This window comes from Trichechus manatus, unplaced genomic scaffold (genome assembly GCF_000243295.1).
Source record: "Trichechus manatus latirostris isolate Lorelei unplaced genomic scaffold, TriManLat1.0 scaffold00057, whole genome shotgun sequence".
Taxonomy (NCBI): domain Eukaryota; kingdom Metazoa; phylum Chordata; class Mammalia; order Sirenia; family Trichechidae; genus Trichechus; species Trichechus manatus.
In genome coordinates, this window is record NW_004443993.1 from 14,516,210 (window position 1) to 14,568,868 (window position 52,659).

The 52,659-nt window shown below is 56.2% G+C and overlaps 2 protein-coding genes across 2 annotated transcripts; both read left to right on the forward strand.

Annotated features, from left to right (window-relative positions):
- The first annotated feature begins 1,556 nt into the window (after window positions 1-1,556).
- TCF3 (transcription factor 3) lies at window positions 1,557-43,072 on the forward strand. The gene is given in 19 exon segments (XM_023733330.1): window positions 1,557-1,740; window positions 6,026-6,098; window positions 23,561-23,634; window positions 23,890-23,968; window positions 26,269-26,336; window positions 27,849-27,984; window positions 28,531-28,580; window positions 29,956-30,058; window positions 30,144-30,313; window positions 30,401-30,533; window positions 30,979-31,037; window positions 31,145-31,223; window positions 32,262-32,335; window positions 32,757-32,918; window positions 32,992-33,118; window positions 38,927-39,233; window positions 39,235-39,473; window positions 42,202-42,345; window positions 42,608-43,072. Coding segments are annotated over 18 exon segments (2,148 nt in total). The 5' UTR covers window positions 1,557-1,668; the 3' UTR covers window position 42,345; window positions 42,608-43,072.
- Window positions 43,073-46,044: 2,972 nt separating this feature from the next.
- LOC101352977 (cytochrome b-c1 complex subunit 10) lies at window positions 46,045-49,660 on the forward strand. The gene is made up of 3 exons (XM_004378509.2): window positions 46,045-46,174; window positions 47,722-47,873; window positions 49,489-49,660. The coding sequence occupies exons 1-2, from the start codon at window positions 46,125-46,127 to the stop codon at window positions 47,840-47,842; spliced, it is 171 nt and encodes a 56-aa protein (XP_004378566.1). The 5' UTR covers window positions 46,045-46,124; the 3' UTR covers window positions 47,843-47,873; window positions 49,489-49,660.
- The last annotated feature ends 2,999 nt before the right edge of the window (window positions 49,661-52,659 follow it).

A 52,659-nucleotide genomic window follows, 5' to 3' on the forward strand; every position in this document is an offset into this window, starting at 1 on the left:
CAGCGGCCGGCCGGCGGGTCGGGCGCCCCGAGCTTCAAAGGGCCCCCGGGCCGCGCCGCCTGCACCGGCTCCGGGGGGCGGGGGGCGGGGGGGGAGAGCTCTTTCCTGGGCCTGCTCGCACCCCTCCCCCCTGAAAGAGAGATGTTTCGTGTCCCCCCCCTTCGTAGAAAGTCGGTTTCAAGAACGCCCGAGCCGGTTCCAAATACCTCCCAAGTCCGTTTCAAGTCCCCCAGAGTGCTTCTGACACCCCATAAGTCTTTCGGCGCCCATCTAAAAGCCTGTTTCACCATCCCTTACAAGTCTGTCTGAGGCCTCTAAAATCGCTTTCCACTGTCCCCCCAAAAAGTCCGGTTTCGTCCTCCTCCGAAAGGTCAATCTCAAACACCCTGGAAAGAAGAAAAAACTTGGCGGCACGGGGTGGGGGTAGTGCTGTGGGGCGTCCGTTTTACACCCCATTCCCAGTTGGCAAACTAACACGGGTGTTTCTTTACTTCTGAAGTTGGGTCTCCCCTGACTTCAGAGCCCCCCCACTGTGGTTTCGCCTTGGCCGCCCCGACCCCACCTGGGGAACCCTCGAGTAGAAAACGTAGGAGCCGGAGGGGTTTTCTTTTCCTTGGGCCGGAGGCCTTTCTCGGCCCCCGTTTTCTGGAGGTGGAAGGGGGCCGGCAGGTGGATCCCCCAGCCCCTGTTCTAGAGAGCAGCCCCCGGGATGATGGGGCGGGAGGGGGGCGGGGGAGCCTGATCTGGGGACCCTGATCTTCAGGGACGGGAGACAAGGATGTTTTCAAAGTTGCTTAAAAATAATTGCCGGATACATCGTGGCAATAAAACAACCTCGGGTTGTTTTTTTCTTTACTGAGTTCGGTTTTTTGGGGGAGGGAGTGGGGGTGGGGTGGTGAACGGCAGAGGAAAGCTTCGCGGGTTGGCCACTTTAAATCCCGTTCGGGGGCTCTCCCCTGCCACCGCCTGTTAAGTTGTGAAGTGAGGAGGGGGCTTTGCTTTTTACTGTCTTTGGACTTTTTTCAGTTTGGATTTGGGGGTGACTGGGCCTCCAGCGTGCTGTGACAGCTGCTGGGGCGGGGGGTGGGGGGTGTCACCAAATTTCCCCGGGGGCGGGGCCTGGGCCGCGCCTCCCCCTGCCCTGGGGGAGGGGCGTGGGGAGGCCTGGGGGTGGTTGGAAACGGAGATGTGGCGAGGGAGAGGGGCGGGTTCCGGCCACTGCGCGACAGGCGAGGGGACCGCTCTGCCCTGCCCCCAGTATAAATTTTGCAATGTGATTCCCTGGTGGTCGCTGAGGGAGTTTAGGGAATTTATATTCAAACTCCCCCCCACAATTGTTCAGACTCCCTGCTGGCTCTGGGGAGGGGGCTGCTGGGCGTCCCCATCCTGGCTTCCTCGCCTCCACCCCCAGAGTCAGCGACTCAGTTTGGGGAGGGAGACCCCCCTCCCCAGGGCCATTGCAGACCTCAGATTCCCAGGACAGCTTAAGGGGGCTCTTATTTAAACAGCCCCCCCCCACCCCCACTCATCCAGCCACTGACTCCTGTTCTCTCCTGTCTGTGTGTTCTGCTGTCTGCCTGTCCCTGCCTCTCCCTGCTGCCCGCCCCCGCCCAGGGCTCTGTCTAGGCCCCAGGTGCCTGCCCTGGCCACCTCACCCGCCGTTGGAGAATGAACCAGCCGCCGAGGATGGCACCCGTGGGCACAGACAAGGAGCTCAGCGATCTCCTGGACTTCAGCATGGTAAGGGGGCCCCCTCCCCCCAGGATCTCCAGGAAGGTTGTTAAGGAGAAGGAGTGTCTGCTGAAACTACTCCCAATAATGGATCCTCAAACTCGCTCGGGTGAGAGGGTCTCCAGATGGGGCTGGCTTATGGGGTACACTCGGCAGGCAGGCTGGTATCCCTGTGGTGCTGTGTGCAGAATCAGGGGACCTGGGTCTTCTGCAGAGGCACCTGTCACGAGGTGTTTGCCCAGCCACAGGTTGGGTTCAGTCCACCCCTTTTACAGATGAGGAAACCAAGGTCCAGAGAAGGAGTTTCCCATGGCTTCCAGCTTCTCTGTGGGGAGGCTGGACCTGGAGTACTCAGCTCTGAGGGCAGCGCTTGGCCTTGACCTTCTCATCTGTAAAATGGGCGTGATCGGGGTCATAGGCTTCATCACATACTCGACAAATAATAGTTGCTGTTACTATTACTGTCTTTGTTATTGTTGGGGTGTGACCGACCCCCAGGATGGCCTGTTTTGGGGCTGGACAGGGTGGTGGTTCAGAGAAGGTACAGGCTCTTGGAGGTTGTACAGCTCAGAGATCTGAGGCCCAGCAACCAGTGTGCTCCACGGTGCCAGGAGCTGGTGGGCCTCCCAGAACTCTGGAAGCCCAGAGGCCTCAGTTTGCCCATCTGTGCAGTGGGGTTGCTTGTCTTAGGGCCATGGGGTGGTCAGCATTTTCTCGAAATGCTCAGGAGTTTCTTTTTTCTCTTTCCGGCCGATGTGTTGGCAGATTCCCCGAATTCTGCCCCCCCACCCCCAGCACCGTTTGGGTATGAAACAGTGCGGGTGGATGAGGGTACTTTCAGTCTGAATTTAACCCTCCCTGGTGGGCATAAGGCTCAGGCCACTGAGGTCTGTCAAAAACAAAAGTCCCCAAACCGAAACACCAGTCACTCGCACCCCCCCCGCCCCCCCACAATGAAAAACAGCCTTCTGGATGGAGGGGCCACGGTGCCGGAAGGGCCGCGCCGATATTTTTAAGCCGTGTCTTATTTTCGCCTTCCCGGCTGAGTAACCAGGGCGCAGTGCAGTTGTTTGTTAAACTGACAGGTCACGGGCTGCTGGCCCGGAACAGACTAGCTGGGGGCGGGGGCGGGGAACACAGGTTCAACCTTGTGGGACCAGGACCCTTCACCTCCGCCCCACTGCCCAAGAGCCCTGAGCCACTCATTCACCTCCTCCTCCTGCCCAGAGGGTCTGAGCATTTCCCTGCTTTAGCTGGGAACCAGCCACCCATTTCACAGATGAGGAAGCTGAGGTTCCCGGTTTAGTCCAGAGTTAGTTTTCACCCCTCTGTGACCATAAGGGAGAGGTCCAGCTTTCTTTCCAGGACACCGAAAGCAGAGGCAGCCGCCCCCCGTTAAACAGCTGACACCCCTTTTCCGTCCGTCTGTAGCCACCCTGCCAAACCTGCCCCGGGACACTGGATTTTCTGCTTCTTTAAAAGAACCCACGGGTTGGACCTGAAACAAGAAAAGCATCTGAATGGGAAGCCTTTCTTCCGGTGTCTTTGTATACAGTAGGAGAAGAGGCAACTGTCAGTATAAACACAAGGGAAAAGCCGCAGCTAAGCTCGTTAGATTCCACGTCGGGCAGCCCCGGGCTCGAGGTTGCTCTGTATGGGCGGGAGATAGAAAGGCTATGAGAACGTGGAGGCACGAGCTGAGACCCGGCTGCTTGCCAGGACCCTGGATTGGAAGGGAAGAAGGCTCTCTGTGGTCTTCCTGGCTCCTGTCTGATACGGTCCCAGGCTTGAGGGTTGTGGCTTCTCAGACAAGGGGCCACGGGGAGGTGTTGACTGTGGGACCTTGGCCACCAATGCCCTTGAGCCACGCATGTGGACAGAAGCCCCTGCCACATCCAGGAGCCCACGGGCAGTTGTGTTCTACAATCCCCCGCGCCCCCCCGTGTGCTCAGAGCCCTGGGTCCACTTTACAGCTAGTAAAACTGAGGCTTCGGGGATGGGTCTGGGCTGAGCACAAGGCTGCGGAGCCCTCAGGACACCGCCCGGTACCCTTGTGGCAAATGCCACGTCAGCTTAGTCCCCGGGGGCCTGGAGGCCAAAACAGATCAAAATGAAATCGAGCCCCCTTGCCACTGGGCTTGGTTGCTGATCCCCAGGATGCCCCTGGAGTCCATCTGCTTCTGGTCTTGGCTCGGGTCAGCTCCTCTGCCACCCCAGGCCTCAGTTTCCCCAGTGGGAGAGTGGCCCTTCTGGGAGAATGGGGTCCGGGGGGGTGCGGTGGTGCTGAGCCAGTTCCCTTTGACACATGAGCCCAGCCAGGCCCTCAGTAGAGTGGGTGCAGACCCCGATGATAACCTGCCCCAGCCTTGCCTCCACCCCTCCTGTGAGCCTCTCTCCCCCTACTGCTGCAGGGCCAGACGGGAAGGCGGCCTTGGTGTCTCCTCCTGTAGAATGGGAGCGTGGGGATTGGGCGCCAGGGCCTGAGACGCTGTGCCACGCGCTTTCACTTCCTGTCAGGCCTGGACAGGTTTCAGGGGCTGTCGGCCGCTCCCCAGCAAGCCCAGGTTCCAGCCACGTTTGTCACTGGGACCTCAAACCGAATCTTTAAAAGCCAGACTCTCAGAGCAGGACAGGGGTGCGTTTTGTTTTTTCTGTGGCAAAAGGGTTTGTTGATGTTGGATTTTTCTGGTTGATGCTGCTAAGCTGTTTAATCTTCAAGGACTTAGCACAGTGGGTGAGCCAGGCGAGAGGGAGGGAGGGAGGGAGGGTGTCAGGCCCAGCGCCTAGGAGAGACACTGAAGCAAGCTCTGGGGGGCAGCTCCTTCCCCAGTCCCCCCAGCTTCTCACTCTACCCCTGGACCCGTCTCCCTCTGCTGCCACCCACTGCCTCTCTGAGCCTCAGTTTCCCCTTTTGTCAGGCTGATGCCCACGCCTCTGAGGTGCCGCGTGGGCCACTGAGCCTCTGCTAAGCCCAGAGCCCAGCCTGTTACCCTCCCAGCCTTCCCATCATGAGGTGTCCCATCCCGTCTCCCCACAGCCCTCCCTGTGGGGTCCTGGGCTTGTCAGGAAAAGTCAGAGCACACCAGGACATCTTTAGAATGAGCTTCAGCCGACTTTCACTTGCATCCACCCCGTTACCTGCTCCTTGCAAAGGTTGTTTCTTTCTTTTAAGCAGAAACTTAAAGAAAACTTTGTATTCCTCCCAAGAGTGGATAAATTGTATCAAGTGCCATAAACAGGCTCCCCCCAAAAAACAAACAGACAAAACCCAAACAGTATCAGTAGCAGAGTTTTAGAATTCCAGTAGATACTTTTGCCCTTCGGGGTGGCTTCTTTGTGTGTGAGTTGGAAGGAGGCATTAAGGTCTTGTTGGCACCGGGGGAGCCTTTCTCGACACCAGCCGATTTGAGCGAACGCTAAGTCAGTGGAATTCTTGCTTTTTCTTGCCGTGGGCAGTTGGGGCAGTCCTGCTCTTTCTCTTCTTCTTTTTTTTTTTTTTTGATAAAGATACATATGTGAGGCACTGGGGGTTTAGTGGTAGAATTCTCGCCTTCCATGCTGGAGACCCGGGTTTGATTCCCAACCAGCGCACCCGATACGCAGCCACCACCTGTCCCTCGGGAGGCTTGCTTGTTGCTGCAATGCCGAACAGGTTTTGGTGTGATGTTTCAGCAGAGCTTCCAGACTAAGATAGACTAGGAAGAAAGGCCTGGTGATTGACTTCCAATAGTTGGACACTGAAACTCTGTGGGTCATGGTGGTCTGATTGACAACCAATCATGGGGATGGTGCAGGACGGGGCAGCATTTGGTTTCATTTTGCATGGGGTCGCCGTGAGTTGCAGGTGACTGATGGCAGCTAACAGTCACAGAGATACATTTAACAACGTTGCCATTTCAGCGTTTCTGAGTGTCCGGTTCAGTGATGTTAATTGCATTCACCACATTGTGCAGCCATCCCCACTGTCCGTCTCCACATTTTTCCATCACTCTTAACAGACTTAACGGCCCCCAAGTAATGAGTCCCCTTTCCCCCGCATCATGCCCCGAGTCCCGGCCCCCTTGGCACCCACGAGTGCATCCCAGTTTTGGGGAGCGGCTGTCTCGGGGTCCTTTCACACCCTTTGGGTCCCCGATGAGACAGGAGGTAGTAAGACTGGGACAAAGCTGTGTCCTCGGTCCCCGAAGGTCCCCAAGCTCCATCTGCACCCTGAGCCGCGACGGGTGCTGAGGCGGCTGGGACTGCGGGGTTTTTGCAGCCCGGCCACACTCACTGTCTCCCTCTTTCCCCACAGATGTTCCCGCTGCCTGTGGCCAACGGGAAGGGCCGGCCCACCTCCCTGGCCGGCGCCCAGTTCACAGGCTCAGGTAGGACCTGCGCGTCAAGTGAACAGACAAACGTGTCGAGGGTCGGGCACGGGCAGAGTCCGGGACACGGGTGGGGAGCAGAACCAAAGGGTCCCCCGGGCTAGCGGCCGGGTGTCAAAGGAGGGAGGTGTTGGGAGGGCCGGGGAGGGGCTTGGGGCTCCACGTCTGGGTGTGCACACTTGGGAACGGTGGGTGGTGAGCCTCAGAGGACCCCAGGATCGGCTACTCTCAGTGTCACCTCCAGCTGTGGCGCGAGTCTCTGCCGTTGGGGCTGCAGAGGGAGCCCGGTGGCCAGCCCAGCAGTTGGCACGGGCCCTTGCCCTGTCTGCCAGGAGTCTGCAGAGTCTGTGTCCCAGGCTCGGGCTGTCTTAGGACTCTGGGTGCAGGCGTGAGGCCAAGCAGTCACCCATGAAGAAGGCCAGCATGAGGTAGGGCCTTCAAGCCCATCTGGCCTCAGGGATGTCCAGGCTACGAGGGCCCTGGGTCTCCAGTCCATCCCAAAGGGGAAAACTGAGGCCCAGCAGGGGCGTGACACAGGCCCCTGCCCTCGCCAAATCCCACCCACCCTGTAAGCCGTGAGCCAGGCCTGACTTCCTCAGCTGTTCAAGTTTGAGTACATATTAGGCGTTGACTGTATACAGAAACCGCCCTGGGATGACCAGCCATCTTGGTTCTTCTGGGGCCGAGGAGTTTTCCTGGGTGTGGGACTTGGGGTGCTAATACTAGACAGTCGAGGCAAACCAGGACCAGGCAGTCACCCCAGCCAGCCCTGAGGGCTGATGTGGTGGCGGCGGGCAGGACGGACGAGGGAAGATAGCAGGTATGAGGACCACAAAGTTATATACGGGAGGTTGGTGCTGCTTGGAGAGGCTCACAGTGCAGTGGGATCAGGCTGCTGAGCCATGGGGAGGGCACTGTTGCTGAGCTGGCTGGTTAGGGAGCCCTTGATGAGGGGTCACTTAAGGGGAGACCTTGAGGAGGGGTCACTTAAGCGGAGACCTGAGGTCGGGGAGGGAGGGGGCCATGTGAGCATGAGGACTGCCCCTGGTGGTGGGAGCAGCCGGTACAAAGGCCCTAAGGCAGGACAAGGCCTGGTGAGTTCGGGGAACAAGGAGGAGGCCCGAGTGGCTGGGAGCATCGTGGGCGAAGGGGCGAGGGGAGGGCAGGGCCCTGTGGGCTGCGGCTAGAGGTCTGTCTCTCCTGAAGGCAGCGGGGAGCCATGGAGGATTGTAGGCAGAGGCAGGACGAGGTCTGATGTGCTTATTGGGAATCCTTTTGCCTGCCAGCTGGTTTTGGGGGAACCAGAGTGTCCCCAAGGCAGTGGAGATCGGTGGTAGAATTCTCGCCTTCCTTGTGGGAGGCTGGGATTTGATTCACAGCCTCACGGGCACCCAACCCTTGTCTGTCAGTGGGGGCTTGTGTGTTGCTAGGGGGTGTTGCTAGGATGCTGAACAGGTTTCAGTGGAGCTTCCAGACAAAGATGGCTAGGAAGAAAGGCCTGTTGATCTGCTTCCGAAAATCGGCCAGTGAAAACCCCGTAAATCACAAGGATCTGATCCTGGCCAGTTGTGGGGAAGGTGTGGGACCACAGCGTTTTGTTTCATTGTGCGTGGGGCTGCTGTGAGTTGGGGGGCTGACTTGCCAGCAGCTAACAGCAACAGCAGTGTCCCCGGGGAGTCCCCTGGGCCTGTGGTGTGGGTCTCAGAAGCAGGCTCTTGGACCGGGTCCTCGTGTTTCTAGGCTCTGGGAGAGAGGTTCTGTTAGGCCGTTGTCTTCAAGATCCGCTGGGGTGTGCTTTGGGCTCTGGCGGGATTCGGGGGGGTCCCACGGGGGAGAGAGGAGGTGGTTCATGCTCACGGCCTCTGCCCTCCCTGGCCTCCCTGTCCCTGAGGAAGTGGCTGCAGGATGGCTGAAGTCTCCCCCAGGCATGGAAATCCCCGAGGGCACCCGCCATGCCCCCCCATGCTGACCCTTCCTTGCCCGGGGGATGGGACGCCCGGGCTTTCCTGGAGGTGGAGTCTGCAGATGTCCACCCTCCTCCCGCCTTTGCCATGGCTCTGCGTGGGGAGGGGCCTTCACTGCACGCCATGCACTTGCCCGCACCCCTCCTCTGCAAACACGCTATGGGAGGGCCAGCAGCCCTGAGCAACCATGGGCGTGTGGACCCCTCGCTCCCCAAAAAGTTTCCTCCAACACCCCCTGCCTGGTCCTTCCTCCCTGGACCTGAAGCCTGGCCCGTCTGTAAATGTCTATTTCCTGTGGTTTCCGCAGCCACACCACCTCTGACGGGAGGGTCTCTGTACTCCAGCCCCACCCCCCACATTGGGGCTTAGAGCTCCACGGACCTCAGTGAGGCTCGCTTGTTGCATTTCTTGCTCTCAGAGGGATGGGATGGGGCTGGCTCTAGCCTGGGGAGCCAGCCTACCCGGACACACAGTAGTGGTCCCCTCATTTCAGTCCAGGCACTTTCAGCTGGGCCCGAGCCCCCTGGGTGGGGAGCTGCGGGGTCAGTGGAGGCCCAGGGCCTGGGGCCCCCTTCCTCCTCGCTGCTACGCCCTCCCTATAGGCACAGACTCTTGTGCCACTACAGTTTGAGCCTCAGTTCCCTCATCTGCAAAAAATGGGCTTCGCGGCTCGGCGGACCAGGGGCTGAGAGCGCTTTGTAAGCTGTGAAGTGTGGGGCACGTCCCTGCAGAAGCCCCCTGGCCTTCACTGGAGCCCATGACCATCCGTCTGCGGAGGGTGGGGGTGGGGGTGGGGGTGGGGATGGGGTGGGAGAGGTTCTCCCAGTTTGGAGCCCCTGTCCCTGCCCCCGCCACCTCCTTGGAGCGAGGACCCCCAGGAGGGAGTGGAGCACGATGTCCCATGAGTTGGACGGGCCCAGGGTTCATCTTCTGACCCCCGGGAGTCAGAGCAGACCCAGGGCTGTGTGCCCAGGGCCATCCCCTTCCTGCACCTAAGTTTGTTCAGTAAAATGGGTATAGTCTCACCTTTCGGACAGGTCTCTCCCAGAACCCCTTTCGTTCTGCCGGCCACGCCCTCTGCCTTGACCCCCCCCCCCAAGTTGCCATGGAGTCAGCCCCAATCCGTGCGCCCCCACGTGCGTCAGAGTAGACCTGAGCTCCGAAGGGTTTTCAGAGGCTGGTGGTTCTGACACAGATTGCCAGGCCTTTCTTTTGAGGACCTCCAGCCTTTCAGGTCGTGGTCAGCACTTAACTGTTTGCGCCACCCAGAGATTCCCGGACAATCCTGTGACTCCAGAGGAGGGTCTGTTTCTTTACACACTCAGCCATTCCATCACAGCCTCCAAGTAGCTGTTGAGTTAGTTTTGACTTATGGTGCCCCCATGTGTGTCAGAGGAGAACTGGGCTCCATAGAGTTTTCAGTGGCTGATTTTTTGGAAGTAGGTTGCCAGGCCCTTGTTCCGAGGCACCTCAGGTTGGACTCAAACCTTCAACCTTTCTGTGAGCCGCTGAGCATGTTCAGCGTTTGCACTACCCAGGGCCTCCAACCTATCCTTCGTATTCCTTTAAAAGCGCTCACTTCTCTTAAACGTATTTTGAATGGAAACTTAGTAGGAGAAAACTAGCAGCCGGGACCAGAATGTAAGGTATCCCCGAAAAGGAGAAAAATAGGAACCACGTGCCATTTAGAGGCTGATGTGACTGGTGGCGGTTCTACCTGGCGTCTGCCTGTTAAAAAGATTAAAAACATAGGTGTTGAGAGGCGTTAAAGACAAACGAGACAGACGTTCTGCCTCTTATCTGGATTAGAAGACATTACAAAGGGAATAATTGTCTCGGCACAGCTCTTGCTGACAGTCCATCGCTGCCAAAACGCAGAGGATCCGAGGCCTCAGAAGGCATCAGGAAGTGCTCAGTGACCGGCCGGAGGAAGTTTCTTTCCTATTTTTAATCTCTCCCCAGCTTTCTGGGTTTGTGTAACTGGAAATGGAACCCGTGCTCGGAGGGAAAAAGTCACACACTTGGAAAGGCCCTTTGCCTGGTCTGTTTTTATAAGAGACCTTGGAATGAACACACGTGCAGTGATTTCCTGAGGGTGAGTTTCTAGAAGTCCACTTGCTGGGTCTGTGGATGAATCTTCCCGTTGAAAACGCCATTGTGTGTCCAGAAAGCTCCCCAGAAAGGCAATAACGTCAGATCCCCTCCGGTGGACGGTCTGTGGCTGCCTGAATTTGGCCGGCACCGGGTCCTTTTTCTCGTTTCTTCATTAGGTGACCAGTATTACGTTGCTTCAGTTTGCGTGTATGTGATGAAGACAAGATGGTTGTCTCTTCAAAAGTTGATTGGCCGTATGCATTCTTTTTCTTTCCTATATGTTTTATTTTTGTTGTTGTTGAGAATATTCTGAACAACGCAGCAGAACATACACCAGTTCAGCAGTTTCTACGTGGACAGTGTAGTGACATGGATTATATTCTTCGAGTTGTGCGACCATTCTCATCCTCCTTTCCCGAGTTGTTCCTCCTTCATTAGCATAAACACACTGCCCCCAAGCTTCCCATCTAATCTTTCTAGTTGCTGTTGTCATTTTGATCCCATATACACAGCTCTGAAAAGAGCACAATGCTCACAGCATAGGAGTTCTTTTTGTGATGAATTCCCTTTATTCTCTTGAGCCCTGTTTTGGAGGATTGGTCAACTTTTTATTTTTGGTTAACTTTTTATTTTGAAATAATTAGGAATTTCAGGAAGTTGCAAAGCAATGTCCTTGGGGGTCCTGTGGACCCCTCACCCAGCTCCCCCCAGTGATAGCGTCTTGTGTAATTATTGTACAACATCACAACCAGGAAGCTGATGCCAGAACAATCCTCTTGAGTTCGTTCGGGTTTCGCCAGCTTTGCACACACTCCTGTGTGTGCACGTGTAGGTGTTGTTGGGTGCCGTGGAGTTGATTCTGACTCACAGAATCATGTGACAGAGTAGAACTGCCCCATAGAGTTTTCTAGCTGCAGTCTTTATGGGAGCAGGTTGCCGGGTCTTTCTCCCGAGGAGCTGCTGGATGGGTTCGAACCACCAGCCTTTCAGTGGACAGCTGAGCGCTTAACCATCTGCACCACGAGGGTTCCTCTGTGTGTGTGTGTGAGTGTGAGTGTGTGTGTGTGTGTGTGTGTGTAGAGTTCTGTGCTGTTCTACCACGTGTAGATTTGTGTTACTACCATCAAAAGACGCAGGACCGTTCACCACCCCAAAGCTCTCCCTTGTGCTTTATGATTTACACTTTATCGTTAAATTCCCTGTCATGAAGCCCTGGCAGCTCCGACTCTGTCCTCCGTCTCTACATTCTTATTTCAAGAAAGTTATGTAAAGTGGAAGCATCCAGTATGGAACCTTCTGAGATTGGCTTTTTTCACTCAGCATAATTCCCGGGAGATTCATCCAAGTTCTTGAGTACATCAAGAGTTTGGTTCTTTTCATGGCTGCCTGGGATCAGGGTTTTAACAGCAGCAGTAACGACAGCGTTGACTTACATCACCGTTTCTGGAGAGTTCTGTGCCAGGCCGTTCATTATGAGTTCTCAGTCTTCACAAATCGATGAAACAGGTGTGATTAGTATCCCTGCTTGACCGATGGAGAAGCTGGTATGTGAGGAGTTTAGTTAACTGTTATGGATTGAATTATGTCCTCCCAAAAATATGTGTTGTAAATCCTGACATCTGTGCCTGTGGTTATAATCCCATTTGGGAATGAGTTGTCTTTGTCATGTGAATGAGGCAGGATTAGTGTAGGGTGTATCTTGATTCAGTATCTTGAAATATAAAAGAGATTAAACAAGAGAGCGGAGATGGGGAAAGAGAGATGCCAAGCCACAAGAAGATCACCCAGGAGCAGAAGCTCAAAGAGACAAGGACCTTCCCCTAGAGCCGGTGCCCTGAATTTGGACTTCCAGCCTCCTCAACTGTTAGAAAATGAATTTCTGTTTGTTAAAGCTACCTACTTTGGTACTCCTGTTATAGCGTCACTAGATAACTAAGGCTGGACAATGAATAAGGAGACCAGAGAGTTGACACCTTTGAATTGTGGTCTTTGGGAAGAATATTGAATATACCACGGACTGCCAGAAGAACAAACAAATCTGTCTCGGAAGAAGTACAGCCAGAATGTTCCTTAGAAGCGAGGATGTCAAGACTACATCTCACATACTTTAGACCTGTTATTGGGAGGGACCCGCCCCTAGAGAAGGACATCATGCTTGGTAAAGTAGAGGGTCAGCGAAAAAGAGGAAGACCCTCAACGGGATGGACTGACATGGTGGCCACAACAATGGGCTCAAGCATAACAACGATGGTGAAGATGGTGAACAGTGTTTTGTCCTGTTGTGTGTAGGGTCACTATGAGTTGGAACCAACTTGATGGCGCCTAGCAACAACAGGTAACTAAGACGGTAACCGTCCCCATTAACCACCCAACATCAGCTTTTTTAGAGATGAATCACTAGGCTTTCTTCCGAGGTATCTCTGGGTGGACTCGAACCTCCAACCTTCCTGTGAGCAGCCAAGCGTGTTCACCATCTGCGCTGCCCAGGGATGATAATGGTGTGTCTCCTACCATATGCAACGTTTCATATCGTGATTTGCCTGGGTTCCTGAGTGGCATCAGTCTGAGATATCTTTGGGCACTCTGCTGAGTTTCTGAACCACAACCAGGTGACTCTTGCTTTCTGGGACAGTCTTCAGTGAGCAGGGAAGCACCTGGTCTCTCAGCTCATGGGGAACTGACCTGTGGCCCCATTTGACTCTGATGCTTTCCTGCGATTATCCTCGGTTCTCCTGCAACTCTGATCCGTTGAGGTTTTGGCCACTCCTGTCATTTTAGCCTTTTCTTAGAAAAAAGTCATCCCTGTTTTAAATTGGCTAACGGTGCATCCTTTTTTTTTTTTTTTTTAATATTGTGTTTTAGATGAAAGCTTACACAGAAAATTAGATTCCCATTCAGCAGTGTTATACATGGATTGTTCCGTGACATTGGTTACAATCCCCGTAATGTGTCAGCGCTCTCCCCGTTTCCACCCGTCCGGTTTCCCTGCCCCTCCTTGCCTTCTCGTCTTTGCTTTGGGGTAAATGTTGACCATTTGGTCTCGTGTAGTTGATTGTTTAAAGAAGCACATTCCTCATGGGTGTTTATTTTATAAGCCCATCTATTATTTGGCTGAAAGATGACCCCAGGAGCGGCTTCAGTTCCCAGTTCAAAGGGTGTCTTAGGGTGATAGTCTCAGGGATTCCTCCAGTCTCTCATCAGTCCAGTAAGTCTGGTCTTTTTTATGAATTTGATTTTTGTTCTGCATTTTTCTCCCGTTCTAACTGAGACCTTCTGTTGTGTCCCTGGTCAGAACAGTTGGCGGTGGCAGCCGGGCACCATCTAGTTCCTCTGGTCTCAGGCTAGAGGAGGCTGTGGTGCTGTGGACTGATTTCTTCCTTGAGTCTTTGGTTTCCTTCACTCGCCTTTGCTCCAGACGGGAGGAGACCAATGGTTGTATCTTAGATGGCTGCTCGTGACCTTTTAAGACCTCAGACGCTACTCACCAAACTCTTTTTCTAAATTATAATATTTTATTTTTGGTGAAAATACACGTGGCAAAACCTGTTTCTATTCCAGTTTCTAGACCTAACGATGGGTGACATGGATTGCGTTCTTCAAGTTGTGTTAGTATTATTATTATTTCTATTCTGGTTGTTTCACTCCCATTGACTTAAACTTCCTGCCCCGCTCAACCTTCTCCTCTACATTTTAAAGTAGGTATTGTCCGTTTGGTCTTATAATTTTCTAAAAGAATGCAATACTTAAGGATGATAATCTTTACTTTTTGGGCTAAACTGTTTAGAGGTGACATCAAGGGAAGTTTCAATTCAGGGTTTAAAGAGCAACTCAGGGCCATAGTCTTGGGGACTTCTGCAGCCTGGACTGAAAAATTTGAAGTTCGTTCAGTAGTGGTCGCCGGGCACCATCTAGTTCTTCTGGTCTCAAGGTAGAGGGAGGGGGCCATGGTTCATGGAGACAGTTAGTCCTGTATTCCAGTTCCTTCTCTTAATTCTTGAGTTTCTTTCTTTCTCTTTTGTTCCAGATGAGTAGAGACCAATGTTGTATCTTAGATGGCCACTCATAAGCTTTTAAGACCCCGGACGCTTCTCACTGACATTTAATAAATGACAAGCTCACCTGTCCTTCTGTTTGTTTCGCCAGGAGATAGAGGCTGTTTCTCAGTCCTCAGTCTATTGTTGTTTTCTTTTTGTTCTTCTGTCCTCAGTTCCTCTGCATGGTGCTTTATTTATTTTATTGATCTGTCGTCCACGGAGTCTGCTTCACGTGTGCATCAATGCGTAATCAATCGACTCCTTTTTCGCTTTTCTACTTTTACCTTAACGCTTCCATTTTTAAAGTTGTTTTGTTGGCTTTTGAATCGAAGACCTCGTCTGTTTGTTTCTGTTCTCTCTTGTTCCGTAATCAGAGGACTGAGGATTATACATTTTCCTCTGAAGACCGCTTTGGCCGTATCCGATTTGATGATGCCAGGTTTTCATTATTTTAGAAATACTTGATAATACTTTTTAAGAAATTTTTCCTTCTGGCTTGTGTTATTTCAGCAGTTATGGATTTCCAAGTTGGGGGTGGAATGTGTTTCTCAATTGGTTGATTTCTGAGTTACTAGTGTGAAAAATCAGACATGGCTTGGACTATTGCTACTGATTGGAAGATACAGAGCTTTTTTACTCTTGTTAAAATACGGACAGAGTCCCTGGTTGGGTCACACGATGAACGCGCTCGGCTGCTAATGGAAAGGTTGGGGCTTTGGGTTCTCCCAGAGGTGCCGTGCAAGAAAGGCCTGGCAGTCTGCTTCTGGAAAATTGGCCACTGAAAACCCCGTGGAGCACAGTTCTACTCTGACACAGGGATCGCCATGAGGCAGAGTCAACTTGACAGCACCTGGTTTTTAAAACATGGACCACTTTTGTCATTTTCCATGAGTACTTCGGGAACAGTTTGATGACGATCTGGGAGCTGATTAGATTTCAGGTTCCACCGTATTGCAATTTTTAATCTGTTCAACACGGAGCTCTAAGAGAGCAGCTGGGGCTTCCCCGCCATTGCATCTGGCACTTTCTCCGAGTGTGTCCCGTGATGTCTGCTTATGTGTTTGGATAGTGGGTGATGGGCCACATAAGAGCTCAAGGGAGTCCTCAGGCAGCACAGATAGTGACATGCTTGGCTGCTTGTTCAGGCCCACCCAAGGTTCCTCCGAAGAAAAGCCTGGTGATCACTTCCGAAAGATCAGCCACTGAGAACCCTGTGTAGCACAGCTCCACTCTGCCACACACAGGGTCACTGTGGGTCAGACTCAGCTCCACGGCAACTGGTTTTTTAAAAGCCCAAGACAGTTGGGTCTTCACTGTGGATCAGCTTGTCATCAATACAAAACAGCCGCCTTTATGCTAGTGAAAGCACGTGCCTTGAATTAGAAATATTATGTTAATATCATGATCTTTTCTTGTTGTTTGTGTTACTTTGGCATATCTTTGTGTATCCCGTTATATCTAGCCTTCTAGAGTTGTCGGTTCTGGCACTGTCTTTTGCAGATGCCGTGTTCTTAACAAAACGCGTGCCTGCCTCGTAGTTACGCTTTCAGCCTTTGCTTCCGTGACGTTAGGTTAAGTCGTCCTGACTCTGCTTCCCCCTCACAGCTTCCCCTGTGGTGTGTTTTCTCAGCCTGGGTTTGGGAGGCCCGTGCTGCCTGGCCGTTCTGCCACCAACACGAGTTGCCGTCAAGTCACGTCCGACTCCCAGTGACCCCACGTGTGTCAGACCAGGACTGCGCTCCACAGCGTCACCCGTGGCTGAGCGCTTTCACTGTTCGCGCCACCCACCAACTCCAGTTGGCAGCTCTAGCAGTGATTTCTTCCTATAGTTTTGAATGTTGTGAGGTGTCGAGTTGGTTCCCGTTCATGGCGACCCCGTGTACAACAGAACGAAACACCACCCAGTCCGCGTCATCCGCACAATCGTTGTTATGCTTGAGCCCGTTGTTGCAGCTACTGTGTCAATCCGTCTCGTTGAGGGTCTTCGTCTTTTTCACTGACCCTCTGCTTTACCAAGCATGACGTCCTTCTCCAGGGACTGGTCCTTCCCGATAACATGTCCAAAGTACGTGAGATGAAGTCTCACCATCCTCACTTCTAAGGAGCATTCTGGCTGTACTTCTTCCAAGACAGATTTGTTCATTTTTCTGGCAGTCCATGGTATATTCGGTATTCTTAAATAACATGCTTAAACCTCCATTTCTTGCTTTTTCAACTCCAGAAGTGAAGCTGAATCTCCTGTGGGAAGGTTGAGGAAGGAGCCTGGAGTGGGAGTCGGCCCTTGGCTTTTGGCATAAATACTGTGACTTTTTTGAAAACATTGTTTCTCTTCACTCAAGAATTGTCTGCAATTTGCAGTTTGCTTAGGGACATATGTATGGCTGTTATCTCGACTCTGCCACTTACTGTGGGATCTTGAGCAAATGACTTATCTTTTTTCCTAACGCCTCAGACTTCCCATCTGGAAAATGGGAATCATAGTAGTTAGCGCAAGGATTCAATGAGCTGAAACACACATAGCGGCCAGGACAGTGTGAATGTTGTTACCGTCCTTGGTGTGATGGTTAATCGTGGTCACTGTCAGCCACGCTCATCACATGGTCCTGATTTGCCCATTTATACGTTTTGCTCCCCACCCCTAGTTAGTAGAGCGTTCCTTCAGAGAGTGTTTCTTCAGCAAGGGGACATGGCTGATGGATGTTTTTGTCCTATACCCGTTGCCGTCAAGCCAGTTCCGACTCACAGCCACCCTACAGGACAGAGTAGAACTGCCCTGTGGGGTTTCCAAGGAGCGGCTGGTGGAATTGAACTGCCAACCTTTGGTTAGCAGCCGAGCTCTTAACCACTGTGCCATTCCTGAAAAGATCTTGTTTCCTTTACATCTGAGGGACGTCTTAGCTGGGAATAAAATTCCTCCGTCATACCCTTTGCCTACTCAGTCTCAAACTCCGGTAAGATTTCTTCATTTTTCTCTGGTGTAAAAGGTTACAGTCGACCGTGAAATCCAGTAAACGTGCATACATTTATCTCAGTCTTATTTGCTTTTTCATTGTTTGTTTATCATTTGTCGGGGCGGGGTGCTCTGACTTTGTGGTTCTGACTTTGACTAACTGCGGTTACTGGTGTGTTTTCTCCGCTCCCTTTGGGAATACCAGTGCTCTGATTTTAAACCGTCTTTGTTCTTCATGCCTGTCATCCCTCATAGTCCCTTCCTTCTCTGTGTTCTGTCTGTTGGTCATGTTTTCTGTATCGTCAGTTCTGGTTTTACTGCCTCTCATGGTCTTCTGTTTCCTGGAATAAATCATCTCCCAAACCTGGGGACTTCTTCTGTCCTTTGCTTTCCACAGTTCTTTTCCTGTTACCTGTGTTTTTTGCAGAGCTTAGGTTGGCTTCTTGACTCTTATTTAGAGGGAGGCTGGCCCGTGGGGGGCAGGTTCTTTTGTCCCCAAACTCGGGTACTGCATGGATCCGCCCTGGAGACTGAAGCTGGAGGAGGAGGTCTTTCTGCTGCTATTTTGGTCACTTATCTGAAATTCATGGGATGGAGGGGGTTGGAGCAGCCTCCGCGGCTGGGGGACCCTGTTTCTCTGAATTATCATGTATGTGTTTGTTGGACCTTCACTCCACAGACCCACCCGCAGAGAAGCCCCCTGGGAGTTGCCCAAGGGTTCAGGAGAAGGTGGGTTGGAGAGAAGCCCCAGGTTTCTGGTGGACGAGGCTGCTCCCTTTGTCCATGCAACTTCTCTGGTCGAGGGACTGTCCTGCCATACTGGGGACCACGGGGGGCTCCCCACTGTTAGAAAGGGCGGGGGTGGCCTCACCTCACTTTCCTTTCTCTTCATCCTCAGATTAATTGCCTCGCTCAGGGGGAGCCCAAGGGGACCCTGCTTTCCAGGCCTCTCCAGATTTTGGGGGCAGATGTAGAAGGGGTTTTCTGGGACTCCGCAGCACTACCCCACAACGAGGAAGGGGCTGTGGGCTGCTCTGGTACCTCCGCTCAGCCTGTGCGGAGCCTGCCGCGTCTGGCAAGGATTCCTCGAGGTCTGTGGTGTGTGGTCGGAGCTTCCCTGTGTCATCACCGTGCTTTCTTCCCTATTTCTCGTTCTTCTCAGAAAGCTGGGGCGCGTTAGCCGGAGCCACCCTGCAGACAGTCCTTTAAAATCCTAGACAGACGCACAGAAAGCCGTTGTTATTGTCAGCTGCTGTCACGTTGGCCCCAGCTCACGGTGACCCCGTGCACAAGGGAACGAAGCACTGCCCGGCCCTGCGCCATCCCCACCAGCGGTTGCGGATGGGACCATTGGAATCCACGGGGTTTTCACTGGCTCGTTTCTGGAAGTTGGGCGCCAGGCGTTTCTTCATTATAAGGGGAAAAAAGGAAGCGGAGGGAGAGCTGAGAGGTGCCGAGGACCTTGGGGGCATACCGCCCGAATGCGCTGGGTACCCCCATTTCACTCCCGACTCCTGCACTGTCCTCACAGTGACCAGCCCGTCCATTGTTGTGGCTGATATGCCGATCCATCTCACCAAGGGTCTGCCTCGCCCTCGCTGGCCCTCTGCTTCACCAAACATGATGTTTTCCTTCACCCGTTGATCCCTCCTGATGACGTGTCCAGAGCAAGGGAGTTAAACAGTAGTCTGTTCTGCACCATAGGGTTTCCACTGACAGATTTTTGGAAATCGATCACCAGGCCTTTCTTCCTAGTCTGTCTTAGTCTGGAAGGTCTGCTGAAACTTGCCCACTGTGGGTGACCCTGCTGGTATTTGAAATAACGGTGGCATAGCTTCCAGCATCACAGCAACACGCAAGTCCCCACAGTACGACAGACTGACAGACGGGGGGGGTTTGTTACTTTCATCTTTGTCCTTTGGAGTACCGCAGTGCAGTATAGTAGCCGCTGGCCACAAGGGGCCGTCTGAATTTAATTACTAAAATTAGTTACAATCATATGAACTGGGAAAGTCTGTTTCCCGGTCGCACCAGTCACACTGGAAGTGATCGAAGGCTGCACGTGGCTGGTGAACACTTCACTGGGCAGTGCGGATGGCAACGTGTCGTTCATCGAGGAAAGGTCTTCTGTTGGGGATGCCGACTCAGTTATTTATGGGTGAAATGAAAAATGTTCACGGTGGCCGTGTGGGGCCCAGCTCTGTGCCTGGCGATGCTGGAGATGGGGGGGGGGCCAAGGCCTGAAGGGGGCGTGGGTGCTGGGACCAGAAGGACAAGAGGCAAGGGGTGCGGAGACCCCTGAGGCAGAGCTCCAGTAGAGGGCGGGGCCAGCTCACATGTACACCGGGCTGCGAGGCAGGAGCTGGGGGAGATGGAGGGAGATGAGGGCTCAGTGGTTTGTTTTTTAACCTATGGGCAATGGGGAGCCATGTTGTTAGGTATCGTTGAGTGGGTTGTGACTCATAGTGACCCCGTGTACAACAGAACGAAACACCGCCCGGTCCTGCGCCGTCCTCACAGTCGTTGTTATGCCTGAGCCCATTGTTGCAGCCACTGTGTCAATCCATCTCGTTGAGGGTCTTCCTCTTTGTCGCTGACTCCCTACTTTACCAAGCATGATGTCCTTCTCCAGGGACTGGTCCCTCCTGATAACATGTCCAAAGTATGTGAGATGAAGTCTCGCCATCCTTGCTTCTAAGGAGCGTTCTGGTTGTACTTCTTCCAAGACAGATTTGTTCATTCTTTTGGCAGTCCGTGGTATATTCGGTATTCTTTGCCAACACCACAATTTGAAGGTGTCAGTTTTTCCTCAGTCTTATTTATTCATCATCCAGCTTTCACATGCATATGAGGCGATTGAAAACACCATGGCTTGGGTCAGGTGCATCTTAGTCTTCGAGGTGACATCTTTGCTTTTCAACACTTTCAAGAGGTCTTTTGCAGCAGAGTTGCCCAGTGCAATGCGTCGTTTGATTTCTTGGCCAATGCTTCCGTGGGTGTTGATGGGGAGCCACGAGACATGTTAAATGGAGGGAGGACATCCTGGTTTTGTTTCTGAAAGCTCCGTTAGATGCAAGGCAGTGGGGTGGCACCTGGGAGGAAGCTACCGCAGGGACCCAGAGCTGTGGCTGTGGGGATGGAGAGCCGGTGTAGACGCTGACTTGTTCTGAGGCCACCTGGGGCAGGAGGGAAGGGAAGAGGATGGGTTAGATCTCTAGCTTGAGCACCAGGGCGAGGGCAGCACGTCACTGAGCTGGTGCTGCGAGAACCAAACCCCCAGGCCGGCTGTGCTGGATGCGCTGTGTCTGTGGTCCTGTGCCTAGTGTGTGTTTTGCCGGCCCAGCACTGCAACCCCACTCCTGGTACCGGAATCTGCTGACTGGACTTTGCACAGAGGCAGTGGAAACGGGCCCTGGCTATCTTCTTCCAGACTGGAATCAGCCGACTTTTTCTGTAAAGGGCCAGAGTGTGAATATTTTCGGCTTTGCTGTGACGACTCCACTGCATTTGTAGTGAATGCTGTTATAGAGGATATGTAAACACATGGATGTGGCCGTGTACCAGTAAAACTTTATTTACAAAAACAAGTGGTGGGCCGGGTTCGGAATCGAGCCTGGGACGTGGGTGTTCAGTCACAACAAGTATTTACTGAGCACCTTCTGCTATCAAATCCCACTCCTTTATTTGCAAACGGGGCAGGGGGCAAGGGCCAGCCCACAGTCACATGGCAAGGGGGTGACCCACTGGGGCCAGGGTAGGGAAGTGACCTGGGCAGGTGAGCGGTCTTGTTGCCCTTGGGTGACTCTGATTGGAACCGAAGCTTCCAGGGATTGGGCAGCTTGCCTGGGGTCTTCAGATCCACGGGGCTCCGTACCCAAGGCTGCCTGCCCCCTGCCTTTCTCCTTGGCCCAGGGAGGGTCCCCTCCCCACCCAGCACCCTCTGCTCTGCCCACCCTCCCCCTTCCTCTTCCAGGGAAGTCAGGGTTGGACCCTTGAGCCTGCGAGAGATGTTACGGAGAGATAGTCTCTCCCGGGCACCCTAGATCAGCAGTTCACCTCCAGCATTTGAAAAAACAGAAAGAAAGAAATCATAAAAAAATTACACTCCAACAGCAGTGTCTTATTCTATTAGTACATTTTAATTAGAACACGAGCGGGGAATGCGCTATGAATATTCATGGCCGGGTTATTAAAATGCATAATTAATCGGGGGGTTAATAACTATTAATGGCAGTGCTGGGGGAGGGGCTAGTCCCTATTTTTGTCTTTTCTGGGAGGAGAGAGGAGAGTTTCGGCCAGGGCCTTGCTGGGGCTGGTTTGGGGGCATCGGATCTCCAGGAGAACCCCCTGCTGTTGCCTCACCTGCCGACGGGTGGAAGGCTGTGGGTGCCGGGTTTGAGTGCTGCTCTGGCCCCAGCATGCCCTGGCCGTGACCTTGGGGCTTGACCTCTAATCTATTCGATTGAGGATCCTGGTGCCTCCACACGGGGCGGGAGGGACACCCAGAGGAGGGGCGCCGCGTCTCGGGCAGGGCTGGAGGTCAGGGGCTCACCTGGTGGTACAGGGGTAGTAGGCAGGGCCAACCATCACAGACAGGCAAGGAGGGAAACAGGCCCAGAGAGGGCTGGAGCTTTGCCCAAGGTCACCCAGCCACTCTCTCCCCAGGACACAGGTGGGGGTCTGGGACCTTGGGGTGCAGACCCCCAATGCTGGTGGCAATGCTGGGGACCATCAAAGCCCCCCTACCCACCGAGGCAGCTTCCCAGCCCCCGACCAGCAATCAAGTTGGAAATTTTTAATTAGAAAACACAATCTAAATGATACATATGAATATTCATTAGCTTGGAGATTAATATGCATAATTATGCAAATCAGACAGCAATTAAACACCAATTCTCCGGGGGGATGATTAACACAAAGGCACCGGAATAGGAGGATGCCATTTGAAAGAAGTTTCTGGCAGCGCTGGGTGGGAGGGTACCTGCAGGGCCAGATGGGGGTACGTGGCGGCCGTCCCCCAACTCTGTCCTGTTCAGTGTCCAGCCGGTCACCCTGTGGGGTCCAGGTGGGAGCCCAGGGTGGGGAGGAGGCCCATGAGGTGCAGGCACAGCCTTCAGGCCTGGCATGGACCCCCTGGTCACCTTCCCAGCTCTTGGGATCCTCTGGATTTGGGGTTGGATGTGGACACCCTGAGACCTGCAGAGTAGGGTCTGTTTGTAACCACACTTTGCCGAGGCAGAAACTGGGGTTGGCTCTGTTGCATGGCTGAGAGGCTGGGGGCTGCCCCCTTCTGCTTCCCCAGGGGCCTGGTTAGGACCAATGGAAGGGCCGGAGCCCCCCTGCCCCCCCTCCCCCCCAGGGACCCAGGCAGGATCTCCAGGGAGAAGGGCGGTGGCTGCTAGGCCCTGAGATCCCCCAGCCCAGGGCAGTTGCCTGTTAGGGTGTGTGAGGAGATAAGGAGGCCACCCTGCCCCACCCCAGGGACCAAGGTCCTCTTCCCTATGCTGGTTAACTCCTGTGGCACTGTGGGTCTCCCTCCTCCCCGGGCTGGCCTCCTCCCCAGGCCGGCCTCCTCCCCGGGCCTCCCTCCTCTCTGGGCCAGCCTCCTCCCCAGGCCTCCCTCCTCTCTGGGCCAGCCTCCTCCCCGGGCCTCCCTCCTGCCTGGGCCAGCCTCCTCCCCGGGCCTCCCTCCTCCCTGGGACGGCCTCCTCCCTGGGACGGCCTCCTCCCGGTCCTCAGCTCCTGTACAGACTACATTCCACCCTCTCTGCCTGCCTGCTGAGCAGTCAGTGGTAGCTGCTACTATGATTTTGGAGTCCCTGGGTGGTACAGACGATTAAGTGCTCGGCTGCGTACTGAATAGTTGACAGTTCGAGTCCACCCAGAGGCATCTCGGAAGAAAGGCCTGGCGATCTGCTTCCGAAAAACCAGCCATTGAAAACCCTGTGGAGCCCAGTTCTACTCTGACACAAGTGGGCACTTTGAGTCAGAGTCGACTCCACGGCAGCTGGGTAACCAAGCTATGATTTCGACAAAGGGAGGAATAACCAAAGTGACGGTGAGGGGAGCAGGGAGACAGCCTCTTTCCCGAGAGCGCGCCTCTTCATCCATCACCCAGTCACCAGTGCCCTGGTGAGATTTACCCATGGGGTCAGAAGAGACTGAACCTAACTTGGACCCCCAGCCCTGTATGGTCAGGGCTGGGCCGGAGGGAGGGACCTGGGGCTGCAGGATGACGCTTCGTGTGGGCATAGTGGCTGGAGCTTTGCTGGGTGGATAGGAGTTTGCCAGCGGAGCTAGCCAGTGGAAGAGCATTCTGAGCTGAGGAGCTGGAGGTACGTGAAGCCCGAGGCTGTCTGGGGCTTTGGAGGTGGACAGGGCTGCGGTGACCCTGACTTTTCCCTCTCGCCTCCTCCACAGGTCTGGAGGAACGGTCCTGCTCGGGCTCCTGGGGCACCAGTGACCAGAACAGTTCCTCCTTCGACCCCAGCCGGGTGAGGAGCCCCTGCGAGGCCCTGGACCTGGGCTTCCCTTCCCAGGGTGCAGGGGGGTGCACTTGGGGGAAGAAACAGGCTCAGAGGGGAAGTCGGACCCCAGCCTGCTCTCCGGGGGCTTCCGGCTCAGACATGGGTTCAAGTCTTGGATCTGACCTGCCTGCCTCCCTGAACCTCAGCTTCCCCAGCTGTAAAACGGGAGTGCAGTGGGGCCCCAGGGTCTCCAGCCTCCCTCAACCTCCCGTCTCTCCGTAGACCTACAGCGAAGGCACCCACTTCAGTGAGTCTCACGGCAGCCTCTCTTCGTCCACATTCCTGGGACCTGGCCTCGGGGGTGAGTGTCTGGCAGGAGGCAGCCCCACCCCCTTTTCCTGCACATGTGGGGTCCTTGGCCTGCCCAGCATGCCTGGCTGCCCGGCACATCCACAGTGTCCACCCAGAATGTGTTGGCAGTGACGCCTCTGTCCTTTGGAGCAGGACACAGTGGATGGAGCCTGGGACACCGGTCTTTGTGACCCAGTGACCCACCCCGTTCCAGTGTGGCCTTATCTTAACTAACCCTCCCTGAAAAGACCCCTTTTGCAAACACAGTTACGCCCACAGGTTCCGGGCTCAGGACTCAGCCCACAGCTCCAGGGCTCCATCCTCTGGGGACCATCATGCTCCAGCCAGCACCCGGGGGCTCGAGAGGCTTCAGGGTGATGGGCAGAGCAGGGACTTGGGACGGTTGGGGGCCCGGATCCTGGGGGTCAGCCCCCATTTCCCCTCAGAGCTCAGCTCTGAAATACCAGTAAAACCAATTGCCATTGAGTCAGCCCCAACTCATGGTGACCCCACATGTGTCAAAGTAGAACTGTTCCATAGGGTTTTCTGTGGTTGACTGTTTGGCAGCAGATTGCCAGGCCTTTCTTCCAAGGCGCTTCTTGGTAACTGCGACCCTCCAACGTTTTGGTTAGCGGCTGAGCGCATTATAGGGATCTTAATTTTGTCCCTGGATGATCCTGAGAGGCCCCCCCGGGGTGCGGGTGGCAGGGCAGGTGATTGGCAACGTTTATCGTTACCATTTATAAAACTGCAGCTTCGACAGTGGCCTCTTAGATGAAGTCGAGGCTGCCTGCCACGGAGATTGAACATGTTGCTGGGTTTAGATGCTCGGCACGGGGTAGGAATCGTGGGAGCCTCAGAGCTATTGACTGAAGGGGAAACTGAGGCCCAGAGGGTTTGCAGGGCCCCCACCTTTAGCCCTAGACTCCGCGGGAGCAGCCCCTGGTTTGAACGCCACTGAGGTCACAGCACACAGTAGGAGCTCAATAAGTGCTTGTGGCCTGAGTGAGCCGCATAGTGGGCAGTGTCTAGCACCCTCTGTGTGCCATATGGCACTTCGTGCCTGCTTCCTGGATGAGGAAGGTGAGGCCTGGCCCTGCATGTAGCCTGTGGCCCTCTCGGCGCCTGCACCTGCTGGCATGCCGGGTTCCCCTCTCCCCTTCTTCCTCCTGATGTCTTCCTGCTGCCAGCTGGCCCAAGGCAGGCAGGGCTGATGGGGCAATTCCCGCGGCCACCCAGGTGAAATGCCAGAGCCCAGCTGTGCCTGGGCCTGATGTCCTGCAGCTAAGGAGCTCAGAGAGGGCGGCGTGGAGCCCACACGCAGCGAAGCTGCTATAGTCTAGTTGAACTTTTATCATAAAAAAAAGACAGGTTTTTTCCTGGTTTGAGAATAACTCAGATTAGTCGGCCAAGCGTTCTGATTCCTCACACACAGCAAGGCTGTTGATGGTCCATACTTAGTTGAGATCCCAGGTTAAGCCAAAGAGGGACTTACTGGGTCAGGTACTGAGTAACCCAGAGGGCCTGCTTCAGGCGAGGCTTGATCCAGGAGTCTGAAGCAGTAGGAGCCTCTCCATGCAGGCATCCCTCTCAGGCAGACTGCCCCTCATAGCCCCAGGCCTCGCCTGCTCGCTTGGGGGATGAAACCCTTTCTCACCAAGTAGTGTGAAACAATATCTGTTGCTTCGTGAGTTCGTCTGTGAATGGAAGACGAGGCTGTCTCTGTTGGCCTGGAGCTAGGGGTGAGGTCTGTGCTGATGGAACTTTGAGAGGCTGACCCAGACAGATGCCGTGTATACGGGGCCACAGGCTCCTGACAGATTCTCCAGCCAGGGATTCCCGAGCCTGTCCACTGGGGCGACAATGCCTCGTGTGAGCCCAGCTCCCCAGGAGTCAGCACCCCCCAACCCTGAATGCAGGAAACCCAGGCTCGAAAGTGCAGGGGCTGGTCCAGGCCCATGTGCAACCAGAGCAGGCTGTGGCCTAGCTGAGCTCTGGGTTGTTGTACTTTGGGGCAAGGGACATGTTGGGGGTCCTGGCGGACAAGGCGTTGGCTCACTCACATTTGCAAACTATGGCCCCTTGCTTGTCCCCAGGCCCGTCCCTGTTGGCAGGAAGACGGGGAAGCCGGCCTGGAGAGGCTGAGGCTCCGCCCAGTGTCCCCCTGCAGCGCTCTCAGCCATGCATGCTGATTGAGTGCCAGCTGTATGCAGGCCCCCCTGCCAGCTGCCAAGTTGGCCCCAACAGCCCCTTGGGCGTGCTTTCCTACGGGGCTGGCTCCCAGTGACCCACCGTCTCTCCTCCCTCCAGGCAAAGGCGGTGAGCGGGCTGCGTACACGGCCTTCGGGAGAGACACCAACGTCGGCAGCTTGAGTCAGGTGAGCGGCACGTTCGCAGGGTGGGACCGGGACTGGGCACGGGGACCCCGTTGGGCTCACAGGCTCAGCACCCACCTGTCTGCAGACAGCCTGGGGCCACAAGGTGGGCGGGGCTGGGCAACACCCCGTTATTCCGATGGGGTGCAGGCCACGGCCACTTGCCCAAGATCACCTGGTGGGGCTGCTTCGGGGACCGGCGCCCCCCTTTGTCCTTTTCTCCCACTTTTTCTTCTGACATGTTTTAACTGGGAATCAGTCTGTCCCGGCTTCCTCCTGTCCGCAGAAGCTCTGTGGCTGGGCTCAGTGGCTGTTTGTTCCCTGGCAACGGCTGAAATAGCACTGGGCCAGGCCAGGCTGGCAGGCAGGGCCGGGAAGCAGGAGGGAGGCCGACTAGATATCAGGAGGCCGTGGTCCCTGCCACGGCTCCCCTGCACGGGTGCAGCTCGGGGGGCTCAGAGAGACAGGGAAACTGAGGCAGCCCTGAGGGCTCTCCCCGTGCCGTTCCCAGGCTAGCCCCAAGGTCCAGCCCTCCACCCTGTACCTGCCCGGGGAGGCCCCTCGCCCAGGACAGACTGTTGCCTCTGCCGGTCCTGTCTGCGAGGCTGGTGGAGGGCCGTGGCTGGACCCAGCGGTCCCCAGCGTGGCCCTTTGTGGCCTGGTTACCCCCGGGCCCCTCCCGCCACATCCGAGGGTTTCATTCCTGCCTCTGCCTACAGCTCCCAAATTTCAGGGCACAGCCTTGTCCCTTGCCTGCGTCACGCTGACCTGAGTCAGAATGACAGCTGCGCAGCTATTAGGGCACCACCTGCAAGCCACAACTCCCATCGCCCCGTCGGTCCCCACGATGCCCCCGAGCCGTGCGAGCGGCCAGTATGCCTGTTCCACAGACAGGGAAGCTGGGGCGTCGAGGGGGCTGCACGTGTGAGCTGCAGAAGCGGGCCTCGAACCCGGGTTTCCGAGGTCTTCCCAATGTGTGTGTCAACCCAGGCGTCGAGCAGGGACTACCCCCAACCACGTCCTCCCCGCATAGGGAGCTGGGGCCGTGAAACCAGAGTCCACGCACGGCAGCCGGTGCAGTGGGGGACGTCTTGTTCAGACTAGCACAGACCAGCTTCAACTCTTCAGTAAAAAAAGCCAGAAACAAGGCACACGGCACAGAACAGCCAGCTCCCGTCGGCGCTGAGGCACAGAGTTTGCTCGCTCCGCTGCCCTGAGCCTGGGTGGCGTCTTGCGCTCCGCGGGCAGTGGTGTGGTTCAGTCTTTCTCACGAGAACAACGGGGCGGCATGTGACCGTGGGCGCCTTAGGTCAGGGAGACGGGGCCGGTGCTTCGCTGCTTCGGGTGGTGGAAGGTCAGCCACGTCAGCGGGGCAGGAAGGGGTCACGGCCCCTCCGCAGACGGGGCCGGGCCTAGCTGTCTGTAGGGTTGGTGGTTTTGTTTCAGTTTTGCCGGCATTGACCTGGGGCCCGGCAGGGGGCTGCCCCTCATGGCGATCTGTCCCCCTCCCCCCAGGCTGGCTTCCTGCCGGGCGAGCTGGCCCTCAGCAGCCCTGGGCCGCTGTCCCCCTCAGGTGTCAAAGGCAGCGCCCAGTACTACCCCTCCTTTCCCGGCAACCCCCGGCGGAGACCCGCAGACGGCAGCAGCCTGGGTGAGTGGGTCCAGAGGTGACGTCCAGGATCGAGTGAAGCAGCCCTTGTCCCCCGCTGGCCAAGGGGACAGAAAGGGCATTAGTGTCAGCCTACTGCATGGCTTCTGGTTCCCAGCTGGACGCTGGGGTCATGGCAGGCACCAGGGCTGACCTGGCCCTTCCTCAGGGTCGGGCTGGTTGGAGGGACGGACAGGGAACCAAGAAACTGGAAAACGAGATAGCTGGGGGTGGAGGGGCGGTGGCCTGGCAACGGCGACCCACGTCCGAGACCCCAGCCCTGCGCTGCAGACCACCGCTCAGGGGTCCGGCCGGGTCTCCGACCCGTGTGGATGGACCCGGCTTTCATTTCAATCCTCGTTCTCAAGAGGGAAGTTCAGGGGCCCCTTGCCCTGGGTGTGGGAGGGGGGCTGTTTCTGTAACTGCCAGCAGTGATGGTGTCCCCTGTACCAGAGCCCGGGGCTGCTGTGTCCTCTGCGTCTTCCTGACTGTTCCAGGCAGGCGGGGCAAGGCTGGGGTCGAGCCACTCACTCCTCTCTCTCCTGACAGATGCCCAGCCCAAGAAGGTCCGGAAGGTGCCGCCAGGGCTCCCGTCCTCGGTGAGTTGTGGGGCATAGGGCGGGGCCCCATAGGCCGAGGCTGTCACCTCCCCAGCCAGGCGACATGTCAGGGGCACTGACCTTTGTGTGACCACCTGCGAGTGGGCAGACCCCTCGTGAGTCCTGAGCCAAAGTTGCTTGGCGCTTGGCCGGACTTGACCTCACCTCTGAGGGACAATCAGGGAAGTTCTTCCTTTTGTCTAACCTTGCTCCCTCTTGCTTTAAGGCAAAGTTGCTTCCTATGGCCACAGCCTCCTAAGAAAGCGTGGGAGTGGGGGTCCTGTGAGCAGGTGCAGGGGGGTACCTTGGGGGCCCATTTAGAGAGGCCCCGTCTCGGCACCTGGCGGTTGACAGGTTGCAGGCCCAGCAGACAGAGCCTCCCCATCACCATCTGACGGTGCTGAGCTGCCCACGATTTAAGCATGTTGGAAGGAAAGGCAGTTTGCTGGGTTTCCCGGCTTGGCATGGCCACCACCGCACCCTGCGGGCTGACAGCACTCACTGTGGGCCCAGGATTCAGGATTAATGTCCAGTGCGGTCAAACCACTCGTCCAGGGCGCTGGGGCCTAGAGGCATCGAGGCGCGCTTAGGTTGTTTAAGGCCTTGATTGGTGATGCTGCCGTTCTGCTCCCTGCCACTCCGAGCTCCACTTTTCCTTCCCTGGGGCCCTGCCCCAACTTCCTAGAACATCAGAGCTGAGTGCTCTGGGCCTGTCTGTCGCATCTGACACTCGGCAGTCAGACCGTAGCTCTCCACTCCACTGTCGGGGGCAGGCATCACCGGTTGATCCCAGCACTTTCCCACTGGGCCCAGGCAATGCCAGCCGATCAGTTGCCAGCCGATCAGTTGGTGGCAACTACGGAACCCCTTGGCCATTACTAGTCTGGGACAGCCACCGCCAGGCGTTAATCCTGGGCTTTGTGTCTGAGGCCCCATAGTCTTGTGTGCTCAGAGCTGGGACCGTAGAGGTTCCAGCACTAGGAGAGCCCAGAGGGGGAACAAAGAAGGAGGGACTGAGGGCATTGGAGCTGGGGTTTTGATGGGTCAATAGGAGTTTTCAGAATGCAGGTGAGAAAAGGCATTCCAGTCATAGAGCCCAGCGTACAAAGGCCTGAGGCACAAGAGTTCGGAGCATTTTGCGAGTAGGGGTTGGAGAAGGAGCAGTGGAGAGAGACTGTGACGCCACTGGAGCCTCGAGTGCCGGGCTACGGGGCTGGGCTTCGTCTGAGGGGAGAGTTTAGAGCAGGATAGGGGGTGAGGATGGCCCGGTGGGCTGCCGTCTGGGATGGTCTTGGCTGGGGATAGGGCCAGCATGGGGCCGGGGGGTCAGCTAGGCCTTGCATGGGCCCTCCACCTGACCGCCCCCCCCCACCAGGTGTACCCGCCCAGCTCAGGTGATGACTATGGCAGAGACGCCGCCGCCTACCCGGCTGCCAAGACCCCCAGCAGCGCCTACCCTGCCCCCTTCTACATGGCCGGTGCGTGGAGGGGCCTCGCCTGGGACGGGGGCGGGGGGCCGGGCCAGGGGCCCCTGCCCGCCGCTCACCGCCCGCCTCTCTGCAGATGGCAGCCTGCACCCCTCGGCCGAGCTCTGGGGCCCCGCAGGCCAGGCGGGCTTTGGGCCCATGCTGGGCGGGGGCTCGTCCCCGCTGCCCCTCCCGCCTGGGGGTGGGGCCGGTCCCGCGAGCAGCAGCGGTGGCGCGTTCGGCGGCCTGCACCAGCACGAGCGCATGGTAGGACCGCGGCGGGGTGCGGCGAGCGGGGGGTGCGGCCCGCCGGCCCCGTGCGCCCCGTGACCCTCCTTTCCCACCCTCATGCAGGGCTACCCGCTGCACGGAGCTGAGGTCAACGGCGGGCTGCCGGCCGTGTCCAGCTTCTCCTCGGCCCCCGGAGCCCCCTACAGCAGCGTCACCAGCCACACACCCCCCGTCAGCGGGGCCGACAGCCTCCTGGGTACGGGCCGGCCCTCACACCTCTCCCCGGGTGGGGTCCCCGTCCCCAGGGGGACACGCAGGGCAGGGCCCGCGGGCTGTGGGGCTGATGGTGTCTTCAGCGAGCGCAGATGTTTCCTACGGCCCTGGGAGCCAGGCCGTGATTATCTTCCCTAACAACCACCCTGTGCGTTGGGCTCGGGTTCCTCACACCCAGCCCAGGGGCATCTGGAAACAGCTCCGTGAGGAGTCAGCTTTACAGCTGGGGAATCTGAGGCTCAGAAAGGGGACTCCCTTGCCCAAGGGCCCACGGCCCCGTCTGTGAAGGCATGTGGCTAGACATCAGGCGGGACTTTTCTTGCCATGAGTCAGAAATTGGCTGGACTCAACCTGAGCCCCCAGTCAACTGGGGCATCCAAGCCAGGCGCGCAGCCCTGAGGTCAGGCCTCCCCTCTCTCCACCCACAGGCTCACGAGGGACCACGGCTGGCAGCTCCGGGGACGCACTCGGGAAGGCGCTGGCCTCGGTGAGGAGCGGGACTTGGGGTGGCGGGGCTGGCGGGTCAGGGACCCCACGAAAGGCTGGCCCCTGACCGCTCGGCGGCCCACCTGTCTCTCCCTGTTCCCGCCGCAGATCTACTCCCCGGATCACTCAAGCAATAACTTCTCATCCAGCCCCTCGACCCCTGTAGGCTCCCCACAGGGCCTGGCAGGTTTGTGAGGGGATGGGAGTCGGGGGGTCTAGTGCCTGCAGCCTGGGACAGCGGGGAAGGGGGGTGAGGCTGCCCCTCTGGCTCCAGCCGCATCACGGGTCAGAGCTGGGTGAACACCGTCCAGGCCCTGCTGGAGCTCATGCCCTGGAGACATCCAGGAGGGTTCCATGGAGGAGGTGTCCTCTGATCCACTCTTGAATGCCATGGCCAGGCTGTGAGACGGCCTAGGAGGCACGTTCCAGTCACCTTATTGCATAGGCTGGGCCGGGAGGAGAGCCCAGCTGCTCACTCTGCACAAACCCCAGGGAGCATGTGGGGGACCATCGGGGTGGCGGCTGGGGCTCCGGGGCTGTGGGCTGGAGTAGCAAGGCCTGGAGGCCAGCTGAGGCTCTGGCCTGGACCTTAGCATGTCAGCGCACACACACACACACACTGACACGCATACACACATAGGTGTACATACACATAGGTGTATATACACACACGTACATACGCGTGGCACATGCCCACACACACAGACACACACACTGTTGTGTGTTCATGCTGTGGGTATTAACTAGACACCAACTGCATACCCCATGCTCGGCTCTGGTGAGGGGACCAGACTGCCTTTTCCCCCTGCAGGGACGCCCAGGGGTCAGCTGGGAGTGATGGGGAAGTGAGATCTGGAGGTTTCTGGAAAGCCTAGGCAGTTGGGCAGGTCCCCTCACCTCTCCCCTGGGGGACATCCAGGTCTCCCCGGAGCCAAGCCCTCTGGGCCCCCAGTACCCCTGTCCTATGGCCCCAGAACAGCTTTGCAGGTGTCGGGCACCCTCTTGTGGCCAGGCCGGGTATCACAGGCCCCTCAGGGACTCCCCACCCCTGGCCTCCAGATTCCTTCTCTCTGCCCCCTTCCCGTTCTTCCTGGGAGAGTGACCATGCTTCGCCAGCCCCCAGTGAGGGGCAGGGTCTGCCCAGGAGGGGCCCCGGGTGGTCAGGGCCAGCCCCAGCCTGCCTCCGCCTCTCATCCCCCCATTTGTGTGCCCCCTCCCTCCGCAGGGAGTTCCCAGTGGCCCCGAACAGGGCCCCCCGGTGCCTTATCACCCAGCTATGATGGGGGTCTCCATGGCCTGGTGAGTTCTCCTGCCCCCTGTCCTGACCTCCAAGGATGTGGGGTGGGGGAGCCAGTTTCTGGTGAGTGCGTGCAGCTGAAGAGGTGCCCACAGCGGGGGGCCATGTGTGCGGACAGACACGGTTCCCAGTGCAGATGTGGGACCCAGTGGGGGTGTCTTATGTGACTCTGAATTCTGTGACTTTTTAAAATTGTGTCATGGAAAGCAGCCATTGGTCTCGTGACAATTTTATAAGACAGACACCCCTCGGGTAGAAAAATCTTGATTAAGAGCTTGTGGGCGGCCAGCACAGTGGCCCTGTGGCTGGCGAACGTCACGATTTGAGCCAGGCCACGTCCAGAGCTATAAATGTGGCCGCCCGCTGCTTGGGGGGTCCTGTCCTGGGGCCCCGGTCGCAGCCACTCCCCGCCCCTCCCCGCAGCAGAACAAGCTGGAGGACCACTTGGATGAGGCCATCCACGTGCTGCGCAGCCACGCCGTGGGCACGGCCGGCGACATCCACGGGCTGCTGCCTGCCCACGGCGCGCTAGCCTCAGGCTTCGCCGGCCCCGTCATGCCGCTGGGCGGCCGGCACAGCAGCCTGGTGAGCACTGGGCAAGGGCGGCGGGGGGCGGGGGACCCACCCAGTGCTGACATGCTGCATCCACTGTCCACAGGTTGGAGGTGGCCACGTGGACGACGGCCTGACAGGCAGTGCCGGCCTCCTGCACAACCACGTGGCCCTCCCCAGCCAGCCCAGCACCCTCCCCGACCTCTCGCGGCCACCCCCCGACTCGTACAGCGGTAAGGCCTGTGGCAGGGGCTGGTCAGGGGTGGCTGGAAAACGGGGGGCAACGGGGAGGCCCTGTTTGCCAAGAGACAAGGAACCAAGAGCCGCCACGCAGGTCTGAGGGCCCGCTCTCTGCCAGGTGCACACATCTTCGCAGCCACCTGAGAGTCACAACTGGTCGGCCCCCGTTTCTGGCGGAGGAAACTGAGGCATGGTGGGAATGGAGATGGGACCCCCCGCTCTTGTGCAGTTTTGAGGAGGGGGGTCAGGGAGGTGAAGAGGCGACGTTTGAGCGGAGTCTGGGAGGAGGTGAGAGCAGGCAGCGGGAACAGCATGTGCAAAGGCCCTGAGGCAGGACCCAGCCTGGCACAGTGGGGGAACAGCCAGGGGCCCCATGTGGCTGGAGCGAGTGAGGGGGAGAGAGGAGGAGGGGAGGGCAGGGAGGCGACAGGCATGTGGTGCAGGGGGCCCTGTGCTCGGGGAGGTGGGAGACCTGGAGGGTGGCAGGCAGAGCAGGGACTGGCTGACGCTGTGCTCACGGGCACCCTCTGGTGGCCTGGGGCCGCGGAGGGGGCGAGAGGTGGGAGGATTCGGATGTCTCTTTTTTAATCTTATTCTGTTGTTGTTGAGAGTATACACGGCAGAACGCACACCAATTTAACTGTTCCCTCACGTACAATTTGGTGACGTTCATCACATTCAAGTTGTGCAGCCATTCTCACTTTCCTTTTCTGAGTTGTTCTGCCCCCGTTAACGTGAACTCACTGCCCCCTAAGCTTCCCGTCTGACCTTTTGAGTTGCTGTTGTCAGTTTGATCCCCTATAGATCAAAATTGGACGAGTCTCAAGAGATTTGCAGCTGGATGAGACGTGGGGCAAGGGGGAGAGGGAGAAGGAAGGAGAGAGAGGAGACAAGTACAACCCGGGGCTTCTGGCCGGGGCAGCCGGGGACGGCCGTGTCTGGGGCACGTTTGGGGCCAGATCAGGATTGTCTTGGGATTGTCACGTCTGAGACGCCCTTCAAGAGTGTGAGTCTGGTGTTCACGGCAAGATGTGCTGGAGACGGACAGGCGGGTGCCATTGGCACTTGGGGGGTGGTTTAGAGCCGGGCACCAGACAAGGTCACAGGTGGGAGGAGTGTGAGTGTGGATGGAGCAGAGCCACATCCAAGGCCGGGCAGGGGGAGGGGACGTGGCGGAGCACAGGGGCCTGGGGCCGAGGCGGACAGGGCCCCTCAGAGGAGCTGCGGACTAGGACTGGGCCAGCATGGGGTCAGACGACTGTGTGGCACAGCACCGGGTGGAAGCGTTTTTCTATCTGGGAAGGAGCCGGAAGGGAGTGAGGTCGAGAGGGTTCTTTCAGAGAGGGAATGATGGCGTGTTGGAAGGTGGATGAGAATGAGCTGGGAGAGGGCTACGGATGGGGTTAGGGATGGGGTTAGGGTTAGGACTAGCGATAGGGTTAGGGTTAGAGCTAGGGTTACTGTTAGGGTCACAGGTAGGGTCAGGTCTAGGGATGGGGTTAGGACTTGGTTAGGGTGAAGGTAAGGTCCTCAGTGGAGACTTCTTGATGGGGTTGGGGGTTGGGGATGGAGTTAGGGTTAGGACTAGCAATAGGATTAGGGTTGGTATTAGTGATGGGGTTAGGGATCCAGTTAGGTTAGAGTGTTAGCAATATTGTTAGGGTTAGTGGTAGTGATGGGGTTAGGGATATGGTTAGGTTAGGGTGTTAGCAATATGGTTAGGGTTAGGGTTAGTGGTAGTGATGGGGTTAGGGATACAGTTAGCTCTAGGTTAGGGTAAGACTGCCGTAGGCCCTTGGGAGAGACATACCACTGGTGGCAAGAGGCCTTGGGATCTGCTGGGGCCAGTAGAGCTCGGGGCCGGGGTGGGAAGGCATGGTGGCAGGATGGGCTGTCCACTAGCCCAGAGGTTTTCTGGAAGGCAGGGCACAGGAGAGGTGCCCACCAGGGTCTGGATCCTGGCTCATGGTGGGCTGGTCCCAGGAGCAGTTAACGCCAACCATGTTCCAGGTGGGGAGACAGAACCCAGAGGGGCTCCTTCCTCTTGCACGCTCCCCCACCCCAACTTGTTGAGAGATACTCCGTTCCATGAAGGTGATGACCGTGATGCACGTTCGTGACAACACTGGGTGGGGGGTGGAGGTTCCCGGGGACCCCCCACAACCCCAGATCAGGGCCAGTGCCCCCGAGCGTGTCCGGCCCCCATCCCGGCCCCCACATGGTGACTCTGCTCTCCTGGGGTTTCTGTGTCCAGTTCTCCTGCCTGAACGCCTCAACCTCCCCCCGTTTTTTATTATGGGATAAAATTCAGACACAAAAAGACACAGAAACCAAATGTACAGCTCAATGAATTATTTCTAAGTCCAGCACCTTCCTAACATCCACCCAAGTCAAGAACTAGAGCGAAGTCAGCTACCCCAGGAGCCCTGTCCCAGACCCCATGCCCACGTCCAGTCACAGCCCCGCCTCCTCACCTCCCCACCTCCTCACCTCCTGACCTCGAAAACCTCCACCGACTCCTAACGTCACCGCGTCCTTGCGCTCTACACCAGGCGTTCTCACCCAGGGGACACTTCGTGATGGCTGGGGCCATTTGCGGTAGTCACGACTGGGGGTGTTACTGCTGGCATCGAGTGGGTGGAGGCCTCTGACCTGAGTGTCTTGGCGGACAGCGCCCTGTCTCTCCTCGTCCTTCCCTGTTTATCTGTTGGAGAACACAGCCGTTCCAGGGTCGGCATTTGCCGATCACATCTCAGCGCAGCTGACGACAGCGTAGGGTTCCTCTCGGGCTCCCTGTTTTGTTTTATAGCATTTGTTGTTGGGTACCTTCGAGTCAGTCCAACTAAGAGTGACCCCATTCGATAGAATAGAACTGCCCCATAGGGTTTCCTCGGCTGTAATCTTTACAGAAGCAGATTGCCAGGCCTTTCTCCTGCTGAGCCCCTAGGTGGGTTTGAACTGCCGGCCTCCTCGTTATCAGCTAAGCGCCATTGCACTGCCAGGCCTCCTACGGTTTCAGCTTGGTAAAAAGACACTGTGCTGGAGCCTCCTGCTGCCCCCTGGTTTACGCGCTCCACATGGCGTCTGATCCGCCTGTGTCACGCCTAGCTCAGGTCAGGTCTTCTGTTGTGAACGCACGCCAATGTGGCAACCCCTGGGGTTTAGGGTGTCTCCCTCTCCATGCCTTTGTGGTGCGTGCTGCCCAGAACGTTCCCATACATGGCTTCTGTGCGCGTGCTCAAGAGTTTCCCAGGTGTGATGATTCTGGGTGCCTCTGAGTCGATTCCGACTCATGGTGACCCCATGTGACAGAGCAGAACTGCCCTGTGGGGTTTCCTAGGCTGTAATCTTTTTATAAATTGTAATTTAGATGAAGGTTTACAGAGCAAATTAGTTTCTCATTAAACAGTTAGTACACGTTTTGTGACATTGGTTGCCAACCCCACGACATGTCAACACTCTCCCCTTCTTGACCTTGGGTTCCCTATTACCAGCTTTCCTGTCCCCTCCTGCCTTCTCATCCTTGCCCCTTGGCTGGTGGGCCCCTTTAGTCTCGTTTTGTTTTATGGGCCTGTCTAATCTTTGACTGAAGGGTGAACCTCAGGAGTGACTTCAGTACTGAGCTAAAAGAGTGTCCGGGGGCCATACGCTCAGGGTTTCTCCGGTCTCGGTCAGAGCAGTAAGTCTCATCTTTTTGTGTGAGTTAGAATTTTGTTCTACGTTTTTCTCCAGCTCTGTCCGGGATGCTCTATTGTGATCCCTGTCAGAGCAGTCAGTGGTGGTAGCCGGGCATCATCTGGTTATACTGGACTCAGGATGGTGGAGGCTGTGGTAGTTGTGGTCCATGAGTCCTTTGACTCATCTTTCCCTTGTATCTTGTTTTCTTCATTCTCCCTTGCTCCCAACGGGGCGAGACCAGTGGAGTATCTTAGATGGCTGCTCACAAGCTATTAAGACCCCAGGCACTAATCACCAAAGTAGGATGTAGAACATTTTCTTTATGAACTGTGTTATTAGGCTGTAATCTTCACAGGAGCAGATTGCCAGGTCTTTCTCTTGTGGAGCCACTGGGGGGTTTATACCACCAACCTTTCAGTTAGCACCTGAGTGTTTACCCATTGTGCCCCCAGGGCTCCCAGTGTGATATTAGGTTGTGGAATTTCTGGGCGTGCCCGTCTGCCTTTTCAAGATAATCTCCAGTTGTTTTCCAAAGTGGTTGTACCAGCTGATCCTCCCAGGAGCAATATTTAGAAGTGTCAGGCCTCTCAAATTTGCCAACCTCGTGGTATGAAATGGTAGTGCCTTGTGGTCCTCATTGGTGTTTCTCAATTTCTGGATGCGATAAAGCGATTCTCATGTTTCCAGCCACGGCCCTTTCTTCATCTACGAAATGCCCATTCAGGTTATTTCGCCCTTTCTCTATTGAGCTGTTTCTCCATTTCTAATTGATTAGTTGGTGCTCTTTATATATTTTGGCTACCATTCCTTTGTTGGTTATATACACTGCACATACCTTCTCTTACTGTGTGGCTTATCTTTTTATTTCCTTTGTGGTGTCTCTTGATGATCAGAAATTCTGTTTCAGTATAGTCGACTTTATCGATGTATGTTTCTGCTGAGAACGGCTCTTTTGGTGTTTTAAGAAATAGTTTCCTGCCCCTGAGTCACAAAGACACTTTCCTACGGTTTCTTCTAAGGCTTGGAAAGTCTTGCCTTTTCCATTCAAGTCCTTAATCTGTCTGGACCTGATGTTTGTGTGTGGCATGAGGTAGGGATCCAGTTCCAGAGAAGATGGTAATATTGTTGTTTTTAATTTTATTGTGGTAAAATACATATAACGATATTTGCCATTTCAACCAGTTTTATGCGTACAACTCAGTAACGTTAATTACATCCTTCATGTTGTGTAGCCATCACCATTGTCCATGTCCAAATTTTTTTCATCATCCTAAACACAAACTTGGGGGTCAGCAGTGGTTCAGTGATAGAATTCTCCTCTCTCGTGCAGGAGACCCAGGTTCGATTCCTGCCCGACACACCTCACACGCAGCCACCACCCATCTGTCAGTGGAGGCTTGTGTGTTGCTATGATGCCGAACAGGTTTTAGCGGAGCTTCCAGACTAAGACAGACTTGGAAGAAAGGCCTGGTGATCGATGTCTGAAAATCAGCCAGTGAAAACCCTCTGGATCACACTGGTTCTAGCTCACTGTGCACGGGGTCACCATGAGTTGGGGGCCGATTCAGCGGCAGCTGACAACGAACAAACAGAAACTCAGTGCCCTTGGAGCAGTTGTAGTTGGGTGTTGCCGACTTGATTCCGACTCCCAGTGCCCCCATGTGACGGAGTAGAGCTGTCCCATAGGGCTTCCTAGGCTGTCATCCTTATGGGAGCAGATCGCCAGGTCTTTGTCCCGCAGAGCTGCTCAGTGGGCTCAGACTGCTGACCCTTTGGTTAGCAGTCAAGCACTTAATTGTTGCACCAGCTGTGCTCCTTCCTTAAGCATTAAACCAAAAAAAAAAAACACAAACCTGTTGCCGTCGGGTCAATTCCGACTCCTAGCGACCCTATAAGACAGAGTAGCGTTTCCAAGGAGTGGCTGGTGGATTCAAACTGCCGACGTTTTGGTTAGCAGGTGAGCTTTTAACCACTGCGCCACCAGGACTCCTGAATTCCAGTTTTTTAACAAATGAAAACCTGGTTGTCCCAGGGGAGCTCGTGCCCCTTGTGAGATGGACAGAGGGCCCCCCGTCAGGGGCCACATGGAGTGGATTGCTGCCCTGACCCTGGGCCCATTGCAGGACTTGGGCGGACAGGTGCAGCCTCGGGTGCCGGGGAGATCAAGCGGGAAGAGAAGGAGGACGAGGAGAACGCGTCAGTGGCCGACAACTCCGAGGAGGAGAAAAAGGAGCTGAAGCCCCCCCGGACCCGGACCAGGTGCCAGCCCCCCGCGCACGCGGCCCCACGCCCCAGTACACGTGCACGCGCGCACACACACATACACACACACACACACACACACACTGCCCAGACTGGGAGGCGGCCAGGGGCCCCTCGCCCCACCCCTCCACCTCACACTGTCCCTCTGGCCCCCCGGCCCCCTCCCCCGTAGCCCAGAGGAGGACGAGGACGACCTTCTCCCCCCCGAGCAGAAGGCCGAGCGGGAGAAGGAGCGCCGCGTGGCCAATAACGCGCGGGAGCGGCTGCGGGTGCGCGACATCAATGAGGCGTTTAAGGAGCTGGGCCGCATGTGCCAGCTGCACCTCAACAGTGAGAAGCCCCAGACCAAACTGCTCATCCTGCACCAGGCCGTGTCGGTCATCCTGAACCTGGAGCAGCAAGTGCGAGGTCAGTGGGGGCCGCCCGCCGCCCCCCACCTCCCTGCCGCCCCCCTGCCCGCTGCCCCCGGCCTTTGCCTCTCCGCACACGGGAGGCTCTTCTCTCCCAGTCCTGGGCCCTCCACCCAGAATGCTTCCCCCGGATCCTGGTGGGCCTCTGCCCGCCAGCCCTTCCTTCCCAGGAAGCCCAGAGCCCCGCTCGCTCGTGGGGGCCCGGAGGCGCCAGTATACACTCCACTCGCGCCTCCCTGTCACACGGATGCCACACGGGCAGCCCCCTCCCCCTGACTCAGTTTCCTCCTCTGCACAGAGGGTTATCACAGCCATCTCCTGGGCCACGGGAGGTTGACAGATAAAGAAATCACTCCCCCCCAGATGTGACTTGGCCTGTCCCTGTCCCCGCCATGTGACTTGGCCCTGTCCCTCGCCCTGCCTGGCCTCTCCCCCACCCCCCTGCTGGCAGCTGCTTCCTTAACGCCTTCTCTCTTGCGTGGCCCGTTAACCCTTTCTCTCCTGCAGCGCTGTGCTTGGACTGGAGCTGGGGCCGCGGCCCCCCGCTGTCCCCTCTTCCACTCTGAGGTTTTTGTGTTTCCACAATGGGGGGGGTGTCATGCCATGCATCCCCCCTCCCCTGCCTCTCTGCTCTCTCTCACGCTCACCCCACCCCGGCCCCTCCCTACCTCGCACTTGCTGCCCAAGCTCGGGGACCACCCGACGGGGCCACAGCCTCGGGCCTTCCCTCCCCCCGAGTCCCCAGCTGGGACGTGGGGATGGAAGGAGCGGGGGCCATGCCCGCCTCGGTCTGCACGGACAGTTTGGTCTGCGCGCTTGTCCAGGGCCCCAGGGCCACCGCCACCTGAGGGACCCGCTCTGGCCTGTGGGTGGGGTGTGGGCAGTGCCCCCAGGAGCAGGGCAGAGCACAGGGGGGTGGATCTGGCACAGCTGTCCTGTCTTCACGCCCAGCTCGGCTGAGCTTCACCCGTGTGGGCTGATTTTTGCAACAGTGTAGTTCAAGGGGTGCTGTGCTTGAAGTCGGCCTCCTTCCCACCAAGGGGGAAACTGAGGCACAGAGCAGCAGACTCAGTTGTCCAGAGCCACCCAGCTAACAGGGCCCGGGTGGGACTGAGCCTGGGGTCGGACGTCTGTGCTGGCTGTGCTGGCCACAGCCTGAGGGGTGGTTTCGGCTCTGCGCCGGCTGGGGGCTGGGGGCTCTGGGCTCGGAGCCACTGCTGGCACTTTCTTAGCAGTGAGACAGCCAAGGTCCTGGAGGAAGCTTAGGTCTGGGGTAGGGTTGGCACTGCCTCGTCCTGCCGCCCTCTTGCAGGGCCAGTGGTGGCCCAGGTCCCATCCAGGCCCAGCTCTAGAGAGCTAGGCTGGGGCAGACACATTTCTGGGGATGCTGGGGTCTCAGGGCTAGCTGGTTTGCTCCTCATTGTCTGACACCAGGGTTCTCCCTGGGCAGGTCAGAGGCCAGGCCTAGCTTTCCTTGCCCAGCAAGGGGCTGCTCTTCTGGGAAAGGTCGTCCTTCCGGAGGGAGGAAGGGGCAGAGAGGGGCACTAGAGCCCCTGGCCTCCCTGGCCCCATCCTGGAGCACATGGCATGGACCAGGGGCAAGGTGGACCGACTCCCCTGTAGACTCCCCAGTGTGGAATTGAGGCCCGCCTCCCTCCCCATCAGACCTCTTGGGAACAGCCTGTCCTCAGCCCTCCTTGGCGTGGCCACGCAGCCGGGGCCCGCACCACATTCCACGGGAGTGTTTCCTCCCCAATACACGGTGATGAGCCCACACGCAGATGAGCATGTGCTCACAGTGTGAGCGCACACATGCACACGCAGCCTGTCACCACGTACCCACACTGTATGCCACCCACACTAGCAGTGTACCCTGTCCAAGCTGGTACGCACACCAACAGTGTACCCACGCTGGTACGCACACCAACACAGCATACCCACGCTGGCACGTGCATCAACACAGTGTACCCACGCTGGCACGCGCACCAATACCAGCATGTACCCACGTTGGCACGCGCAGCAGCACCAACAGTGTACCCACACTAGTACGCACACCAACACAATGTACGCACACCGGTACGCACACCAGCACCGTGTCCCCACAATGGTACGCACACTGACACGCCGTGTCCCTACCCTGCACGTGCCCCGACTAACGGGCTGGTGCTGTGCACCCAGCAGTGCGGAGGAGGTGCTGTCCCTGGAGGAGAAAGACCTGAGGGACCGGGAGAGGCGCATGGCCAATAACGCGCGGGAGCGGGTGCGCGTGCGGGACATTAACGAGGCCTTCCGGGAGCTGGGCCGCATGTGCCAGCTGCACCTCAAGTCGGACAAGGCGCAGACCAAGCTGCTGATCCTGCAGCAGGCCGTGCAGGTCATCCTGGGCCTGGAGCAGCAGGTGCGAGGTACGCTTCCGGCCCCGCCCGCCGCCGCCGCCGCAGCCGCCGCCTCAGGCCGCCCCACCAGGCGCGCGCTCGGAGGGATTCGGCGCTGCTCTCTGTCCTCTCTCTGGCTGGTGCAGACCCCGGATGCCCCCGCCTACCCGGCCTGTTCTTCTCCACCCCCCAGCCCCACATGCCCTGTAACCCTCAACCTTCTCAAGGAGGCGACAAGGTGGCGGCCAGCTGTGTGGGAGCCCCCACCCTCCCCGACACCCCCCCCCACTGCCACCCCGGACTCCCCCTCGCAGGGACCGTCTCCCACCGTGCTCTCCTTCTCCCCCCTAGAACGCAACCTGAACCCCAAAGCAGCCTGCTTGAAACGTCGAGAAGAGGAGAAGGTGTCCGGCGTGGTCGGGGACCCCCAGATGGTGCTGTCGGCCGCCCACCCGGGCCTGGGGGAGGCCCACAACCCCACCGGGCACATGTGAGGTACGCACGGACCCGGGTCATTGTCTGCAGGATGGGTGTATGGTCCCTTCCTCACGCACACCTGCCCTCGGCACTGACTCACCGGGTCCCGAGTGACAGTTCTGCACGGTGACCCCCGGTCCATGCCCCTCACCAGCCTCCCCCCACCCAGGTCCAGGCTGCAGTGCCCCATGAGGCCCGATGACCCCGAATACACATCTCAGCCTCCAGCCCCCCACCCGGGGCTGAAAGGGGCATTTTTTTTTTTTTTTGGTAATGAAAGATAAAAGAAGTGGAAAAGCGCGCTAGAAAATACACACTCTGACCAAGAAGAAGAAGAAGAAAATGCCTTAAGTATCCCGCACGGAGTCGTCGAAACATATCACGTCCTGGAGGGGAGACGGTGTGAACCTGGCTTGTTCTTCAAGAGCCACCAGCAAATTGTGCCTAAGCCTAATATTTTTTTTAAGGAAAATAAAAAAAGAACGTTAGTTACGAGATTTTTTTTTTTTTTAACGTAGAAGAAAATTAGCGAGGATGTTGCCTTTGGTCTCGTTTTTTTTTAAAAAAAAAAAAAAGCTTTTTTTGCATATGTTTTGTAAGCAACAAATGTTTTTGTATAAAAGTCTCGTGTCTCTTGCTATTTCTGCTGCTGTTTCTGGAGCCGAGCGGTGCATTTTATCACGATCAGCCAGATGATTAAACGTTGTATGAAAATGATCGGCTGTAAGCCTGAGCCCCCCTCCCCTCCAACCTCTGCTCTGGAAAATGCTGGACGGAGCCGGGCCGAGGGGCTGTGTGGTCTCATGTCTCGTTTTGGAGGCATTGAGGGGCTTGCTTGGTTCGACAGGGTTTCAAGGAGTGGACAGGGTGCTTCCCGTGGGTGTGGCCCTTTCTGGGGCACCCCTGCCCTGCCCTTGCCCTCCTTGCCCCCACTGGGAGTGGGCTGTGCTGAAGGCAGCCACCATCCTCAGAAGAAACCTCCGGGGACCCCCTGGCTGCTTTGCTTGGGCTCCAACGATTCACTTGCCCCTTTTCCCAGCCTGTTCACTGTGATGTCCCTCCACCACAGCCCCCACCCAGCCTGGAACCCCACCAGTGTCCCCTTGGAGCTCACAGAACTTTCTAGAACTTGGGATCTTGTGGATACTGACACTGCCTGGCGTGGGGCCCGGGCATGTCCCTAGACACCTGTCCTTCGTCCCTTTAACCCCAAGGGGCAGCCCCGGGCCCAGGGCTCCACGCCGCCGCCCTCACCTCGTCCAGGTGTGGCCGGAGGTGGGGATGCAAGTGTTGTGTGCCACAGTGGCCCCTGCTGGCCTGTCTGACTTCGTTCACCAAAACCAAAAACCCAACCCATTGCCGGTCAAGTCAGTTCTGATGCAGGGGGACCCATGTGCTACCTTGCAGAACTGAGCTCCTTCGGGTTTTCTTGGATGTAACGTTTATGGAGGAGTCCTTGGGTGGTGCAGATGGCTGAGAGCATCAGACTAGTAACTGAAAAGTCATCTGTTCGAAGCCGCCCAGAGGCGCCTCAGAAGGCCTGGCACTCTGCTTCCGAAAGGTCACAGCCTTGAAAACCCTATGCAGCAGTTCTGCTCTGATGCACACGAGGTTGGGTTGGAGCTGCCTCAGTGGCAACTGTCACCAACAGTTAGTTAATGGAAACCCAGTGCCAGACCTTTCTCCTGTGGCGCCACTGGGTGGGTTCCAACTGTCAACCTTTAGGTTAGTAACTGACTGCAAACCGTTTGTGCTACCCAGGGACCCTGGCGCTGTGAACACCCAGCTGGAAAACCAAGGGGCTGGGCCACCCTCAGAGTCCTGGTGGCGCAGTGGTTAAGAGCTCAACTGCTAACCAAGAGGTTGGCAGTTCAAATCCATCAGCCGCTCCTTGGAAACCCTATGGGGCAGTTCTGTTCTGTCCTGCAGGGTCACTATGAGTTCGACTTGATAGCAGCGGGTTTGGTTTGGGTTTTTGGGCTACCCTAACTCCGTCCTGCCCGGCACGGAGCCTCTCTCGAAGCCGTCTCTCTGGTCCCCCGAAGGCAACCATCTTGCACCTGATTTACAACTGAAAGCCCCCCCACGCATGGAGCCCCCGAGGTCGCAGCGGAACCAGGTGGTGGGTCACCGTGTACCCCAGGCATGGGGTCAGCCTGCTGGGTGGGTTCCTTTCTTTCTCCTGCCCCTCAATAGAAGCCTTAAGGAACCCCCGGCTGGCTGTGGTCCCCACCCCCCTCGGGCATCTTCCCTCTGTTGCCCGTGAGCACCGAGACCCCCCCTCACCCCCAGTCCAACTGGGTGCCTGAATGCCCCTTCCCCCTCCGGAATTCCCCAAGGCCAGAGCCAGGCACCCAAAGGGAAGTTTAAGGGAAACTCAAGGTCAGCAAAGCCAGCACTCACCCTGGCCCAGGCTCGTGGGCAGGGTTGGAGACCTCGGTCCTGGGGGCCACCTCCTGACCTCAGACCTCCCAGGTCGTCCTACTCATGAAGTGGTCCTGGTGTCTGCCCCCAGGTCAGATCAGGAGACTCATGGGGGGATCCTCCTTTCTTGATGATTCCCCTGCTCTGTGTTGATTTTCTATTTTCGGGGAACCCTAGAAGAGGCCCCTGCCTCAGTTTCCCTTGTCTTTTAGCTTCTGATGTTGCCTTTAACTCCAGATGGCAGGGGCTAAGGGCCCTCCTCGTACCCCCGGGGCCCCGTGCAGTTTGGAACTTCGTGTTATATGTAAAAATCCAGTGGTGCAATAGTGGTTAACCGCTTGGCTGCTAACCGAAAGGTCCGCAGTTCGAAACCATCCGGCAGCTCCGCAGGAGAAAGACCTGGTGATCTGTAAAGATTTCAACCTAGGAAACCCTATGGGGCAGTTCTACTCTGTCACATGGGGTCGCTAAGATTCCGACTCTACGACACCCAACAACAGAACAACTTTTATGATGTGGTCAGACACGCTTCTCACCTGACTTCTCTAGAACTTTACTGGCGACTTTTGACTATTTGTTCTTCCAGATCTTTAAAAATTAAGTTTAAGTTCCCGAATATCCTCTTGGGGTTTTTGTTGGCATTACGCGTAATTTCACATATTGATTTAAGGAACATTGACGCGATGACTGTACTGATCAGTGTGACAGGAATCAAGGAGGTCCCCTGTTCAGGTCCTAGAGTCACCGGGGACATGACTGAGGGCGGTGGGTACAGACCCAGTCACAGCGCAGCCTATCACTAACCCTGCGCTCAGAATGTCCCCTTCACTGAGCTCATTCTCCTCCATCACAGATAGTCAACTTTCACAAAACCCAGTGAGGCAGTGGTACAACTTGCTCAAGGTCACACTGCGACCACACCCCCTGACTCCTAAAGTGTGCTCAAATTCCAGCCCTTCCCTGCGGTTACTTGGGGCAAGTCCCTTTCCCTTCTGGCCTCCGTTGCCTCAATCGTAAAGTAAGCATAATAACGTCCTGACGAACAGTAGTTCCACAAAGTCACCGGTCAAAAGTGCCGAATATTACCGAGAAGAGCGCAAACCAGGGTCCACTCCGACCGCCGGAGCGGAGACACAGAACCCGAGCTGGAGATCACGTGACTAGAAAGTCCCACCCACGTTCACTAATGTCTTCCGGTTCTGCCCGGAAGTGACTGCCAAAGTCTTCCGGATCTGCGCGCGCAGCGGACGGCCCGCAGTCCCCGGGGGCGCGGTGAAGTCTCCCTGCGCGCCTGCGCGCTAGGGCTGCGCCTGCGCACTGCGTCCGGTCCAGTCCAGACCAGGGTCACCCTGAGAGCTCCCGAGTGCCCCGCGATGCTGACCAGATTCCTGGGCCCGCGCTACCGGGAGCTGGCGAGGAACTGGTGAGGGGCGGCCCCACGAGTCCCACCCCGCACTCCCGCCCTCGGCCTGTCCGCGCCGCCTCCACGCGCTACTGCCGCTCTGTCCCCCGTTAGTGCGGGGACCCGCGTTCCCCTGACGGTGGGGAAACTGAGGCCCAGAGAGGGGAAGCGCTGTGTGTTGGATCTGAGGCCAACCATCGAACCTCCGCCCTCCCGCCCGCCGCGACCAGGTGCGGAGGAGCCCCTCGGAGCCTCAGTTTCCCCATCTCTACCTGGGCGCCCACCGAGTCCCTCGACCACGCCGTGTTCCGACTCCCGGCCAGCCACCCTCAGCCCAGATGTTTGGGCCTCCAGCCAAACCTGGACATTTCTGGCCTTTTTATTTGTTTTGATGATTTCTAACAAGGAGCATGAACGCGCAGCTGCTCGTGTCGCTGATCCCACGTGGGAGGCGGGGTGGGATTGGGATGATCCCCCCCCATCGCTCTACATGGGAGCCAGGACTAGGGTGGTGACCCCGCGTGGCAGCCGGGATTGGGGTGCCTTTGGCATGGGTTTGTTTCATGTACAGCGCCAGGACACACTTCCTGGCCCCAGACAGGGGCAGAAAAGCTAGGGGTGGGCCGTCTCAGGACAGCGGAGCTGTCAGGGACCTTTGAGATGGACCCTGATGGTGGCATTTTGCGGCTGACGCCGTCCCTGATGTTACACCGGGCCCGGGGCAGGTGATGCGGCCTCTCCCCTGTGGGCTGGGCTCTCCCAGGTGTGATCTGCCCGTTCCCATCTGCCACCCCTTTTATTCACCCAGCAAGCATTGGGTGCCAGGCCCTGTGTTGCATGCTGGGAACACAGCAATGAGCAAGACACAAGACCCTGCCCTCATCCTGACATCCTAGCTGTAGGAGGGCAACCCACAAGCCAGCAATGAGATCTATCGGGCAGACGGACGGAAGATAGTTAAGGGGAGACAGAGACCTGAAGGGAGGGCCCATGCAGCTCTGTCCTACCAGTCTCTGGCTTCCAGGAAGCATGTCACACCCTCAAGAGACGCTGTGGGGTTTGAGAGACTCCCTGCTCACAGCTGGGGACCCTGCAGGCCACTCCCCTCCCCAGGCTTGGTGTCTTCTCTTGAAAAATGGAAGAAGAGGTTGTCAGAGTATTTTGAAAATGTGCATGATACAACACGCTTGGGAATTATCCACGCCGTCATAAGTCCCCGGGGTCCCAAAGGGGGTGACCAGGACGGTGGGGGAAGCAGAGGCTGGTCACCAAGCACGTTTACCCGACAGGGAAGAGTCCCCTGCTGACCCAGTAACCCCCAGAGCTGTCAAGGGGACTGGCCGGGAGGGGATCCTGCAGGCTCGGTGTGTCGCTGGTGAGGTGGTTTGGGGCAGCTTCCCGCAGGCTGATGGTGCGATTGGGACATGGACCAGTTTTGAATTCTGGAGTTGTCTGCGGGTGAGAGAGGTCTGTGAAGAACGGGGTGGGGCAGGCAACTAGATGTGGGGGGCGGGAGAGGCTTGGAGGATACGACCCCAGTGGGGTCTGACGCCACGTTTCTCTCTCAGGTTGCCCACGGCTGGCATGTGGGGCGCTGTGGGTTCTGTGGGGCTGGTGTGGGCCACAGACTGGCGGCTGATCCTGGACTGGGTGCCCTACATCAACGGCAAATTTAAGAAGGACGAGTGACGAAGCCGCCCTCCCTCCGCAGTTTCCTTTGGTGAGTTGCCATGGCCACTCGAAAGTGCTGGGTCCAGTGGGCTGTTGGTGGGTGAAGCCCCGGACTCCTGGGGTACAGACGTGGTTTCCCCGAAGCTGAGTTCTTGGCACTTCCAGAGCTGGGGGGACGAGGGATGGGGGGCTCCACCTTGGAGAATCCACATGAGGCCTGAATTCTGAGACGGACTTTTCAGGCACCTCTCAGCCCCATTGTCACTGAGCTGCCACCCGGCTGTCTTGGTCAGAGGGTTTGGCGAGCGGGCACTCCCCCTTGGTGCTGTCACTACGGCTCCTGTGCATCAGTGGAGGCCGACGGCGCACCCAGTCCTATGCCTCCAGCCCTGGGCAGGATGGAAGGCAGGCGGCCCCATTTTACAGATGGGGAAAGTTGAGGCTGGGCGCTGGGATGGGCTGCTGTGAGCGATGAGACCTTGGGCGCGCGTGCGCGCGTGCGTGTGTAATACGCAGCAGAATGTAAACCCATATTCATCAGTTTCTGTGAACAATTCCATAACCAGGGCTTGGAACAGGTTCATTCAAATCCCTGCTGAGAATTTGCTTTTCCACCCCAGATATCCTGAATCAAAACCCACGTTTTAACAAGATCCCCAGGTGATTGTTATGTATAATAAAGTTTGAGAGCCACTGCTCTACTAGTGGGTCTCAGAATCGGTCCCTAATCAGCAGCAGCATTAGCGCCTGGGAACTTGTTAAGAGATGCAGATTCTCAGCAGGGGTTCCAAACGGAAGGGAGGAAGCCCCATCAATAACAGTGGTGACATTCTTCACATGTGTCACCATTGTTCCTGTCTCTACGCATATTGTTTCACCACCATTGACTTAGACTCGCTGCCCCCAAAGCTTCTCATCTGTGCTTTAGGGTTACTGTTGACAGTTTGATTTCATACAGCTAATTCTTAAGAGAATGCAAGGCTCATGGTGAACGTTTAGCTAAAGTGTTGTTCAGTTTAAAAATGACTTCAGGGGACAGTTTCAGTTCATGGTTTGAAGACTTTCTCAGAGTGATAAATTTGGGGGTTCCTTCAGTCTCAGTAGATCCAGTAAATCTGGATTCTGTAAGAATTTGAAATTCCGCTCCACATTTTTTTCCCTTTTGATCAGGATTCATCTGTTGATTCCTTGATTGAAGTGTGTTGGGCACCATCCACTTCTTCTGGTCTCATGGCTAAGGAGGCAGTAGTTTGTGGAGGCAGTTAGACCTATGGTTCAGTTCCTTCTCCAGTTCCTAGGTCTCCTTCATCTGGACTGACTTATTTGTCAGAGGTGCTAGTTGCTGTTCTAAGCACTTTTCCTGTATTAGCTCATTGGCCTATGTTTCAGGGCCTGGGGCAGGACTCACCCATCCCAGTTTTACAGATGGGGTCTGAGGCCCCTAAGTGGCCAAGCTACTTTTGAACCTGTGCTGTCTGGATTCACGTCTGCTTCGTCCTACGCGCTCTGCACCTCCCTTCCTGTAAGAACTGCGACCCTGGAGCCTTAATGCCATTTTGGTGTCTGTGATGGGCTGGAGTCCCTGGGCCACTCTGCACCTGGTTATACAGCCAGCTTCACGTAGAAGGGACATTTCTGCTCACTCAGCCTTGTCCCCCTCCCAGGTATCTGGTGGTGCCTGCTTCTCCCATCTCAGCATCTGCTGCGCCTGGAATGGCCGAAGCCCTCACGATGGACATCGAGGAAACCCACAACTCGACTTAAGACTTTTTATGTTTCTGAAAATGGCTTTGATGTATTTATGCACATAGCATTAAACTGCACTCTGAAACCTGCCTTCCGCCTGGATGGTGATCATGCCGGTCGGTGACTCTGTGACTTGGGTATCCTTTCAGCTCCAAAATTTTGCAAATCTAGGAGAGTTTTCCAGTGACTTGCAGACATTGTTTAATTATTTTAAATGTTTTCGTTTATCTATTGCTGCATTAACATCTTATCCCACAACTTAGTGACTTAAAACAACAAAATTCATTATTTCACAATTTCTGTGGGTCAGGAATCCCGGAGTGGTTGAGCTGGATGGTCTTGGCTCAGGGTCTTTCATGAGGTTGCAATCAAGATGGCGGCCAGGACGGCATCATCTGAAGGCTTGACTGGAGCTGGAGGAGCCGCCTCCAAGGTCATTACCTCACATGGCTGTTGGTTGGAGGCCTCGGTTCTTCTCTATGTGGACTGTTCCATAGAGCTGCTTGAGTCTCCTCACAACATGGTGGCTGGCTTCCCCCAGAATTTGTGATTCAAGAGAGAGCAAGGAGGAAGCCCCAGTACCTTTTATGTTCTGTCCTCAGAAGTCACACATCATCATTTCCTCCACATTCTATTCATTAAAAACAAGTCACTAAATCTAGCCCACACTCAAAGGGAAGTGAATTAGCCTCCACATTTTGAAGGGAGGAGTGTCAAAAGAATTTGTACATATTTTAAACCTTCGGAAGAAAAGAACAGGTAAAATGGGTGCTCCTGCCCAGTTCTCTCCAACTCTTGCCAAGTTTTTGAAAATTCTAGAGACATTTTATGCATATATAAGCATAAGTTATGAAAATAGACATGTATTCTTTAACACAGATGGCAGCATTTGCTGTACACTGTTCTACACATCCCTTTTTCACTTAAGGCTGGTTTCTGGGGTCACTGCACTTCAGTAAATGCAAAGCTTCCTCATTTTTTAAACGGCTGCCTGGTATTCTGACAGAAACCCTGGTGGCGTGGTGGTTACAAGCTACAGCTGCTAACCAAAGGGTCAGCAGTTCGAATCCACCAGGCACTCCTGGGAAACCCTATGGGCGTAGTTCTTCTCTGTCCTAGAGGGTCGCTATGAGTCAAAATTGACAGCAACGGTTTTGTGTTTTTTTTTTCCTGGTATTCTGACTTGGGGCCAGACCAACATTTATTAACTAGTCTGTTATTGAAGGACACTTGTTTCTTGCCATTTGCTATTACACTGATACCCTTGTAGTTAGATTATTTCACATGTATGTATATGAATATATCTGTCAGATAAATATGGATGAATAGAATTGTGAAATAAATGAATTACTTGAAAATTTTTTTAAAGAAAAATTTCTAATGCACAGCAGTAGACAGTATTGCAGTCCCCCTGCGGACACCTCACCCAGCTTTTTGCTGTCCGCATTTGCCATTTTATTTCTTCCTCTGTCACCCGTGTCACCAGTGCAGTGCCAAACATGTTGGGGCCTGAAGCAAGAGGAGAAAGACCCCCATGCACGTCTATTAAAGCCAGAAAAGTACAATTAGAATAAATTCACTTTTTGGTACAAATAGAATATTTAAACCTAAAATAACGTGAGTTTTAATGTACCTACTTTTCAGTATTTCAGTACGTTTTCAATGACTTTAATGTTCTGGGGGAAGAAGTTAGCCACTAAAAAAAAAGTACCTAGAAACACGCATATAGGGGCACACGGTTCTCCTTTCACTCTGGGCACCAGTGTGGCTCTGCTCGGCGGGGCAGTTACTGATCCTGTTTTGATTTAAAATATGGATATTTTGTTCCTCATGAGTTTTTCTGCGTTCATTTTGACTGTGTCAAATTCTACATACAACCTGGTTCATCTTGATTGAGCTTGCCTCGCCCTCGTCACCCTAGTCCCAGCCCTGTCTACTACTGATCCTAGAGGTCATTTCATCATGAAGTACTTCAGCACGTCTCAAGTTCTTTTTTTTTTTTTCTTTTTTTTATTGTGGTGAAAACATACACACCAAAACATCTGCAGACACAACTTCCACATTGACAACTCCATGACACCAGTTAAATCCTTCTTGTGAGGTGCTGTGGCATCCGATCCGACTCCTAGCGACCCTATCATACAACAGAAGGAAGCACTGCCTGGTCCTGCGCCATCCTCAGTCGTTACCATGCTGGAGCCACTGTGTCAATCCATCTCGTCGAACCAAAAATAATCTTTGGTTTCCATATATTTGCTTATTTCATATAATTGAGATCATAGTTATTTGTCCTTTTGCAACTGATTTATTTTGCTCAGCCTGACGTTTTCAAGGTTTATCCATGAAAAACAAAGATCACCATGCCATTCTCCCACCAAACAAAACTAACAATCATTCCCTGACACCTTCCAATACCCAGTCATTATTCAAATTTCCCCAGATGTCTGAAAAACCTTTTCACACTTGGCTTATTCAAATCGGGCCAACTGAGGCATTTAATAGTCTAATCTAGAATTGAGGCATCGAGAGCCTCTTCTCTCTGTGCCCTGTGCTGCGGACTTGCTGAAGACGCTGGGTCACTGGTGTGTAGCCTTTCCCACCCTCCGCGTTTGGCAGTTGCACCTCCGCGTTACCGTTTAAAGCGTCCGCTCAGACCCGGCGGCAGGTGGACGCTGCTCGCGACGGCAAAGGGCGCAGTCACGGGCGGGCGCGGGACAGGGCGCCAGGCCGCTGGGGGCCACGCCCTCGCCAAGCGTGCGGATTTCTTGGCCGCCGCGGAGCCCGCTCGGACACCGGGGCGGACCCGGCAACCGAGGGCCACGCCCCTCCTACACGCTGATTGGCTTTGTCACAGGGGAGCTCCTTGGATTCCTAGGGGCGGGACCGTTAGCCGAAAGCCACGCCCCTCCGGGCTCTGATTGGCTTGGTCCCAGCAGGGCGCACTCGGACACTTGGCGGTGGGTCGGCAGCCCAGGACCACGCCCCTCCCACGCGCTGATTGGCTTGGCCACAGCAGCGCGCCCTCGGACACCAGGAGGCGGGCCCGGCAGCAGATGGCCACGCTCCTCCCGGCTCCGATTGGCTCGTCC

Excerpts from the sequence above, each read along its gene's own strand:
- LOC101352977 (XM_004378509.2), top strand. The coding sequence starts at position 46,125 with ATGCTGACCAGATTCCTGGGCCCGCGCTACCGGGAGCTGGCGAGGAAC. Across the intron at positions 46,175-47,721 it reads CGGGAGCTGGCGAGGAACTG|GTTGCCCACGGCTGGCATGT; the intron begins GTGAGGGGCGGC and ends TTTCTCTCTCAG.